This window comes from Dermacentor variabilis, chromosome 1 (assembly GCF_050947875.1).
Source record: "Dermacentor variabilis isolate Ectoservices chromosome 1, ASM5094787v1, whole genome shotgun sequence".
In the NCBI taxonomy this organism is placed as follows: Eukaryota; Metazoa; Arthropoda; class Arachnida; order Ixodida; family Ixodidae; genus Dermacentor; species Dermacentor variabilis.
Genome location: NC_134568.1, coordinates 29078255 through 29150343, shown reverse-complemented (window position 1 = coordinate 29150343; position 72089 = coordinate 29078255). Strand labels below are relative to the sequence as shown.

General features: G+C 46.3%; 1 protein-coding gene across 3 annotated transcripts; it reads left to right on the top strand.

The window, feature by feature from the left end:
- Window positions 1–31627: 31627 nt before the first annotated feature.
- On the top strand, window positions 31628–65670 carry LOC142576111 (5-phosphohydroxy-L-lysine phospho-lyase). Of its 3 annotated transcripts, none has more exons than XM_075686082.1 (12): window positions 31628–31883; window positions 34394–34826; window positions 35951–36072; window positions 37495–37654; window positions 39742–39816; window positions 41157–41250; window positions 44468–44679; window positions 50061–50161; window positions 54493–54617; window positions 56492–56646; window positions 62241–62330; window positions 63358–65670. In XM_075686082.1, the coding sequence occupies exons 3-12, from the start codon at window positions 36018–36020 to the stop codon at window positions 63632–63634; spliced, it is 1344 nt and encodes a 447-aa protein (XP_075542197.1). In that variant the 5' UTR covers window positions 31628–31883; window positions 34394–34826; window positions 35951–36017; the 3' UTR covers window positions 63635–65670. The 3 variants fall into 3 exon arrangements, with proteins under 3 accessions (XP_075542197.1, XP_075542190.1, XP_075542182.1); XM_075686075.1 differs by having other exon boundaries at window positions 34394–34911; XM_075686067.1 differs by lacking the exon at window positions 34394–34826.
- The last annotated feature ends 6419 nt before the right edge of the window (window positions 65671–72089 follow it).

Sequence of the window (72089 nt, the reverse complement as noted above, 5' to 3'; positions counted from 1 at the left end):
CACCGGTGCGCACACGGCAGTCGCAGTGTGTCGTGCGTATACGGCGGACGAAGTCGCCCAGCAGAATCGAGAACGCGCGGTATCCGTTTACAAACTAAATTAAATGTATCCCATTTAGCTTGTGAAATTATACAATGAACGTACGTTCCTGTGACACTGTCAGGTGTTAGTTTCGTCCTGATTGGAAACATTGAATAGAAGCCGACGGTGGTCCACGATGTGCATGCCCAAAAGCACAAGCTTGCCTCATTCCGGCTCGAAGTGACGAAATGTTTCCTTCGTAGCTCGCTCCACGGAAGGGGAAAAAAAAAACGCGTGCATAAGCTCCCGATAGCAGCGCTAAGCTGCTGCCCACAATCGTAGCACAGTTCCAGCAGTAGACACGATCGGCGTGCAAAACAACCACCGGCTGCATTACTTCGCACAAAATAACATTTTATTTTCGTTCTTAGCAACCATTATCTCCGGGCACAAAGCATTTGCACTTCAGTAAACACTCAACCCGATGTGTCACCGAATATCAAGCTCTTCCAACACGGCGGCCTTCCCGCGACGCAGTCGGCTTGGAAGATATATGGCGGTGGCCGCTCAGTGTTGCCAGTCAAATCCCGACCTTTGCGGTACTCTGAAATTTTTTCCAGTGACTCTATCTAGGGCCACCACAGGAGAGACCGGCGCTGCTATCGCTGTGACGCAGTAAGCGACATCACGTGACTCGCCTTTTCCGGCGCCAGCCACGCCAGCGCTGCTCGCTGCCTTTCATCCCGAAAGCAGTAATTTCGTTTATCGTTTCAGCATGGTTTACTGCTCGGTGCCGCTGTGCCGAACGTATTCGACGGAGCCCAGTGCGAGTTTTCGTGCGCACCCCAAAACCAAGCAACAGCAGGATGCATGGTTGATAAAGCTGAAGATGGGGAAGCAGCCCGCAATTCATTATCGCGAGTGTAGCAAGCACTTCCGGGAAAATTTTATGCACGGCGTTGGAGCTAAAATCTTTGGTCCCCGGGATTGTACGTACCGGAATTTACGACGTTTATTCGCGCCAGGCTGGAAATGATAGTGTCTTGTACCCGGAACAGTGCCATCGCAGAACGTTCCTGTCCGGCCCTTGGACCGTACAAAACACTCCGAGCTTCACCGGAATCGGGAGCTGGAGATAAGCTCGCGGCTGATTTCCTTCGGGTTGTATAACTTATGCGAGATTACGTGCAGCGTGCAATGCGGAACCTGACGATTCGCTAGCCATTGTGAAGCGCTCGGTGTGATTTTATAACGTAAAGTTTTTATTGCGGGAGCAATTATAAGGACATTCCAAGCGCATTTCAGCCGTCACCGTGAGGTTCCGCATAAAGTCCAAGGGCGATAACACCGTCGCCGCGCAAAATCACGCGAAATTGCTGCAGGACTGGCTGCTCAAGGCACTTTGCGTGTATTCGCGGGCTTCTTTCACGCTCGGAAAAACACCTTTATGCAGCACGTATAGAACAACACAAAGCTGTATCGGCAGTTTTTCATGTTGCTCTATAATTTTCTCATTGACACTTTTCATCTAATTTTAATATTTTAGAAGTTGATTAATCAATTAATACTAATCATCTAATTAGGCGGAATGAAAAAATAATAATTTGAATATCTCGAAGCGACAGCAAACAACTTTATCTATGTTCTGTCCAACTACGTGCCATTCGCATATTTTTAAACTGGCTAAAGTTAGCTGGGACACCTTGTATAACGTCGTGCTGGCCAACGTTCAAAAGAACAGAACCTAGCAAACAGCACAGCTTTGAAGTCATCATCATCATCAGCCTGGTTACGCCCACTGCAGGGCAAAGGCCTCTCCCATACTTCTTCAACTACCCCGGTCATGTACTAATTGTAGCCATGTCGTCCCTGCAAACTTCTTAATCCCATCCGCCCACCTAACTTTCTGCCGCCCCCTGCTACGCTTCCCTTCCCTTGGAATCCAGTCCGTAACCATTAATGACCACCGGTTATCTTCCCTCCTCATTACATGTGCTGCCCATGCCCCCATTTCTTTTCCTTGATTTCAACTAAGATGTCATTAACTCGCGTTTGTTCCCTCACCCAATCTACTATTTTCTTCTACCCATCATCCTTCCTTTCATAGCTCCTTGCGTCGTCCTCAATTTAAGTAGAACCCTTTTCGTAAGCCTCCAGGTTTCAGCCCCATACGTGAGTACTGGTAAGACACAGCTGTTATATACTTTTCTCTTGGGGGATAGTGGCAACCTGCTGTTCATGATTTGAGAATGCCTGCCAAACGCACCCCAGCCCATTCTTATTATTCTGGTTATTTCAGTCTCATGATCCGGATCCGTGATCACTACCTGCCCTAAGTAGATGTATTCCCTTACCACTCCCAGTGCCTCGCTGCCTATCGTGAACTGCTGTTAACTTCCGAGACTGTTAAACATTACTTTAGTTTTCTGCAGATTAATTTTCAGACCCACCTTTCTGCTTTGCCTCTCCAGGTCAGTGAGCATGCATTGCAATTGGTCTCCTGAGTTACTAAGCAAGGCAATATCATCAGCGAATCGCAGGTTGCTAACGTATTCTCCATCAACTTTTATCCCCAATTCTTCCCACTCCAGGCCTCTGAATACCTCCCGTAAACACGCTGTGAACAGCATTGGAGAGATCGTATCTCCCTGTCTGTAGCCTTTCTTTATTGGGATTTTGTTGCTTTCTTTATGGAGGACTACGGTGGCTGTGGAGCCGCTATAGATATCTGTCAGCATTTTTACATATGGCCCATCTACACCCTGATTCCGTAATGCCTCCATGACTGCTCAGGTTTCGACTGAATCAAACGCTTTTTCGTGAATTGTGTCATGACAAATAAAGGGAACAAAGCAAAAACATGAAATAGGCACTGAGCCTTTTCAAGTGTGACCCACTGGCCCAAGTATTTGTTTTTTAACGTATGACACGCTACAACAAGTAATTGAAATATAATTATATATCAGACTCTAGTCACTTTGGTGCATGCGCATACTGTGTTTGCTGTGGCAAAGTGCAGGTGACATTGCAGGTGACATTGCAGGTGCAGGTGACAGGTGACAGCTGGTTCAAAAGCCTCATGATAATGTCCCCTTCACGAAGCACATTATTTCTCCTTGGCTGAAACAAGACTCAAATACGAAACAATTTTCAGGATCCGCCGCCCGATCTGCATCAGCCATAAACAGCTAAAATGATAATTTGTTATAACTGATTTATATATATATATATATATATATATATATATATATATATATATATATATATATATATATATATATATATAAATCAGTTATAATCATTTTTATCCTTTATAAAGATGCTCATGCTGTGGAACATCCAAATAACCTACTGGGATATGTATTTATTTACCTTTTTCACACATGGGAAGTCAATAACTTTTCTTGGTGCATACGTCTCTGCTCCGCGTGCCTTCTGGGCTTTGCCCCACCGCTGGGGCAAATACGTTGAGAATAGAACTTGAAAGCTCTGTCTTGCATGTATGTGCAGGAGCAAGGCTACCATATGATTGCATTTGTGTTTCCGATAAAATAGTCACAAATAGTCAACTATGTATTAGCATGGAGAAGTAAACTTAATTTCTATATTTGAATGAGCTCGCTTATTTCCTGCTTAGTTCAATTTCAATAGTAGGATAATTAGCTTGAGCAAAAAATAAGTGCATATTTATGCATGCAATATGCGCCAGACTATGCAAAAGCTAGGTGCAAGCGGTAATTCAGTGTTGCAAGGAAGTAAATGCCCCCCCCCCCTTTTTTTTTTCGTGTAAGAATACGCGTACATGCGCTGCTTTGAAACTACACGATGCGATCTCCACTACTCGATCCTTGATCACGACCTCGCGGAGAGGAACGTTTATTCCAGCTATTTGCAGCACAAGGGCAGCGAGAGTGAATTCGTCCTCATGCTGTACCGTTACGAACGTGGTCAGCCTCACAAACTACCTCTCCTTCTGTTAGCAACCGTGATGTGCTGAACTGCTGGTCAACGAATTGGTTGATGCTAGAGACGGGTAGAGTCACTGAAACCGAAATATGGTGATCGTAATTAAGCGTCGAGTAAGCGATGCACACTGGACTTACAGCATGCTCACTTGATAACACACCAGTGAAAATAGCCTGCGCAGACAAGCGCAAATAGTGTAAGCATGGATCAAGAACACAAAAATATAATCGGTTGAAGTTCCACTTACTAAAATACATCGCTGATGAATCACCGTCCCGCGATAATTCTGGCGAAAATGGCCCGTCGCACTCGCCACGACGAATGCTGCGAACAGTATACCGTTATTGCGCCAGGAGGGCGAATGGCTACCTTTATTAGCGGTCACGCGAACTTAATAACCAATGCCAAAGCATCATATGCGTCGCCAATTTAATTACGCGCTCAAAACTATGACGAAGCGTTGCCATGAATCATGCACGGCAATCAACGCAAATCGAAATCTTATAACTCTCGCCCGCGCACCGTGCGCGCAAAAGCAAGAGATACGTGCGCGGAGTCACGCTTGCCTCAGTGAGCATAAATGTGCACGAGATGTGTGCGTGCTTCGAGTTGCAGATTGCTAGGTGAATTTCATAACAGCTCCCATATACGCGAGTGGCCTCTTGACGTTCGTCGTCCATGGCCCCGCGCGTGCATCCGCTCCGACGAGAGTGGACGATGCCGTACGTTTGGCTCGCTAAGTATTTGGCCTGCACACCAGGCTGTTTTGCAGCTAGGACGCACACATTCAACGCTTGCAACACGAGAACAATGGTGGCTGAACTGGCTGAGCCACTGGAGACGTCGAACACTTCGCAACAGGTATCACGTGATTGCGTTTTCTAAGTCACGGAGAGATTCCCGCAGACGGCGCCACCCTATGTCCTCGACGCCAATATACAGCTTCGCTGTAAAAAAATGAACGTAATATTATCATCATATGGTACCATGGCCTAGCGCATCAACCGAAAGTTGCTGTGCGTTCTAGCCGCGATGAATTCCTTCATAACGCTGCCCAAACACCATTTCTGGTTCTCTGTCGGAGAGCACGCAGCAGTATGAGATTCGTAAGGCGAGTCTGGCTGCGTAAATAGCTCTTCACTCGCCTCAGCGCGCTGAAAGAGCGCTCCCTCGATGCCGCTGATGCTGGCATATAGAGAGAGAGGAATATAGGAAGGCAGGGATGTTAACCAGTCAAGAGTCTGGTTGGCTACCCTACGCTGGGAAAATGGAGAAGGGGAATAGAGAAAAGGGAGCGAGAAAGTGTATAGATTCGTTTACGGACCGTACTTGAGTTAAAGCCGCTCGCGCAAAGCAGAAGTTCTGAGAAAGCACAAAAGTGCCTTCACTGCCTTCTGAGCCGATGATCGGTCGGGACAGTGCTTTAGTATATACTGCCTGTTCACTCAGAGGACGATCATCTAATTTCCTCAATGTGTCGGACAAAGATTGTCATTGTGCTTAAAATTGAGGACAATGGCACAATAAGTGGTCAATGTTCTTCTCGCATCCGCAAACATCACATGCAGAACTATCAGCCATTCCAATTAGTGCTGAGTAGGCATTCGTGAATGCAAATTAAAGACATAACCGACACAGAAGAGACGCTTCACGTCGGTGAAGACCGGCTGGAGGTCTGAGTTTAAGGGACGGGTTTAGTCTGTGCAATCTTGTGCGCCTTGTATATGCGGTATTCCACTCTGCTAAAGAGATCGTGCGTTCTAGAATGCCAAGTTGTCTCGCGGCGTCGGTCCTTGAGAGAGGAATGAGGATGCAGCGGTCTTCTTGGTTTGACATCCGAGCTGCCTTATCGGCGTCATCATTTCCTATGATACCGCAATGACCTGGTATCCACTGAAAAGAGATATCATGGCCTTTTTCTCTTAAGTGAGGGACAAGTTCCACGATTTCGCACGTGAGCTGATCGTGAGTTCCATGTCGGAGAAACGACTGCACACATTCCAAGGCCGGCCTTGAATCGCAGAAGACTGCCCATTTTCGAGGACTTTCAGGATTTATCACATGAAGCGCGTGGCGGAGAGCCGTGAGCTCTGCAGCTGAAGACGTAGTGACATGGGAAGTCTTGAACCAATTTGTTATTCTCATTGTTGGTATAACTACAGCGCCACCGGAACTGGTTGATATAATCGATCTATCAGTATAGACGTGTGTGCAGTCGCTGTATTTCTCGGACAAGAGAAATAAAGTTAGTTGCTTGAGCGCTGATGATGGCAAGTCCGACTTTTTCTGAAGTCCTGGGATTGTAAGGTTTACATGAGTACGGCGCATACACCATGGAGGAATGGAAGGTCTTGCTGCAGGTGCGTAACCTGACCTGAAAGAGGCACGGTGCGCGAAGACAGTCTCACTGAATGTCGTGTGGGGCCTATCTACTGGGAGACTTGCGAAGTGGTGGGTAGGGGTCCGGGCGAAGTGTCTTATGTGCACACGCATTGCTTCAATGCTAATGTGCGTTCTATTAGTGGAATCTTGAGCGACGGCAATAACTTCAGTCGTTGACGCACTCCGAAGGTAGACCAAGGCGTGGGATTGAGGGCTTGGATGCTTTGGTTTATATTCGGGTTAGTTCAGCAGGTGTTGGACATTACCGGTAGGCTGCACCGCAGGAATCCAATAAAGAGGACCCTGCACAGCGGCAGCATAGATTATATTGGCACTCCCCAGGTCTTTCCTGCAAGTAACTTAAACATATGGCAAATTCCTGTCAGGCTTTTTCTCACATAGTTCACATGAGGGGTCCAGGAAAGATTTTTTTTTCAATGACCACCCCCAAAAATCTGTGACTCGTGCTGCACGAGATCTGATGCTGGTATACGCACAGTTAAGAGAACCTGAAGACTGACAACATGCTCTGTGGTATTTGTTACAGTTTGAGACTCGCTCTTTAGCACTGCCGCGAAGTCTTCAACAGAAGTCACGCCCCTAACGGAAAGAGCCTTTGCTAGAACCGCAAGATGTGTCATTAAACTGCTCAGGTCAACATCACTGGTGCGGACACCGAGCGCGTCATCTAGGTGACGTGTGGTGGTTCCGTGCGTTTCATAGCTGACACGCGGCAGCCGTCTAGGTAATGCACAGAGTTACTGCGCGGATTCTTTTGCTCGGTTTAAGCGGGCTATACGTTCCTTTGTGCAGCGACCACACAGTTCGCGGGGATATTGGGTCTGTCCTGGGCGTAAGGATAACAAGAGTATAAGGTTGGAGAAAGAAGAGCTGAGCCTCCCGTTCTCGATGACAGGGAGACTTAAGCCTCTCCTACCCACCCCCCTACCTCCCTCGCCCGTACCTGCAAGCCCTTGCCTTGCTCAATAAATGTGTCAACGCCCCGCTCGCAATTTCCGGTGTTTGTCACGGCTTCGAGCGCGCCAATTCGTCGAACGGTTTCCTGCCATCGTCCGGTGCTTCTCTATAAAAGGGGTCATCGACCCCACACAAATCGCTGTCAGAAACAGAAAGGCGACAGATACAGGACAATCACATTTAGTGTTTACCCACACACGTGCTTGCCCAAGTCACTTGCAGCGAAGTGCACTCCGCGGTGTAAATCTCCATCAAATCTTCCACGTAAATCAATCCGTCAACTCTGGAATCCATGAACTTTCCAACGTGCCGCGAACGCAGCAAAGTTTTTACTTATCTCTGCACGAAACTCACATACGTTCCCTATGCGGTGCATCCCCGCGGCGTGAACCAATATGTCACTCTCAGACACGGCCGGACGGCGAGAAGTCCAGTCAAGTCCGGAAGCGGCTCAAAAAGCGGCGTGCGCATTGCTGGATGATGAATGAATGTGGTGTTTTGTGGCGCAAGGGCCGAATGTGGCCAAAAAGCGCCAGGCCAGTGGTAATGCGTTCGCAATGGAGGTATGAATAACGAAGGGCAGATGTTACGGTGGCTGTAAAGGTGCCTAAAAACAGTCGCTCTAAAGTGCATAAAACCTATACAAGATAAAACTGTGCCGATGGTTAATGGACTCTCCAATGGACTCAAAATACACATTGTGAAATAATGATGATTTAGTGATATATCTCACATATATACTTTTTCCAATAAGCACTGCTGCCTTAACAGAGTCCTTGGGATGCAAGGGCCTGTAGGCATGTGCTATGCAAGACTACGATCACAGCGGCATCCTCTAGAAAGAGGATGTGCTATGAATTTCTGGGGTTAAAAACTTGCAAGTCGACATCGTTCAAGAAATCCAGAACTGCTTTGGTGTCAAAGAACGGTTCTTCACCAAGAAACATTGCTCGATGGAGAGGGGTGTGCTGGCGATATACAAGGGGAAAATGTCTCTTTCTCTCAGCTTCGGCTTCCCGACACTCCAGGAGGACGTGGAGAACGGTCAGCCTCTCACCACATCTACCACACATTGGAGGTTCATTTCCGGTCAGTAAAAAATTAGGGGTGTCATAGGTGTGTCCTATCCTGAGTCGACAGAACAGGACATCAGTTCGTCGTGTTTTCGTTGTCGGGGGCCAGAAACCTAACTTTGGCTTAATCAACTGAAGCTTATTCGTAGTTTCCATGTCCCACAAGCGTTGCCAGTGGCTTCGCAGACTCTTCCGCAAGAGAGGCTTCATATCTGTGACAGGGACAGCAGCCGTAGGAATAATAGCTTGCGAGATGATTGATGTAGCCATTTCGTCAGCCAGCACATTCCCCTCGATGCCTCTATGGCCAGGTACCCAGCGTATAATGACATGCTGGTCAGACATATACGCTCTACAGAGAATGGAACAGAGCTCAGTAAGTGCAGGGTTTTTGTGTTTACAGAGCGACTTCAAGGCTTTTACGACGCTTAAGGAGTCTGTAAATATAATTGATTTTTGAAGATTTGATTTTCTGATATGTTTCACAGCCGACTATAGTGCATGGGCCTCAGCCGTAAATATACTTGTTTCAGGGTGCAGTACACCGGATTCCGAGAAGGATGGACCAATGGCTGCGTAGGACACCCCAGCATGCGACTTACAAGCGTTTTTGCAAAACTCTGTGCACGAGTACTTGTACTGGAGCTCCAAGAAATGCATCTTGATATGTGTGTCTGGCGCATGTTTAGTGACCTCTACAAAGGATGTGTCACACTCTATCAGCTGCCACTGCCATGGCGCTAACACTTTCGCTGGAGCCATAAGACAATTTTCAAGCACCGGAACACCCATTTCCACACTGAGGTTCCTTGCGCGCAAAGAGAACGGTCTTCTCGCTGCAGGTCGGTTATTGAAGAGTATGGCATCGGTCATATCGTTTATGCATGAATAAGAGTGGTGTTCGCGGTTAGAATTTACTTTAAGAAAATATGTAAAACTGCTATATGATCTCTGAAAATGGAGTGACCATACATTTGCTTCTGCATAAAGGCTTTGTACGGGGCTTGTCCTGAAGACTCCGGCCGCGAGGCGAATTCCTAAATGATGGACAGGATCCAACATCTTTAAAGCACTTGGTGTAGCGGACTGATATGCTATAGCGCATAGTTAAGACGTGAGCCGACAAGACACCTATACAAGTTCAAAAGACATTTCCTGTCACATGTTGTACTTGATAGAAGTTTCAATAAGTTCATTGTTTTGAGGCACTTAGCCTTCGAGTATTTAATATGCGGGATGAATGTCAGTTTCCAATCCAGTATGATGCCGAGAAACTTGTGCTCGGCACTTACAGGTAATCTGCTACCAGAGAGCTCAATAGCAGGACGTGGTACTATTCCTCTCTTATTCGTGAAAAGAACGCAGGTACTTTTCTGTGGGCTCAACCTGAAACCATTTTCGTCAGCCCATTTTGCCACTTTATTTAAGGCATGCTGCAGACATGTCGTTCGCAGATAGTTAAGTCGCATGATTTAAAACCAAGCTACACGTCATTACATATACAGAGTATGAGATCGTTCGTGGGATAGCCATGCCCAAAGAATTCATCTTCACAATAAAGAGTGTGCAGCTTAGCACACCACCTTGTGGAACACCAGTTTCCTGGGTGAAAGACCTTGACAAGGCATGGCCCACCCTAACACGAAATGTGCGGTTAGAAAGGTAACTTTCAATGATACTTAACATACTCCCGCGGATACCCATAGCGGCAAGGTCTCGAATAATACCGAAGCGCCATGTGGTGTCGTATGCTTTCTCCAAATCAAGAAATACGGAGAGAAAAAACTGTTTGTGTATGAAGGCATCCCTTATATTTGCCTCGATGCGGACAAGGTGGTCTGCGGTCGACCTGCCTTCTCTGAACCCGCACTGGTAAGCATCTAGTAGTCCATTGCTCTCAAGGATATAGATTAGGCGCCGGTTTATCATCTTTTCAAAGAGCTTGCAGAAACAGCTTGTCAAAGCGATAGGCCTGTAACTACTAGGTAAGGACGGGTCCTTACCTTGTTTGAGTATGGGTATTATTACAGCTTCTTTCCAAGAAGATGGAATATACCCAGCGGCCCACATGACATTAAAAAGTGAGAGGAGTATTTTCTGTGTTTCAGGATGCAGGTACTTAATCATTTCATAAATGATACGGTCACCACCAGGTGCTGAGCTGTTGCAACAAGCAAGAGAAGTTTTGAGCTCAGCTAAACTGAACGGGCGGTTGTAATCTTCATTTTGGGCACATTTCCGATCAAGGCTCTGTCGCTCTGCGCGTTCTTTGAACTTCAGGAATAACTGTGAGTAATGCGTTTCACTGGAGATATACTCAAAGTGTTCCCCCAGACAGCCTGCCTGGTCTTCCAGGCCATTTCCATGGGTACTTATTAAGGGCAGGGGGTTCGTCTCCCGGCCTTTTAGTTTATTCACCCTATTCCACACTTTTGCCTCGTCTTTGTAAGTATTTATTCTAGATATGTACCGCTCCCAGCTCTGTCTCTTCGCACGTCGACGTATTCTCCTGCCTTGAGATTTGACTTGTTTGAAATTAATAAGGTTTTCAGCTGTTGGAGAATTGCGAAAAAGTCCCCAAGCTTTGTTTTGATTTTTGCGTGCATTTCGACATTCGTCATTCCCCCATGGGATGCGACGGTTCTTTGCCAGTCCGTTAAATTGTTTAATGCATTTTGTTGCAGCGTCAATAATAAAACTAGTTAGGTATGCCACTGCATCGTCTATATTAAAATCATAAATGTCGTCCCATCCTAAACACGTGAGTTCTCGAAACAGTTCCCAGTTTGCTGATTTGAGGTTCCATCGAGGGAAATGCGGCGAGCATGCATCTGGTTTAGTTAGGTTTAATGTAATTGGGAAGTGGTCACTCCCATATATATAGGGGTTCTTGAGAACAGACCACTCCAGGTAAGGAAATAGTGAACTCGAAACGATGCTCAAGTCTATGGACGAGTATGTGTTATGTGTGACATTGTAATATGTTGGTTCTTTTTGTTCAATAAACATGCACCTGAAGGAAACAGAAAATTTTCTATCAGGCGCCCACTCGCATCGGAACGCGAGTCGCCCCACAGGGGGCTATGTGCGTTTAAATCACCAACGACTATGTGTGGTGGAGGAAGTTCATCGATAAGGCTTTGAAACTCTGCTTTAGAATATTGACAGGAGGGGGAGACGTATATCGAACAAACTGTGATTAACTTACCAAACAGCACAGCTCGGACTGCAACTGCCTCGAGGAGAGTTCGGAGTTTGATTTGCTGACATGCAACGCCCTTATCGACTATTACGACTACACCGTAAAGTGGCACACCTACGGCTACACCGTAAAGTGGCATATTGCCTTAGAAAGTTGGTCTGGGTTACTTTTAGGTGTGTTTTTTGGACACACATCACCTTTGGAGTGAATTTGCGAAGGATTTCTTTAACATCATCAAGATTGTGAAGAAGTCCTCTCACCTTCCATTGTATTATTTGGGTATCCATAACGGGAACGAGGTTAGTGCTGTGTGTCTAGAAAGAGAATTTAGGTTACAGGACCCTTTCCCAGTCCTGTAATGCGATGTTTCTCTTTTTTGGAGCGGTCGAGCGATTCTCGTCGCTCCTTAGGCGCTAGTGGCGCCGTTTGACTTGGTGTCGTGTCCATCGCATCCTGCGAAGCGCTGGACACCCGCTCTTGTGAGCGATTTGTTTGTTGAGAAAGCCTCTTCTCAAAGGATGAGGCCCTTGAGGCCACCAGCCCGGAGGTTGACGGCCCCTCCTCGGATGACGGAGCAGCGCTAGCCGCAACCGCCGAGGGGGCAGGTGATGTCACTGCCGGCTCACTAGGTGGGGGCCGGACAGCCGCCGGAGGCCGTTGTGGCGCTGCCCCCTGACGCGTCACTTCGGCGAAGCTAGTCTTCGGTAAGAAGGATACGCGCCTGCGTGCCTCCTTAAACGAAATATTCTCTTTGGTTTTGATTGCCACTATTTCCTTTTCTTTTTTCCAATGTGGGCAGGACCGCGAGTACGCGGGGTGCTCCCCTTCACAATTCACACAGTGTGGAGTGTTCTTGCATGACTCGGACGGATGTTCATGGTGGCTACATTTGGCACAGGTTAGTCGGCCACTGCAGTTCTGGGAACTGTGGCCAAACCTTTGACACTTAAAACATCGGAGGGGATTTGGAATATACGGCCTCACTCTGATCTTCACATAGCCTGCCTCGATTGTTTCGGGCAGAACACTTGAACCAAATGTAAGAATAAGATGCTTAGTCTGAATTTCTTTACCATCGCGCCTCATTTTCATTCGTTTTACACTGATCACATTCTGGTCACTCCAGCCTTCAAGTAGTTCAGCCTCTGTCAGATTAATCAGGTCACTATCAGATAATAATAATATAATATTTGGGGTTTTACGTGCCAAAACCACTTTCTGATTATGAGGCACGCCGTAGTGGAGGACTCCGGAAATTTTGACCACCTGGGGTTCTTTAACGTGCACCTAAATCTAAGCACACGGGTGTTTTCGCATTTCGCCCCCATCGAAATGCGGCCGCCGTGACCGGGATTCGATCCCGCAACCTCGTGCTCAGCAGCCCAACACCATAGCCACTGAGCAACCACGGCAGGTGCACTATCAGATACAACACCACGGCTGGTGTTCATGGTGCGATGCGGTGTCACATTCACTGGAACGTCCCCAAAAGAGACAAGACTCGGCAGCTTTTCAAACTGATTTTTATCTCGGAGTTCCAAAAGGAGATCTCCACTTGCAGGTTTGGTTACTTTAAAGCCTTGGCCAAGGATATCCGTTATTGATTTAGACACTAGAAAAGGAGAGATCATTCTCGCTGACTTTGCGGTTTTCTCCGAGTGAATGACATGAAATTTGTGAAAGTTTTCATTATGACGACCATAGAACCTAAATACTTCTCGGTGCGCCCTCGTTTATGAGCGCAATCAGAAAGGGGTGGAAAAGAACTTGCCATAGATATATGCGGGAATTCGGCAGCACCGCCAGCCACCCACCATGGAGCCCAACAAGGGGACGCTGCAGGACCGTGAAAAGAAACGGCCTGCACGCGCCAGCTGTACCACACAACTATAACCAAATCTGTTATAACCAAGGTTGGCTATACCACACAAGGTTAACCCTTGCTGCCTGGGAAAAGTGGAAATAAAAAGGAAGCTAGGAGGAGACAGGAAAGACCGAAAGGAAGAGAAAGACGAAGATTAGAGAGGAGGATAGGAAAAGGCAACTACCGATTTCCCCCGGGTTGGTCAGTCTGGGGGTCGCCAATATATGAAAGCCTCTAACCCTACAGCTAGAATAAAACTGGCAGAACTTTCTAAGTTAATCAACGAGCGTAAGACAGCTGACATAAGGAACCATAGTATGCATATAATTGAACAAGCTCTTAGGAACGGAGGAAGCCTAAAAGCAGTGAAGAAGAAACTAGGAATATGCAAGAATCAGATGTATGCGATAAGAGACAAAGCCGGCAATATCATTACTAATATGGATGAGATAGTTCAAGTGGCTGAGGAGTTCTATAGAGATTTATACTGTACCAGTAGCACCCACGACGATAATGTGAGAGAGAATAGTCTAGAGGAATTTTAAATCCCACAAGTAACGCCGGAAGAAGTAAAGAACGCCTTGGGAGCTATGCAAAGGGGGAAGGCAGCTGGGGAGGATCAGGTAACAGCAGATTTGTTGAAGGATGGTGGGTACATTGTTCTAGAAAGACTGGCCACCCTATATACACAATGCCTCATGACCTCGAGAGTACCGGAATCTTGGAAGAACGCTAACATAATCCTGATCCATAAGATAAGGGATGCCAAAGACTTGAAAAATTATAGACCGATCAGCTTACTGTCCGTTGCCTACAAAATATTTACTAAGGTAATCGCAAATAGAATCAGGAACACCTTAGACTTCTGTCAACCAAAGGACCAGGCAGGATTCTGTAAAGGCTACTCAACAATAGACCATATTCACACTATCAATCAGGTGATAGAAAAGTGTGCGGAATATAACCAACCCTTTTATATAGCTTTCATTGATTACGAGAAAGCGTTTGATTCAGTCGAAACCTCAGCAGTCATGGAAGCATTACGGAATCAGGGTGTAGACGAGCGATATGTAAAAATACTGAAAGATATCTATAGCGGCTCCACAGCCACCGTAGTCCTCCATAAAGAAAGCAACAAAATCGCAATAAAGAAAGGCGTCTGGCAGGGAGATACGATCTCTCCAATGCTACTCACAGCGTGTTTACAGGCGGTATTCAGAGACCTGGAGTGGGAAGAATTGGGGATAAGAGTTAATGGAGAATACCTTAGTAACTTGCGATTCGCTGATGATATTGCCTTGCTTAGTAACTCAGGTGACCAATTGCAATGCATGCTCACTGGCCTGGAAAGGGAAAGCAGAAGGGTGGGTCTAAAAATTAATCTGCAGAAAACTAAAGTAATCTTTAACAGTCTCAGAAGAGAACAGCAGTTTACGATAGGTAGCGAGGCACTGGAAGTGGTAAGGGAATACATCTACTTAGGGCAAGTAGTGACCACGGATCCGGATCATGAGACTCAAATAATCAGAAGAATAAGAATGGGCTGGGGGTGCGTTTGGCAGGCATTCTCAAATCATGAACAACAGGTTGCCACTATCCCTCAAGAGAAAAGTATATAACAGCTGTGTCTTACCAGTACTCACGTATGGGGCAGAAACCTGGAGGCTTACGAAAAGGGTTCGGCTTAAATTGAGGACGACGCAACGAGCTATGGGAAGAAGAATGATGGTTGTAACGTTAAGGGATAAGAAAAGAGCTGATTGGGTGAGGGAACAAACGCGGGTTAATGACATGTTAGTTGAAATCAAGAAAAAGAAATGGGGGGGGGGGGGGGTCATGGGCAGGACATGTAATGAGGACGGAAGATAGCCAATGGCCATTAAGGTTTACGGAGTGGATTCCAAGGGAAGGGAAGCGTAGCAGGGGGCGGCAGAAAGTTAGGTGGGCGGATGACATTAAGAAGTTTGCAGGGACAACATGGCCACAATTAGTACATGACCGGGGTAGTTGGAGCAGTATGGGAGAGGCCTTTGCCCTGCAGTGGGCGTAACCAGGCTGATGATGATGATGACGTCCATGAGCAAAACCGGAAAACGTCCAGGGCCTATGGTTGTAAACAGCGAAATGGTCTATACCGGCCGCACAAGGAACGAGCAATTGTTTTTCTATATCAGTTAAATATGAGGCTGATCGAATAGGCTACGATGCTCGGCAAGAAATTCAGCGCCGTTACGGATATTTAGCGAGAATTCGCTGATCTTCTGCAGATCGTCATCGTTGGTTTCGCTGACGGTTCTGTTATCGCGTATTGTATCTGAGGCCCATCAATGCACACACGCCTTTGAGAGATGACTTCCAGCAATCGAAGGCTGTGCGATAAAGATAAAAATGGGCATTTCGCCAACAATACAAGCAAGCGCTCCGGTGGACATCAGTGAATGTGCTTTAACCACTGGTTACTTAATTAATTATCTTGTATCCACCTTTCATTTATTAAATTTACGTTGCGTATTCGGACTGCGGAACTGAAACTATAGTCTTTGCTTAGGAACGTCTCATTGAATTCTGTAATACAGCGCTGGTTTACGGGCATACCTACGCACATGGCTGCGATATGGATTTGTGTTCAACGTTTTACTTCCCCACGAAACCTTCTCTTCTCTTGAATTATAATTCGGCTGCTGAGGAAAGATTGATCTAGAAAGTGTCTTCTTGTTTCTAAAATCAATTGCGAACCCGAATGACTATAGCGTACGCAGTACGCAAAGGGAGCGTATACAGCGTACAGGTATATGGCTCTAGCGTACTCGCAAACGACCGTCGGTAACATGCCTCCAGCAGTGAATTTTCCAAGGCAAATAGGACAAAGATGTCACAATAATCCATTCACACGCACTGCGGTAATTTTGTGTGTTGTAAATGACCGACAGTGCTGCGTGCGATGCCTGCGGCAGCGAAGCGAACATCAATAATTTTTTGTGCCACTGCCATAGATTTCGGCCGGAAAGAGAAACATCATCTATCGCATTGCGACGACTGGATGATCGGCCCCCCCTTCCCCCACTTATCTCTATCTCATCTTTATATTCACTCTTTCCTGTCCCCCAGAGTAGTGTAACCAGCCAGACTCATTCCTGGTTGACATCCCTGCCTTCTTTATTTATTTTCTCCTTCTGGTTCTATGTGATACACACTCGAAAAGTGGCATCCATGGTGCTATTCAAGAGCAATACGACTAAGTTACTGTAATACGAATAAGTAAGAATAAGTTACCGCAGACGCAGGCGTAGCGTCCGCCCACTGTGGATGCGCTACATCTAAACAATCCCTAGTTTGACAGTCAACTGTAATAAGGGTGCGTTATTATACATGTCCGGCCTTGCTATTACCGCGTCTGCGCACCTGGAATTTGGGGAGGAAATAGACAAACTTTTTCCGTTTCGCAAACACTCTAGCATTTCAAGTGAGTATTTTATCTCAAAAGAAAAAAAAAAGAAACTCATCAATATTATTTAAGTTTGGTACTGCCGAGTTCAGGCAGTCGCTTGTCCGTCACTCCCAATGACACCATTGTTGGCCTGGGATCCTGGTCCTCAATTCTCCGTTCGTGTAGGGCCACACGCTGCAAACAAGGCTGGCAACAACTCCACCGTATGTACAGGTTTATTTGCACACGTACATTTTGCCGGCACCTCGCGGAGTCATCGACTCCAGCTCTCTCATCGCTCTTCCCCAAAAGGGCCCGAATTCCCAGTTTTAAGCAATTCTATTAACACAAGAATTCCACTTCTTCGCCTCTAGGCAGCGTAGGACCAGAGAACTCTACAAATCACAAGCGGTTTTACAAGCACACAACTGTCGCGAACCAATGCGTAGCTCACATCGGCCCAAAAGTTATCTTTCGGCGGTTCCTGTTGCTTCCCTTGGCTCTTTCCCGTTTTCATCTAGCCGCTCATTCCCCATTGCGCCCTCATTTCAAGGCAAACACAAACAAACCAAGATAAGCAAACCAACAAAGAGAAACAGGAAGGGAAACGCCAACAATAAATTACACCACCAAAAGCCGGGAAAAGCATTTCCCTTTCATTTTTGAATCCGCTCGTTACCGCCGGGCCCGTGCTCTCGAGCAAGCTGTGCACTGGAGAACACGCCGTGTAATTGCCTGAAAACAGGCGCTGGCCCGCTTTACGTGACGAAGACCGCCTGGGACGCGTGAATCCCATCTGCCCATTGGCAGATGGGGTTCGCAGGAAGCGATGCCAGCGCGCGGCCTATTGTCCTTTGTCCGGCTCCCCCGACACTGTGGGGCGATAACAGTGATGGCCGGCAAGTGAAGCGTCTGTCGGCACCCGTTTGTCGCGTTTGCCGGTTCGAAATATCCTGCGCGTGTGGTCAACGACCATCGGCTCGGCGACGCCCGCCACCGCCTACAAACGACATGTCGTGCTAGCCGATAGCGCGCGCACTTCCCGGGCCCCCACACATATGGAAACCTTTTTCCAAAGTCTCCCTAGGGCTGTGTACTCGTAAACAAATAAAATGTACAAGTCATGGGCGCCGAGCTTAACACCAAGGACGACTAGTCGCGTTTCGGAGCGGATTTCAGAAAAACGAACGAACCTTTCTTCCTGCAAACGTGTGCAGGCGATCAAGCCACTCTTTCGATGGCGATTCACTTCTGGGGACGTCTTCTGGGAAAAAACGGCGCCTTTCGCCCCCGCTAACATGTGCAGGCGATTGAGCGAGCGTCCAGGGTCCGCAGCGACTGCTTTCCCGTGGGCAAAAAAAAAATTCGTCCCTTCTTGTGCCCAAGGATGGACTGGCGAGGCGGGGAAACCGAACGTATTTAGGGCCGTGCCAGCCCATTGTTAAGGCAGGCGGTCCCAGTCGACGCTGTCGTTCTGCTCAAAGTCTTCCACTCTTTGGCCTCTCAGCAGATCGACGAGCACTAAACAGGCACGTCTCAACAACGTATCGACGTCGCACCACACAATCTCACAAAATAGGGCACGTAAATCTGAAGAAAGAGGTGCGACTTCGGCGTTTAGAGGGCAGGCTAATGCTATTTATTTCTCTTGCGGGACAAGAAAGTGTCCCGCAAGACATTTCGTCTGTTCCTATGCAAGACAGCAGAAAGAAAAATTGGCAAGAAAATACGCACCGCAGTTTAAAAGGATACGGACACAAAATCTGAACATTTTACGATAATACAGAAAATGAGTCCTCGATGTGTGAGTACACCGAAAACAAGTAGTCACTTCACTCATTTTTCAGCGGATGGCTTTATTTTTGGCGTTTTTGTGAGCGCGCGCAACGCCGCCCGGCCCAAGCGAGTTGGAAGGCGTGACGTCACGACACCCTCGTCGGATAGCCAGCCGGCCGGCCGCGGTCATTCGAGGCACGCCGCCGCCATCGCGAGCATGGATTCGGGTTCTGGTGCCTCTACCAGCGATGAATGCACGTCTGTAGATGAGGACCGTTCCAACCTAGCAAGAAATATATATCCGTAACTACGGTATAAACTCAAGCATTACACAAGTTAAACTAGACCTACTGTTGCCGCCATTAGATATCCGCCGCAACATCGCTCTTCTGTGCTTATTCCACAAATATATTTACACTGATAAACGAACCCGGTTACAACTACAAATACCCCACTCTTTTTCGCGCAGATTACATAATCAGTTCAGTTTCATGCGCATATACGGTAAAACAAATGCATTTAATTCATCTGTATTACCACGTGCCATTCGTCTCTGGAATGACCTCCCTGATAACATAGCCTCCATATCTAATCCCGACACGTTCCGCTCTCAGTTACTCATGCTTTTCCCATTTAATACCGTTCACGAGTGACCAATCTAGTGTATGTTATCGTGCATTCTTTCCTTGTTGTATATCATTTTCATAAACGGTATTCCTTTGCTCTGTTAACAGTAACAAGTGTTCGTGTGCCTTCAGATATTGCTTTGTATTCCTAGTGCCTTCAATATTGTGTAACATGGTCATCTTTTTACAGCACTGTTCCTGTTGGAAATTTGTACTTTTTATATCTTTACTGTTTAATATTCCCCCCTTACTTCATGCCCTGCCATAGGGCCTGTAAGGTTCTTTTGAATAAATAAAAATAAATAAATATAACCGCTTACGGTTACGAGCCTTCCGCGTCAAGCGGCGAAGAGCAGGCGACCTTGAGCGTGCCGGTCAGGCAGTCCGGGCCAGCAACATGGTATTTTTTTTTTCTAGTAAACTTGAAGTGCAGGGGCAGCAGTTCGAAACGTTATGTTACGTAGGATGCAAAATGCCTAGTTTCGGGACCCGCGTTGAGGCAGAAAGGCAGCTATTACGGCTGAATCGTAGGTAGCGTAGCTCGTCGCTTTATGCTGACCTACGCTGTCGGCTTTCGACCGCTGCACACTTCGTTTTTACGTGACGAGGCACGGCATGTGTAGAATTTTCCAGCCGTTTCATAGCCCTGTGCTTACGGCTACTATCACATTCACGCCATTAGAAGCCATTTACTGGTTGAACTCGTTGAGATTGGCGGCTGCGCTAGGGACCCGTCGACCAGACCACTTAGCTACATCCATTCTGTGGTCATAGAGAAAGGAAAGTCTTTGGCTGTGACATTTACTAGGGAAATGCTGTGCGAACAACCAAGTCATGATACACGACGCATGATCATGCAGAGACCTATGAAAATCCGTAATTTTTTGCTTGAGGTTGAACAGCAACGTGTGAAAAGGCAATGTAGGCAAATGTGCTGCGCATTTTAGATTACTACACATACATGCTGTTGTCTGGCGTTCATTCACTGGCTGTGTTTTGTATATTTGATCAATTAAAAGAGCGCTCGTATGCTGTCGTTCAATATTACACGCAGCGAAAGTGTATAGAACATGACTATTTGGTTTTGTGACAAAAACATACATCCGCAGGGTAAACAATTTCTGTCACAACTCGAGAATATCTGTCCTCACCACAGCCAATGAAAGGGCAATTTCCCTTCTTTCAAAAAACGCTCCTGCGGTCACCGCTGCGGCTACATGCATACAGAAAGAGAGAGGGTCTGTTGCCAGAAAAACAAAAGGTGGCGAAGACAGCTGACAGTTACGGATGCATCACTAAGCACCCGCTCTTTGAACTGTATTGCCTCAACAGGAGCCTTTTGAGCGGCATGCCAAGGCTTTTGAGCACAGCCGGGCTGGTCGCATAATCATCGTTGATGAAGTGGTCCGCGCAAATGAAGCCATTTTTTAGAAGTCTCCATGCTGGGTGTGGTGGCTGACAGGCACGTATGCAAAGTTTACGCATCTTCTCGTCTCTGGGAAACGTACGCGACGGCGTGTCACGACCGATAAATGCTGTCACAACAGCTGTGGGCGCAGTAATGTCTGGGCATTTTCTTCCGCCGCGACGAATGCGTCAGTAGCGATCGACGACCGTGCGAACACGCGTGTAAGACGCGCCACCTGCATGGAGCGCTGACGGGGATAATGTTTCAGACGGACCACGTGCGAACATAGCCGACGGCGATAAACAAACGCTGCAAGGGACCGACACTCCGGAAAGACTGCGCCGGCTGTAGCTGACCTTGGCCGCGCGCGCGGGGGTGTCATATGACGTCAAATTTCAGCTTTTCTCGGCGGCCGCTTGGAGGCACGGCGCAACAGAAAATCGCAAAATAAAGGTGTTTCTCGTTCTTTTTTTCTAAGCAGCTTGTTGTTATTCGTCATTTTCAACCGTTCAACTTTCGTTCTGACGCAAAAAACGACCCACCAACTTTTGTGTCCGTATCCCTTTAAGGTGCAACAGCTGATTTTGCGAAACTAGTGCCTCCAACCCAAGAGGCACCGCGCACGTGGTCCCGGAGAGCTAGGCGGCGTCTGTTACATTGCCGAGGCTAGCGGGATCACGTGATGATTCCTCCTGGTAATTTTCGTTCCGCCATGCGTGTGACAGATGCCAAGAAAGGTGAATGAAGTACCAAAAGAAAAACGTGGGGAAAAGCCGAATGACTGAAAGATTAAACTGAACGAAGCGGCGTATTGAAAGAAGCTCAGTATGCTGCTTATCCAGTCGACCATGGCGCGCGAGACACGCGGCGTTCCCATAAGCGATATATATATATATATATATATATATATATATATATATATATATATATATATATATATATATATATATATATAGTCTTCCCACACCTTTCTTGTATACACCATGGTCGGGTCGTATTCTCCTGCACGCGACCTTCCACGTGAAATGAAAAACTGGCATGCACCCGTATGCAGCACGAAGATGTACCTATTAAACTCGCGCGGGTCGCCTTTACGGGGCGGTCGCTCGACCATCTTAGCTAACCAGGAAGAGAGCACGTCGCACCGCGAAGGCGAATTGAATTGACAACTCGAAGCACAAGGACGTCGAAAATATAGCCTTGGTACTCCGTGAACGTTGCTTTCGCGAAAAAAAAACTCAATATACATGACGCAGTCTCGTTGCTAGGTGCGGCGGATCCATGTTTTATTGCACTGGCACAAACGATCGCGTAAAAGCCGACAGTAATAATAACAAAAGAAACGCACTGCTAATTGCGACGAGTCCCGCCTAATTGCGAACACTCCTACAGAGCGCCACGTACACGCGTCCATAGCAGCGCATATACACGCGATCCACCACTTTATTGTTATTTTCCCACATTCAGCATGTTTGGCACTGTTGCCGAGAAACTGGGTGTGGTAATTATGGTTAGTAACATTTATTACCAGTGAAAACGTAAGCGAATCGTGAAGGCAGGTAACGAAGAAGAAAAAAAGAAGCGAGCCGCCAATTTCAGCCAAATGGGCGAAACGTGTTTCTGTTGCGTCTTTTTTTGTTATTATTATTAAGGACGACCGCGGGCTCATGCGACCATTAATTCACAGTGAACGCTCGTTCTGTGCGCGCGCGCCCACAAAACTCCTTTTTTTTTTTTTTTCGCGTGACTTTTGTTGCCGCTTTCTTCTTCCCCAGTGTAAAGGTTAGCAGGCCAAGGGCAACCTAGTTAACTTCCCTATAATTCCTCCTCTCCCTCTCTCGTAATATTTTTTTCGGTCGCGGTGCATTTCTCAATAGTCTTAAATTTCCATTTAAATTTCATGAAAATGATATTCTGGGGTCTTACGTGCCAAAACCGCGGTATGATATTGTCACGTGATAGTGACGGTTGATGGCTCGGCAAGAAGACTTCGAATGGCGAAGCTAACTTTATTGGGCGAACCTGCGCCCAGAAAAACAGGCTACACTCAGTGCTCAACGAAAACGGCGAGCACAGTCGGCGATCGTCGAAAATCCGATCAGCGGGTCAAGCGCGTCGGCCTTTATACATCAGTCGTCGAATGTTCCCGAGTAATCGCTTGGACCCGCGTGCCTTGCACAAAGTTCTACATTATTCGCGTCGCGCACACATGCGATCAGATTACACAAGGTTTAGTTACAGACAGCGGATGGAAGCATCGATAACATTTCAGAAACTTCCGATACATGCAGGCGCGTCCTGCGCTGTGCGATAACATTTGTTAGGCAGTGAAACATGTCGCCCGATAAAGACAAGCAAGTACACGTGTCAATATGTATGAGGCACTCCGCGTTAAGTGGGTGGTTCCGGATTAATTTTTCGCCATCTGGGGTTAAAAATTAAATTATGGGGTTTTACGTGCCAAAACCACTTTCTGATTATGAGGCACACCGTAGTGGAGGACTCCGGAAATTTCGACCACCTGGGGTTCTTTAACGTGCACCTAAATCTAAGTACACGGGTGTTTTCGCATTTCGCCCCCATCGAAATGCGGGCGCCGTGGCTTGGATTCGATCCCGCGACCTCGTGCTCAGCAGCCCAACACCATAGCCCCTAAGCAACCACGGCGGGTCGCCATCTGGGGTTCGTTAACGTGCACGCACGGTACGCACGGTACGCCGGGACGTTTTCTTTTTTTTTTTTTTTTTTGCTCCCGTCGACATGCGGGCGCCGTGGTCGGCATTCGATCCCGCACCCTTGGGCGCAGAAACGCAACGCCAAAGCCACTACGCCACCACGGGGGGTAGATTTACATTTAGCCAATAATTAAAATTTAAATTCACTTAAAGAAAGCATTTGAAATGCTCCAAATTGGCTTTGCTGTGCCCGCCCTTCAGTTCTTTCCGTTATGCCTTCGTAAGGCCGCTACTTCTTCCTTCTCAGGCGCACCCTCCACCCCCGTATGGCGAATAGAAACAAACTGCCGCCACTGAGTTAGCTTTAATTTCATACCCCTGCGGCAGTGTGAGACTCGGGATAGGGTACGTACGTCCCAACTACTGGGCTATCGCGCTACATTTCAAGCTTTGATATACATATTTATTTATTTATTTGCTGCACAGCTTGCCATATAAGGAGTATTATGGCTAAATAAATGCGCGCAGGACTTCGTGAAAACGCTGCCTAAGTTGCCTGTGGCACTTATCGTCCGCAGTTTTGTGCAGCGTGCGCAGCAGACTTCGAGAGTGGCGCCATCTGGCCATGAGGCAAGGTGACGCTGTACGTGTGGTATAGGCACACACGCACGTACATGGCGCCCTTACACTGTCGATCTGCGTTTTTCGTTGTCGTTTTCTTGCGCGCCCCTGTACTCTTACCACTTGTTATTTGATAATGTAAAAACGGGCTAAACCTTTACGCCGAACGCACCGAGAAAAACACAGTTCCCCCCGCCATATTTTTCTGATTATATGAGTTTCAACGGACGGCTACCGTGATGCGCGTCCCAGCGCTCGCTTTTACCACAAAACCATTGTTGATCGCGTAAAGCGCCGCGCCGGTCACAACCGTTTTTCGACAACGGTTTTGGCACGTGCTCCGACCGCCGCTGCTTTGCTTTGATGTACACGTATATACGGGGTCATCATTTTTAAGCTTTCCGGATTTTTCGTTGTTGTTGTTGAAAATCGATTGCCTGTCGCAGATAGGATAATTCATGTCCTTGAGCTGTATTATTCGAATAGGCGGACCGTACCAGCAGCAAAAATAGAAACACATATTCGACTAATTGTCGAAAATTACCTAATTAACTTCCTAATTAATTACTTTAGACACATATTGCACTTTACGAACTGTAGCCGGTGAGCTTGCAAGACGTTATCCACTTGAATCTCCAGGATGACGCCAGTTTCGAGATATTATTTCCCGAAATGTGGGATGGACTACATATGGGCGTCCCAGTTACTTTTGTGATTCACTGCATAAAAATGGGTTGTGGCAAATAAAAAGCACCCCCCCGCCCCCCCCCAAAAAAAAAAAAAAGCTGAGTGGAACATCAGTGCATTTTTACAGCGAGTTTGATGGCGCATATCTCCAAGCTGACGTCAATCGCGAAATTCATTCAAAGTGAATAGGCCTCGCAACCTCACCGGCATCAATTCGTAAATTGCAATAGGTGCCGTAATCAATTAAGAAGTTACTTAGTGAATGTTCGTTAATTATTTGAATACGTGTTTCGATTTCTCGCTCAAGTAATGTCCGCCTCACTGAACAATGCAGCTCAAGGACTAGAATTGTGTTTATCTGCAACAAGCGATTTTTTCGCCTGTTGCAGTCGCGTGAAACGCATACATGTACGTGTCCCCTCGACGGAGGACAAGCGACGGTTATAGCAGCTGCCCTGCCAGATGTGGCATTCCTGTCGCGTTGGGTGAAACAGCTGCTTTTACGTGAACGCGAGGATGACACTGCACCGTTGTTTCTTTTCAAGTTTCTGATTACACTGTGCCCTGTCCTGTACGCCGTGCAATTTGGTTGCTGTGCTGCGGATATGCGGCGTTTGCTGTATAGCGAAGATATGGAAGGGCTTTGTTATCAGCCTTAGTTAGAAAGCCCAAACGCCATTCCACATCGATTGAAGCTTCGGACAACTTGATCACCTTATATCGGGCCATGGAAGTGAAATTTTATTTAATTTATACATTATAGTAATTAGTTAATTAATTAGAAATCGGTTGCTGATCTATCCACAACTGAAGCTTCGTTCCAGCGGGTCAGAAACGCTGTACTATGGCTTTTGCGTTAAGTTTCACACGCCTAAAGTAGCATTTTTGAGGTATCATACTCGGGTGGCACCAAATCTGATTCGTTGGGCTTTGCGTAGTTAAGTAAAAACGGTCTTCGAAAAACTCGCGCAGATATCTAACAATGCAGCCTTCTGCTTTTGGTCCTCACGTTTAAAAAAAAAAAAATATTGCTATTGTGCGGATATGTTTGAGTGTGCGTGGCGCCGTTATGGCGTTGTCTTTCTCTTTCCTGAAAACACGTCGACAGCTCTAGTTGCGTTGGTTAAACCATTGGGAGAAACAAAACAAAAAAATGTGAGCCTGTGTGGGGAGGGGAATGGGGGAAATACCAGCCAACTTCGGCGATTTTTTTTCGAAGCTCTGAACTCGTTTCTACAGTGGCATCACCTCACCGTGCGGACAACGCCATGTTACCACAAATTCCTCCGCGCGGTGCGCAGAAAACGTCGTTCTGGCCTCCGAAATGCGCACACGCACAAAACGCACCACTCCCAGGATGCGCGTGCTGCACGTTACCCCGCAGATGTAGACGAGTGGGAGTTTTTGCGCACGAGCTCAGTATACCGTTATTTTTTTTTCGTTTCCATTGGACCCTTAAGGATATAGCATGCGTTTCTTTTGTGCATGTGCAAATGTAATGTAAATAATGTTCACCCTACCTCGCTGACACTATACTTAGATGCAGTAAAAGAAACATTGCGCAACATCTCAGTGGTTGGCGCGTCCGGCTACCAAGTGTACATTGCCACAAGCGCATGACTTGGATCCTCGTCAGTTGTGGGGAAAAAAAAAACCTGGGGATCTTTAACGTGCACCTGAATTCCGAGCGTATTTCGCACTTCGTCCTCTCATGAAAATGCGGGCCAGAATCGCACCCGCGACCTCCGAAGCTCAACAGCGCAACGGCCTCGAAAGGAGGTGAACTGTACGAGTAGGAATTAGCAGTGTTATATTTGTTTTTTTACACATATTTGCATTGTAGAGTAGCCTACAGAAAGAGGTCCCAGAGAATAACGCTGGAATGGGACCTCCTGTTAAATACATGAAACATGTGAATATTAAGAGCATACAAGCAGTTGCCATAACAACGTTATCTATAGCGAAATAAGGTAAAATATTAAGTTGAGAGAACGAAGAAATCTAGAGAAGAACATATTACCTATATATTATATGTATATCTATTAAGACATGCGACACACGTTAAATACCAAAAAGGAGCCAGTCATACAATTTCAAGTTAACACGCTCAACAGTTTGTTGCCCTTAGTTGCTATAACTAATAAGAAATAACACGTTGTAATTTAAATGAAATTTTGTGTTATTCGAGTTGACTAGGTGGTGGCAGCCAATGATAAATCATAGATCAGGGTTAGATGTCACGCAAAAGACTATAGTGGTAAAATTATACTTATAATTATTATAATATAATAATTATATATAAAAATAATTATAATAATAATTATATAATAAAGAAATGAGTTGCTGCAAGAGACCTGTCGGTGAAACCGAGAGAGCTGCGACATATACGTTGCCACGGCATCTCGCATATTTTATACGCTGACAAGAACAGCATAAAGAACTTGCTAGCTGAGTCAAATTGTACAGCCACTGTCCAGGTGACTTGCGTCGTGTACCGTCTGTCGGCAAATGATTTACCTGATATACTTGGTTGTGGCGAGAAATACATTTCGTGAAAAGGGACAGAAAAAAAAGAAGACAGTAATTGGCACTTCACTGGCTTCTTTTTTTTTTTTCTGTCCCTTTTCACGAAAGGCATTTCGCGCCACTATCAAGTATACCTGGGATATCTAAGCACCAACTTGGCCAAGAGAAGTCCTTTTGGAATATCTGTCCGCAGATGAACGCACTTCGTTAATTCTACCTGTAAATGAGAATTGACGCAAAGATCTTCGAAGCAAAAGGTCTACTCAGCGTTTTCCTGTTCTCTGCTTGAATAATAATGTTTCTATACTCTGTGGCCCAAAACCAACCGTACAATAAATAGAAACTCTCAAATGGGCCGCCTGCGTATGGTGGACTTGATCCGAGCCGCCCCTAACATGCCACTGGCTGCCGACAATCTGAGAAACTGAAAAACTTACCGAGAAACGTTTTCAGGAAGTATATTGTACATTCGTGTTACGCTGCTCGGATAATCCAAGATCACTGAAACATGTTCAGCCCCTCGCACGCGCGCTAATCTGAACACCACGGCTTATTCCGATAGGGGTCGCTAATTGTCTCTTAGGCGAAAGCATGCCAAGCTAGTGACGACCATGTCTGCTCGTGATTCCCATTGAAAGGCAAAATGATTGCATATTTATAACCGAAGATACACAGGCGACTGTGAAAGGAAAAACAGTTAAAAATCATCGCCCAAACACTCCGTACAGATGGTTAACCAGCGAAGCTGAGACATGCGGCCCCGGCATCACTGGATGAATACCGACGGTTCATTAAAGGACGGCTTGGTAGGCTGCCGGATCCTCGGTACGCAGTTGCTGCTTGCGCTAGGCTGCACGGGCCTATTCTGGTGCCCGGGCGGAAGCATCGGAACGGCGTAGACGAGCTCGTTCCCGGCTCTGCTCGCGGCGTTGGCGATTGAAAGCTGCCTGCTCCTCAGGAGTACGTAAGACGCATGGACTACCCATTTCAGAGCCGGAGAGAAACTGCTGCGCGCGTGCTCGGCTGAGACGGAGAGAGCAATGGCGTCACTACTGGCGCAGCCAATCGCGCGCCTCTCTTTCTCATTTTTTTTTTGTCGCGCGTGCGCATGGGGTTGCGCCGGAGGAGTTATCGGCGTACAGGCGACAGACGAGTGTACGAATCGGCTAGCCCCCATATGCAGCTTCGCTGTAAAACCTTAGCTGCAGATAAATTTTGCTAAAGCGCTTCGCCGTCAAGGAAAAACCCGAAATCGTGTAAGCTCTCTTATCAGACATAATGTAGACATCCAGCTGAAAATGCCGCAAGCACACAACCATCGTTGCAGTTACAATATGGGCGTGGCCGTACGCATGTTTCTAGGCGCACAGCTGCGCCTCCTCTTCGCCTCGCTGGCATACAGAAACGATGGAATGCTTCCCCGCTCTTCCATCTTGTGGATGTGCAGAACGGCATGCAACAGTGCTCTGGATAGTCATTTTTGCGCCACAGGTCTGGCGACATCAAAAGAGGGCTTGACAAACGGCCGATGTACTACGCAGCAACCGTGGCTTCGAAATTCTCACGCACGGATCCCGGATAGAGTGCTTCGCGGCGCGGAGTCTGTTACGTGAAAATAGCGATAAGACGGGGTGCCATAAGCTTTTCTTTTACTAAAGAAGGGGACGATGACAATAGGCCGACAATTAATGCCTTCAGTATTGTTGCCTATGTTGAAGATGGGGATAACTTTGCTTTCTTATTAGTGCGTCGGGTGAAACAGCGGTCCTAAATAATTAATGAATGATGCGGACCGAAGTAATAGCTATAATGTCAATTCTATTTATGATGTAGCGCGCATGGAAGTTATAGATACCAGGGCTTGTGCATTTAAGATTAAGAATTGTATTGAGCGCCTCGCTTGTGCGTTGTCTGAAACACGAAAAAGGAACGCGACGCGTGTTGAAGGTTATGACATCGGGAAGGAGCTAGTAAGTGTATTTTGCAGAGAAACACAAAAAAATAAATAATACATTCTGGGGTTTGACATGCCAAAGCCACAATATGATTATGAGGCGCGCTGTAGTAGGGTACTCCGGATTAATTTTGACCCCCTGGGGTTCTTTAACGTGCACGCAAAGCACGGTACACGGGCGTTTCTGCCCTTCGCTCCCATTAAAATACGGCCGGGATTCGATCCCGTGCCTAGCAGCGCAACGCCATAGCCACTGAGCAACCACAACGGGCATTGCAGAGAAACAAGGTGATCACTGAACGCCCTGGTGATATTCCACAAACCATGCCATCCTGTCTCCGTTGAACTGGATTTCTTATATGGCATTGATATTGACATTGATCTTTTGTTCAAAAAAGTTGTTAATTGCACGCCATGGTTTACTTTAGTTGTAGCCCATTTCTTGTATTTGATTGTGATACTGACTCTTCTTAGCCCACTTTTAGCAAATAATTCGAAGTGTTACTTATAACTGTCAAGCAAATATATAAAAGCTGACTTTTTACTTTTTAGATAAAAACTTTCTTACGGATAACTATAGCAATACAGGGGTTAACCAGGTGTTTCGAGGTGAAGAGTAACTTCTACGGCTGGATACATGCAGTTGATGGTGTAAGACGACTGTACGTCATGCAGTGAAGTGGCAAGAGATCAGTCAACGTTGATGACCAGTTAAATCAATTTTATTTGATCAAAACAAGACTTTTGGTGCTGCCGGAAACGAAGCATTATTAGATAATGGCCAGTAATAATGGCTAGTATGATGTGGGCTTCGGGGGTGCGGAGGGCGCTAACATGTTAGGGCATGATCAATAATGGTGCCTGATCAAGCGGTAGAGCAACGAGCGGGAACATCGGGTAACTAATCAAGGCCGTAACCCTCACAAATGTCAATGTACTCTTTAGAAATTGTGCATGAGTCGTCAAGTAAATTATTGATTATATCTCAAACGACTACTGCATTTTTGTTCGCTTGTGTAATTGTGTTAAGCAATGAGCTAAGGCCAGAATAAAATTACAAAAGAGACGAGCTAGATGAATAATAGACACAGCCGAATATATAGTACTCTTGTTATCAGCATCAAGGACACATTTATTAAATACCCCATACCGATTCACAGCCGCTCTCAACGCGAATCTCAGCTTTGGTCGACGTTTGTATCTTCGTGTTACAAGTCACCAGTCGGCTCTTCGTATCAGAACATGCACGGTCGTCAGAGAACGCCATATTTCGACCTGTTTGTCTTTTTACACCAACTGTCCTAACGGCTTCAAAACACGCCGTGCTGCCAGTAGGGCAGCGGTCATCGCTTTCAACGAACGGAAACAGAACGCGCATGAATGGCGAAGCGTATCGGACTGCTGTCCAGCAGCAGCATAATCACGATGACGGGCGCTCGAAATCGATCAGCGCAGCAAAAGCCGGCACTCGAACGAAATAAGGGCGCATGCAGCCGGCAAATAGACGTCACCACTAGGGGCACTGATAAGCCGCAAAGGTCTAACAGCTTACTACGACGGAGACTTCGTGACAGCTGGCTCAAAAGTCGCCATTTCCGAAAAGGGGCCCGCCGTTCAAGGCATTCCCAACAGCAATCAGCTGTGAGTCGCGCGCGAGCGCGATAAGACGCGAGAAACCAGTTCTGGGGCGCGGGCGATTGCGACGGCACAAGTATGTCCTTCGCGGTGTCCCGCCGGGTCGCACACACCCCCTGTGCGCGAGTAACACGCCCTCCGACACGCTATCGCCACGTGCACAGCACATGGGCGCCGCGCCCCTAGCTCGTCGTCGCAGCCGCGGCGTTTCCTCCCTTGGGACCTGTGCCAAAGCACACTAAAAAAAAGATAAAAAAAAATGCAGAGAGAAAATTGCAGCGAAGCCAGCGTGGCGCGCTGACCCGGCGTCGCCGAGGCGGTTTTGACTGGATTCACCCGCCGCCTAAATGGAGGTTCATACAGCTGCGGGCGCCGTGTGTTTACTAGGCGTCGTCGGCATATAGAAAATTAGCGTTCGGCACGCGCTTTTGATTTTGTCTTCGCCGTCTCTATTTTCTCGTTCTAATCGCCCTCCCGTTCAGTCGCGCAGGCCAGCGTTGATACGCGAAGCGATTGCTGCAGCGGCATCTGAGCACTCCGAGTCCGCGCGTTCTGCGCGCCCCTCACCCGCTCCCGGCGAAGAGAAGTCGGAGTCAGTAGGGATACCGGCGAGGAAGAGACAGCGTCAAGCAGCGTCCAGCGTCTCTCGCTCATAACAACCCTTACATTCGAGCTGTTCTCTCTCTCTAAATAGAGGTGCAACGACGTCACGACATTAGGACGACACGATTGGCTGGCTTAACAAACGACTGTCCGGGTCGACCAATGAAATGGCTGACACAAAATAGGCAGGGTGCCATTATAAGCGGACAGTGCGGTTTTGCCCGGCGAGGTCGTGGCCGTGGTGCTCCGGGCGCTTGTTGCTGGGAGATATCTTGCCAGTGCTGTCGCTGAGCTGGTGTGCAGCCTGAGCTTTACTTGCCTACGGTCAGTTTTAGTCTAATCAGTCTCGCTCTCGCGCATCGCCCACACTTACAACCAGGCCGCAATGGAGACTGCACCGTCCTCGCTCGAGAAAATTAGCAAAGAGGAAACCATTCGGCTGCGTGACATCTACATAGGGTGAGTCTGCATTGCATGTGCACTGGTCGCGCGTTGGTTGTGCCTTTTCTGCTGTCTAGCGATTGACTTTCAAGGCACTTTGGGTGCTTTGAGCTTGTCGCAAGGACTGCGCGGATGCCGGCACAAAATTTGTGTTCATTGACCCTCGCGGCTCTGTCTCAGTGACCTTGACTTTCCCGCTACCGGTAGCGTACCGTAACTCGTACACTCTCGTGTCGGATGGTCACAATCTTGTGGGTTTGCTGACTACGTAGGGTCGCGTTCGTCTCCAATTAGTTCATGGTGCAAAAGAGCCTATATATACGGCTGCTAGGACTTTCTCCGTTCTTTAGCGGATCGCATTTTCGAAGCGCGTGCGCATGTTGCGTCGATCTCGCGGTTAGCTATTTTTGGCACACGTTCTGCTCTAGTGTGGCATAGAGCCAGTATTTGCGCGCTGTTGTGGTGCCTGACATTCTTGTGCACTGTTTCGTTGCGATTTGGCTGCTAGCGCAAGCAAGCATTCGGCTGCGGCTCGCGTGTGCCTCGGCGTCGTAGCTGGTAAGCGTGACAGGCGTATTTATGCATAGCCTGACAACAGGGTGGCGTGACCCCCGTAATAACTCCGGCAGCTTCAGAGCCGTCGCACTGTGATCAGATTGCGCAAAATTAGTTGCAGTGAGGTTCCGCCTACAGGACAAGCAAATGTTGTGATGTAGCTGTGTTGGACCCTGCTTGAGCGTCCATCGCTTCGAATCTGGTATTGTTTTCGCGCCACATTTTGTTTTGAACTGTGCAGCGTAACGTGTTTGTCGCTCGTAGCACGCGAACTGGCCTGGCGCGGTTGGCGCCGCTGCCATGAATGATTGAATCGCTCGTGCGGTCAGATACTTCATGGATTAGGCTGTGATCGCAGTTGTCGCCTGCATTTGGCACCGAACACATCGCAAAATGTTAGCACGTTGTAGGTGATGTTGAAACTAGCGTACGCAGCCAATTAACCGACATCTACGGCATCAACCCTCAGTCCTTGCTTCAACCAACGTTTCCTTTTGCTAATTCAGCACTCAAAGTGTAAGGCTTTACAAGCTTTTCTTAAAACCTTCGGAAACCTAAATATAGGCAAGCACCTTTGTTGTCAACTAAGTTTAGAGCTGACCTCTATCAAAATTGATCACTTGCGAGGCTTATGAAGCATGTTACCTTTGAGTGCTAAGGAAGTGGCAGGTGCTGTGGTTCCCGTCTAATTCCTGGGCATCAAGAAGGAAGTACTTCATGGGGACATTACGTTATTTTCTGTGTAGGAATTTACCTAGACAGGAAAGGAGAACTGAGTCAAAGGTTGTTTGTCATTCATTATATTTCTCGAAGATTGGTTATGGGGACACCTCACCAGTTGCATGACTTCTGTTTATATGGATGTTATCCTTGCCACATCATCGAAAGGACAGTCGTGGTACAAGTAAAGGAACTTGTATGTATTAATGCTTCAAGGGAAGAACATGTCCCCTTTTGGAAACAGCTATAGCTGGCACCGAAACCTCTTTGTCCATATTGTGCAATACCATGTCATTTTGTTGCTTGCTGAATTTGCATCTAATCGCACATCTTTTACCTGGACACGTCCTGCACAAAGCCAAATTCAAATAAGCATGACTAGCCCAAGCCCACTACTTCATCCCTTTTGAATACTCAACTTGGAGCTTGTAACTCTATTTTCGTGATTTGACAGTGACATTGGGATTCTACATGCATAAGGAAAGAGGCATCCTTAGCACTTCAGTGCCGCGCCATCTCGGGTATTGAGACCAAGGTGTTTGATACGGTAGATGTCTTTTGTCACTGTCTCAACAGAACCGAACTGTTCTTATGTGCTTATTAGCTGCCACATCTGTTTAGACTTTGAATCATAGGTTGTAAACATAGGGGTCTGAAAAAAATACTGACGTAGTTTTCCTTGAGTTGTTTCAAGTTTGCTTGTCAGGTTTGAAGAATGTTCCACTGTTTTCTTTAATAATCCAACACAGTTGCTACTTTTCTCTCGTGCCTGCATCACAAGGTAGCAGGAACTTGCTTTCTGAAGGTAGCGTTTGCATCTTCAGAACTTAAACTGTCGAGATTTATTGTGTCGAAGTTGCACACATTGAGAACAGTCGAAAGCGGTGGTAAGCAGGAAGCCCAGCTGTCATTTCTTGTTGCTGCTTGCATTCCTTGGAGGTGTGTCGAAGGTGCTTATCTAAGCACTTTTGACTTTGGGAAACATCGCAACTACATGTTACAGCCAGACGAATCGAGGCCAAATGGTAAACAACCTTGAACCCGCTTCCCCTTATGCAGTAATTTGCACCTGTTCCCGCTTCATAAACTTCTTTGATGGCTTGGATGTCTAGACAGGGCTAACCACTGCCCTAGCGCTCTCATCTGTCTTCGTGCGTGCTCCTGTGTGTGTGTGTGTCTGTGCAAAAGAAAAAAAAAAGACGAGCCCCTGGTCCATTCCGGCTACACATACTAATCTGCCTCACCTCTTTTAGTTTCCTTTTAGGCGCCCAAGCCCTAACCACCACAAAGACCTCCACTGCTGCTGCTGCTGCTGCCAGCAGCTTCCAGCACCGATTCGACAGCAGCCCTTACCATCGCCGCAGGTGTTTCACGGACAGATATCCCGCTCAGCTGCTTGCAGTGTCCCAAACGTGGGAGAGAGAGCTAGAGGCACTCTTTGTAGCACTAGCACATGGTGGACAGGTGGACAAAGGACTGATGCAGAGTGCATGCACTCTAGGCTGACTGAAACAGCCCAAGGCAGGCGCAGTGCTCTGTCAACCAGCCATTGCCCGTGGCCAGAGGAGACCAGCTCGGACTACACTGGGGGAACTCTCGTGCGCAATGAACTTGGAGATAGCTCTAGCCCCAGCTTCCTTGTGCTCAGATCTCTTGCGATGGCTAGAGATTCACCGTGAGGAAAAGGTGGGCACCCCGCATGTTGTGCAGCGGGTGTGGCCTGTGCTTCCAGATGGTAAACGCGTATTGACACGGCAGAAAAGAGGGGAAGGTAATGATCTCTTTGATCCTCCTTTGCTTCGTTTTGATGCACCCACCTGAGGTTGCCCTTGCACCTTAAGGCAAGGACTGGTGTGCTGGTTGAGAGAGAAAGTGCTGAGAAAGATTGTGTGAATGGATTTTTTCCTTGAGTGTTCCAGAAGTGTTTGCCACTTGCGTGTGTGGGTTGTGTGTTTGCGTGCTTTTGGGTGAAAGTTGCATCCTCTCCAATTTGCACATCCTCTTTACCCTTCCCAACTGCTCGGATTCCTCCCTGCTGTTGCAGCCAGGTCGGCGAGACTGTTTTGCCTGCCGACGAGGTCTGCGACACATTTTTTTCTTCCCTCCTGTTTTTTGCTGCCCTGCCTCGTCACTTTTGTCTGTGCTGGAGTGGCAATGTATGACTGACAGTTACTCGGCCGGTGTGCTGTGTTGCGCACAGATTTGTCGTAGCCATGAACACTACACAGGAATTGTTCTAAATTTGTTTTCAGCTCGCGGCACCACCCTTCCCCTCTCGTACTGCCGAAATAACAATAAAAGCAACTCTCAATGTTGTCTGTTAGGTTGCATGACTGGCTGTTTGCTTTACCTTCTCAAAAAAATAAAATAAAAAAGGGAGCAGTGCCAATACGCTGCTTTTTCTAGCTTTCTGTCGCCATTCATGAGCTTAGTTAGGAAGAGTGTATTTCTCTGCGCTGCTTCCAATTCCTATTGGCATTAAGCAGTGATTTTCTGTTTCTGAAGAGAACTGGGGTATGCTTTGGCATAGTACAGCAATGGGACAAGTAGTTTTTGTTTGCAGTAATGTGATTGCTCTTAGTGGGAGCTCGGGGGACTTTCACTTCTGGGTATGCAACTTTGCGACTGCCTTTTCTGAGTGGACATTATGAAATAAATTGGGATAGACCAAGCCTTTTGGCATTGTCTTGTTTTGCCAGTCTCGTAGCCTAAGAGATTTGCGTTGAGTGCTGCAAATGCATTTGCTCGCCTCGTTCCATGGTGACGCAACTAACAGTACTCCCTCTCTCTGCTGCCTGTGTGTGCTGCAGGAAGTCGTGCACTGTCTTCTTCAAGAGCAACGGGCCTCTGAAGATAGTGCGTGGCCAGGGCCAGTACATGTACGATGAGTCTGGCAATGCGTACCTCGACTGCATCAACAACGTTGCCCACGGTGAGTGCACCAGCTCCGTTGCCTATTCTTGCGGGTTTCATGGGAGTAAGGAAGAGAGGAAAACTATGTAAATCCTAAGCCACAATGGAATGGCAATGCAAAGTATTCTGTTGCACAATGCATTTCATTAAAGTTTGTAACATTTTTGCTTTCTGTGTACTTCACTTGTGTATCGCCCATCTGGATGTTAGTGTCGATGTTTGTGGTTTTTTGGCACTTTGAGACTGTTGAAATGCCCGACACATGTTTTAAGCGAAGCTTGAAATTTAGAAATGCCAACTGCTGATTCAGTGGACACGTATTGAAGGACAACATGTTTGGTACAACCTTCCTTGGTTACAAGTGAAAAGAAAATGCAATACAGCGCCACCAACATTCTCGCTCCTTGGTCATTTGAATTGTGGCAAGAGGATGCTCCTGTTCCCTTCTTACTTTTAACTCTTGTTCGTATTTAGTGGCATGTTTAGAAGCGGCATGACAATGTACACACAATTCAACTTTTTCCACCTCCATAAGCAGAGTAATGCATACCCTCTGAACGCACTTTGTATCTGTGTAGAATTCCTAACCCCATTTGGAGTACAGTGCACATCAGTACAGTGGAGAGATGACAAGGAAACATCATGCAGTAGGACACGGCGGCTACCCTGATGGGCTACAGTCTAACAAAACACCGGGAGAAGCCATATAGATGATTCACATTAAAATGAGCAGCAGACACATGACTAATGGAGATTGCTAGTGGGTGCACAGGAGAGATTGGCAAGGAGTAAACTGCGCACGCTGTGGTTGTAACGCAGTGTTTGAAGACGGGGCGCAGAAATAACTCTGAGAACAAGTGCCGTTCTGTATCCCATCCTAAAATGCATTGCTATTACCATGTTCCATCAAGCCAGCAACCAACTAGCCCATCTAAGTCTCCTAATGTGCACACCATAGTGCAAACTGGATTTGTCCCTCTGCTGTTGGAATAAACCAGCTGTTTTGAGAGCAGGCACTAAGGGAGAGAACATTATTGTTCGATGGTGTTTGTCTTGAGGAATTTACATGCACTAATGAACTCAGCAACGTACCTGAACAGTACATGTTGAAGTGATGTGGCAATAGCCATGGAATTTCGGTCGCGTTTCGCTGTTGACAAGTGCCCAGTGGACATGTTTAGAACCTCCGAAATTTGTGCACTCCCATTAGAGCAGCTCTGGAATGGAAACTGTTCACGCTCTGGGTATTCGTCATAAGTGAAGCAAAATGGCTACAGCAATAACCATAGATATTGATGTAACACAACTGTCACCATAGGCAACCGCAACATGGGATTCTGTGACATTGTGACTTTGCACTATCCCTCGAAGCAAAAATTATACAAAATGTGAAGCTAGGCACATAGAAGTAAGCCTCTCTATGTCTCTTCCAATGTCGCAGTGGGCCACTGCCACCCGCATGTGGTCAAGGCTGGCGCAGAGCAGATGGCATTGCTTAGCACCAACAGCCGCTACCTGCATGACCACCTGGTGCTCTACGCTCAGCGGCTCACAAACTACTTCCCAAACAAGCTCTCAGTCTGCTATTTCGTTAATTCAGGGTCAGTATCCAGTCCTGTGCTATTCTTTCAGGGTAATGGAAGGGTGGATGTCATTTAAAGAGTACTGACATGACATTGACATTTTTTTTGTGTGTTAAATGAAGGTCAAAGCCCTCTAAACCCAAGAAACAATACTAGTAAGCATTGGAGCACCCTAAATAATGCACCATAAAACTTGTTCATACGCAACCAGTTCCTCAGTACCCAGAAACTGCATGCTGGCTCGATTTATTCCTGAAATTGCTGTGGATGCCATATGCGAGTGTAGCCAGAATAAACAATTGCAGCACACTTGTTTGCCTTTCTGATGAACAATGTGATCAAAGATGGCCTTGGTGCTACATGATGTTGGCAAATTTTGCAGCATGTCATCTCCCAATTATGTCGATAATGCCAAGTCTAGCATTTCGAAACCAACTTTATCACCTTAAAGTATTCTATAAGGGTTTTTCAAGCGTCATACTTGCAAATTGCACCATTATGTGTGCAAGATGCATGTGGTAGAGTTTCTGTAACATTGAAAATATGTCAGTGCTCCTTTAAAACATGTTGGTACTCTTCTTAAGCCGCACACTCCCTGCTTGGTGCTCTCGGCACAATAGTTTGTAATGCAAAACAACGGGTAATTGCTGAACAGTGGGAAAGCTCTTTGCCCTTCAGTGAACGTTAGGGCATTCTTTCTGTGTTGTACTTCTGCAGCCATATGGTAGTTGCCAGAAAACTTTGGAAGGAATGCAAATACAGTTGCCGACCGTTTATTCGGACCTCACAGGGACTGCGGAAATGTCTGAATAAACAGGTATCCAAAAAAGCAGATAAAAAAAAATATCCTTTATTTTCACGCACTTATTCAAGCTCGGCAGTAGGCTTGAAGAAATCGTGAATGCGCCATTGCACACTGTTCCGTTTACGCGCAGTCGGATAAGCCTGAATCTCGGAGAGGCTCGTACGGTAACTATAGGTGGCTGGAAGCACACTCGCTATTTGTGCACGCTCCGCATGCGTTGGCGGCGTAGCACATGGTGCGTCATCTTCCGACTCGGAGTCATCGTCCAGTGGTGCAGCAGAAACCTGACAAATGATCTCGCCGTCGTTGAGTTCTGCGCATGTCAGTACAGCAGTGTCAGCACCTATGAAACTGTCAAATGAGACGGTGTCCGGAATCGCGATGCAACCACTGTGCAGGTCTCGGCAGAACATTTTTGATGTCGGTAGGGAGCACATCGGAAGGCGACAAATCTTAGGCCTCCCGGAACCCACTTGCCGCCATTCCCCAGCGCAGTCTGCGCGGGCACTGTTGGTGCCATTAGACACTTGACGCGATGTTTCCGTATGCCACATTGGATCACTGCAACCTCGACACAGCACTTAAAGCAAACATCACCACGCCGTCACGCTGACACCAGTCGCACAAACAAAAAACGTGGCCTACTCGCAGCGTCGTGCACGAAGAAAGAAACAAATCAGCTGCTGGATTGTCTTGACATGGCTTACTAAGCTAAGACCAGAACTGCTGTAGCTACGAACCAGGCAGAAACGATGATGATGAGCGGGGATTTGCAGTAGCGCCACTTTGTGGGGCAGCAAGGAGGCTCCGTTCAAAACAAAAATGGCTTTCAGCAAGTCAAACCATGCACCGGTCAGAGTCGGTGCATGGTGCTCTCAATCGAGTTGGCTCAAGGAGTGTCCGAAAAATCAGATGAGAAGTTGCAAGGTGTCCAAACTTTCGACAGTTGTTATACATTATGGTCTATGGGGAGAATGGCGGTGCCGCGAAGCAGACCGAATAATCGAGCATGTCCGAATTTTCGGAGTCCGAAAAATCAGTCGGCGACTGTAAATCTACAGTCACAGTTAAACTTAACACGAACAGTACTCGTATCTGTTGTCTTAACATTAAAGCAAGGGCCATCAGAAGCAAACAGCTCTTTTTCAGGAAGCTTAAACCCGATTTGCATGAGAATAGAATTTCATAATGTATGTTGGCTTTCGGAAGATACTTATTACATCTTCCAGTCTGTTTTTTGACTACCTCTGCATTTGCTGCTCCTGTTCGTTCTGCATCTTGCTTCTCTTCTACTCCACAGGTCCGAGGCAAATGACCTTGCTATGAGGCTGGCAAAGTGTTACACAAAGAACAAAGACATCATTTGCCTTGACAGGTATGGATATCCAGTCTTATAGCTCTTGGGGGGGGGGCTTATTGTAAAAGTTTGTAAAGATGATTCCCCATTGCTGTTATCGGGTTTCGCTACTTTTGAGACCTGCTGTTAATACAGCACATTTGAATTGGATGCGGTTAGACTTGTTCATCTAAATGCTCTAGAAGAAGTCAAGAAAGTGTTCAGTACGTAAAAATATCCTAGTACTAAAACTTGCAGTTCTTGCATGTAAAGTGTTTGGCCTTGGTGACAATCGTCCCTTATGAAGGCATGCAGCTAACACTGTTTTAGGGGTGGCGGTGAATGCAACTTTAGAGGCAGGAATAGACATGTAGTGTTCTGGCTTTGCTGTCATTTGCATACAATTTCCATTGACGACTGTGGCGATGTGGATTCCACCGCGCTTCGTTTCGGTTGGACGTAGGCGCTGTTTTGCCCTTTTGCGTCGCACATTTGCAGCACTCGCCAAGCTGCGAGAGTTGTCTGAATTAACCGATGTGCGGCAAAATGCATCCAAATGAACTAGTTTGATTGAATTAAATGCATATGCTTACTAGGACCAGAGGACGAGTCCAAATTAATGAGGTTTTACTGTACTATAGTTGCATAGTTTTTTAGTATAAGTGCCAGTCAGTGCCTCCATAATTCAGGGTTCCATGCAATGAACCTTGGAGTTAGCATTGCCTTTTAAGTGCCATCAGATTGCATGATATGTGGCTGGTATTGACTTGCTAACCGCCATATCAATGTGAAGAGGCTACAAAAGAAGTTAATTCTGTAATAAGATCAAGAACTGGCCGAGTTGGTTTCGATGCTTAATTGTGAGTGGCAAAAAAAAATGCAGGACAATGAAAGGGATCAGACCATATAAACGCGCACTTGCAATTCAAATTTATATGAAAGTAATGCACCCTATTATATATGAGCATTGGTTACATGATTTCGGGGCCTGCAGACCGTGCAAAGTAACCAGTTGAAAATTATACCATGGACTGTTAATGAAAGTTGGATGGAAAATGGCCTAAAAGTAACTTATTGCTTTTCGGTAATTGCTCAATTACTTTTATAGGGCAGTATTTGATCACTGCCATCAATTACAGTTTGGAAAGAAGTAATAATGGGTTGAATTTTTTTCTGCAATGGGTACAAGTATGACCTTTGCTCAGAGTTTCCTGTGGGAAGAGGACGGGAAATTTTAGAACTGTGCAAATTTTCCAAATACCATAAATGCAATTGCTTAGCCACTTGACATACTTGGCAGAAAGAACCTCACTACAGCCGAGATGGTGCCATGTTCACTGTGAGAGTCTTGACACATTTCTGGTTCCGTTGTCACACAGTGCTTACCATGGCCACCTGCAGTCCACCACGGCCATCAGTCCATACAAATTCAACCACATCATTGGCTGGCAGAAGAAAAAATCTGTACATGTGGTGAGTTATTTTGAAAAGTAGCATATGCCAGCTACAAAGTGCATTAAACTACCCATGTATAACAGTCCCAGATATAACGATTTATCAGTTATAACGACCACATTTCACTGCAGTTGAAATTTTCCGACCCTTACTATTTAAACTGCTTTCAGGTATAATGAACATTTTCAGAAGTGCCATACTATTGCAACAAACACTTCAAACCTGGTCATGGAAAAATAAGAATGCCTGCAGAGCTTCGCAGCACGGAAGCGGGACTGAAGTGGGCGCATGGTTGTGCGCCTCCTGCTTCAGTCCAATGGTGTCGAATATAAGACCACCAAAGTGGGCAAGCGCCGTGCACTGATTTAAAATATGGCGAGGAAAGTTGCTTGCTTTGGGGAGCCATGCTTTCAAGGAATGTCTCCAGCATGCGTTATAGCGAAGGCAGTACAGTGACCATGTCTTTCAAGATAGCACTGGTGCATGCAAGGGTGCTGATTCTATGGCAAGACCTTTCAAAATTCCAGCATGCCACAGTAATTTCCGTTTCCAGCCAATGATAATACACTTCACTACTGTGTGCAGAAGCACTTGTGTCCTGCTTATAGTAAAATATGTCAAGCTTTTGAAGAAAAAGTGCCAGCGACTGCTCTCGTGATTTCGAAGTGGCAGGCGATCTGAAACGGCTGGGCGCTGCTTTGAAGGAGGTAGGACACCACATTTCGTTCATTAGATGGCGTTTAATAGAAACTTGTAGCTAGATGCAGGAAAGTGCTTGGAAGAAAAAACAAAACAAAAAAGAAACTGAATATTCATTTCTCAGCCTGAAGTGGTGTTTAATGGTAACTGCCCATGCCAGCTTCAGTGTCGTTACTTGTTGCGAGTTTTGAAAGGAGAGTTCATGTGCAATGAACTACCGATATATCGACCACTTTTCGCCTAACTGAGTTCGTTATAAATGGGTTCGACTGTAGCGTGCAAACCATTGCAGTGTAAGGTAAATTGGTGCGTGCAAGACTTTTCCGTGAGCCATATTCAAGTTGCATGCTGTAGCAGCTTGGAATTAAACTTTAAGCATGCCACTTGCTGTATGTTAGTAGCGTGACTTCGTTAAATCCAAAATGCTGTGAAAAATTTCTTCTCCAGATCAAGAAATTGTGGAAATTAATTGGGAGAAAATGGAATGGCATTGAAATTGATCTGATCACTCTCGGAACCCTAAAATACATTTTGCGGAACCCAGTTTGACATTTATTTGTCTTTCTCTTGTGTCCTGCTTGAGAACATGAAGAACCGTAACTATCCAATTTTTCTCGTAAAGGGCCACATCAAAACAGGCATGTGTACGCTGAATTACTGTGCATTACACGCCAAATCTAACTGGGAGAATCTTTGTTGAAAGGCCTGCTGTTGATAAGATTCAAGAAAGTTTTGACTTTGATGTGAATTTGCTGGCCTTCAAAGCAGGTAAAGGCAACGCAGTATCTTTTTCCCTTAGGTATGCATGCAGTGATGAGTTCTATCGCTTCAATAAATGCCTGTACATCAATATTCAAGTGATTTCTCACTTTTATTCTGCACCATTAAAACAGGATAAATGCTTTGAAAGATTTGATAGAAATCGGTCAAATCGGGCAAAGGATAAACTGACAGAATAAATTGAAACAAATAAGTACTGCACATACTATTAGTTGGAGCAATGAAATGGATAATTTTTCAGTGGTCAAGACAGTTTGGAAGGGCGGAAGTGCATGGGGGGATATTTCTTTGCATGTGCTCATAGCACTCTGAAGGACAGTGAAATCTCGTTGCCACAAATGCCACATTAAAGAACCTTTCAGAAATCCCCTGCAGAGTACCTTATAGTTGGTGTGAAGATATTTCAGTGCTGCAATTTTCATAATGCTGAACTTTTCAGAACGAGTCGTTATTCAGTTCCTATGTCATGTTAACATGTATTATTCACGTAGTAACATATAGTAATATTCCGGAATCTGAGAATTTTTAGATATCTTTGTATCTATCATTCACGGCAGCCAGAACTGTACAGGCTAGCAGACAAGGCACAGAAAGCGGACGCCATGGCGCATGGGTTTCGAGGGACTGACGCATCTTGTTTTGCGAGCACGTGCTTTGCCCGGACAAGTGTCGCTTAGCAACAGAGGCGCGTCTGTTCCTTTTTTCTGCGTCTGCCTCTTCTTCCTTTTGCGCTTCTTTCTGTGGCCGTACCAGATAAAACTCTTTCACATGTAGTGACTAGCGAAAACGTTTGTGGCTGCCATAAACGTCGCTGAGCAATTTCTTGTGGCCAGGTTTCACATGTGTCGGCAACGACATGATTTCCGTCAGACTGACATCCCAGATTGAACCCAGCTCTCGTATTCATGCCCCGCTATTGTTATAATAAAACAGCACGAAAACCGGTCCTATGTCTGAATGTCATTACCTATTTAAAAATAATATGCTTTGTGGTTGTTAGTAGCGTTTCACATTTACGATTGCTTAGTACTCAACTGCGGAGACGCCATCGCAACATGTCAGCAGAAAAGCCCTATTTCGGTGGCGCTTGCTGTTGGCCTGTCCAAAATGGTGCTGATCGCTGCAACGGTGTGACCAACTTGGTGGAAAACAGTCGCAGAGCGACACAACTAGCTGTGTCACTGCGTGAAAATGTTGCCTTTTGAAATGGCCTACACGTGTGAAGAAATGTAACTTCTGTGCTCACGAGGGTGCCACACGGTCAGACTTTCCAGATGGTGTCGTTTACATGCGCTTGCACTTTAGATTAGTTCAGTTGTCTGCCTCGAGTGAGACAGTTACGGTGTCCATAGCAAGAAATGTGAAAAATGGTAAGAAACATAGCGCTTTGCAGGGCGACGTGGAGCTGCCTCTTTGTCGGTGCTTTTCTCGGTGTCAGTGTCTCTTTTGCATGCGCCAGTGTTACTGTACGGTGCTTCAGTGGTGTGTGTGTGTGGTGGCAGAATCTGTGAAAAAAGCAGCGCAGGCCGTGAGCCAATAGCAACATTTTCGTGGATAGCCCATGTGGTGACAACTGATAAATTGATGGGCGGCATGATTAAATTAAGGGCTTTGACTATAATGACCTTTCAAAATAATGAAAAATTTGCCGTAATCCCTGAGGTTATTTATGTCGAGATTTCACTGTACAACTGCCTGCAAAACAGCTTGGGAGTTGCTGCCCTTTGAGCTTTAATTTGTGACATGTCTTCTCTAGGCTCCCCTGCCCTGCACTTACCGGGGCAAGTACCGTGACTGCGACTACCCACCTGGCACTGACCTGGGTCTGATGTATGCCCAAGAAGTTCTCAACCTGATTGATCAGGCCCACTCGGATGGTCGCCGCATTGCCGCCTTCATCCACGAGTCGCTTGTCAGCTGTGGTGGGCAGTTTCCCTTGCCCAAGAACTATCTGCGCAATGTCTACCAGTGAGTATTGTGCTTTTCAACTGTGTTGGTCCTGCTAAGCAGTAGGGCCAAATGTCTACATATAGTGAATTGTACGAATTATGCAGCGTAGACCACTTATAACATATGTTGCTGGAGTTGCTAATATCTGCACAATAAGTGGTACATCACTACAGTAAAAACTGATCATTTCGAATTCCATGGGACCACAAACAGTATCCAAATTAACTGAACGGTGAAGTTAAGGGCTTCAAGAAACAATAAACATGGGCCTACTACATCAACACTCTTTCATTTAGTGAATTAATCGGCAAACCCCGTTTATATTTTGCACAAAAGCAGTGCTGAAGCTGCAATTCTCATCATCTTGTGACTGATAAGTGCTCGCAGTGGTGAAGGCCTCGTGATTTCCTTCGCAGTGCGGCCATGGCGCATATTTTTCATCTGAGACGCGCATTTCGCTGCAGTGCGTACATCGCAGTTATTTTTTTGCCAGCGAGCTGGTGGTTTTTCGCCGTTTGTCGCAATGTAGCCAGTGCTCTTCATCCTTGACAACTTCCGGTGTGTTTGTCGCATTACGCCTGCAACCATTCCACAGAGTCAAAACAATGCAGTCGAACCTCAATATAACTAATCTCAATGTAATGAAATTTGCGACGTAACAAACTATTTTTAATTTCCCGATCTTAGTTACATTGTGAAAGAAAATACAGTTTTAAATGCAACGAAGTAATTTTGTGACAGTTTCGATTTAAAGTTTTCGGCCACCTCAAGCATGACCTTGGAGCCTGTATGACTAGTTCATCTAGCATGCAACTAAATATGTCGGCTGAGGCAAAAGTGATATTGCAAGATCTTTCTGCATGAAAAATTTGAGTGGGAAAATCGCCATCAAAGTGCGGGTGCAGGTACTCGGTAGGTTGGAAACACCGCTGCGCCATTTGTCGCATTGGTAAACAACTTGCAGAAGCACCGAGGTGCGCGGAGAAATGCGAGGCCTGGCAATGCCTTCTGCTCTAGTGTGATGTGGACAGAGTGAATGCACTGTAACATGACCAAGCATACAATGGGGTGATGGGGCGATGACGGTGATGATGGTGATGGTGATCAGCCATGGTGTCCAAGATTTGCGGCACTGCGCGACGCAAATCTCTGACGCCATGAGCTCCGTCTATGCATTGCTCACGGCGCGATCTCCACCGCATGCGCTGGTGGTCATGATCGTGCTCTTATGGCCCAACCTTCTTACAGTTTGTTTATAATCGCTTACTAACAAGATACTGTCCACAAGGAATGCTCTGGGAAATTGTGAAGTTGTTTTTCATGCTGATATTTCAAAGCTCCAATTAACGAAATTGGAGATTTCACGAAGGTTTGTGCTGGCAAGTACAACTTCATTATATTGAGGGTCAACTGTACTGCTTGCTGCAACCACTGTGGACCAAACCATGGTCACTCTTGACGAGATCGTGGACCCAACCACTCAATTCTGAAAGCACGCGACTGATGCGCTCACCTAATTAAAACGAAATTATGGTTTGCAAAAACCACACTGCGGGCGAAACTGCGGTTGCTGACGACGCGATTATGGATGGCAACTAAGCAGTTATGAAGGCACGTGGCTGACGCGATGTTATGCGCGGCACTAAATGCAAGATTACACTACAAAGGTAATAAATAGTCGCAAAGCATCCCTTGTACGATTTCCGCTCACGACTATGGTGATGTGGACTCCGCTGCTTCGTTTCGGTTGGACGCTAGCACCGTTTTTGTTTTGGTTTACATATTTCTGGCGCTCCGCGCTCCTAGAGTTCTCTGTATTAACCAATGTGTGGCCAAGTATGTCCGAATTAGTTTGATTCCATTAATGCATATGCTGACTGGGACTATAGGACTAGTTAAATTTTCCGAATGAACAATAACGAGGTTTTACTTTATAGCCAAAATAACGATCTTCGAAGCTTTTACACACGCACAAATTGTGTAGACCAAACAGTTGCACCTGCCATGGTTGCTCAGTGGCCATGGTGTTGGGCTGCTGAGCACGAGGTCGTGGGATCGAATCCCGGCCATGGCGGCCGCATTTCGATGGAGGCGAAATGGAAAAGCACCTGTAACGTGGAAAGTTGGGCTAGTTGGTGAGTGATCATAGTACCTTGCTGGTGAAGCAGCGCACAAACACGGACACAGTGGAGACAAGTAGGAATAGACAACACTCGCTGCAGCGAGTGTCGTCTATTCCTACTTGTCTCCACTGTGTCCGTGTTTGTGCGCTGCTTCACCAGCAAGGAAAAGCACCTGTGTACTTAGATTTAGGTTCACGTTAAAGATCCCCAGGTAGGCGAAATTGCCGGAGTCCTCCACTACGGCGTGTCTCGTAATCGAAAAGTGGTTTTGGCACGTAAAACCCCCTAATTTTTTCAAACAGTTGCGCGCACCTAACAGTCGAAGGTGAATGACAATTTAAAAGAATGCAAACGCTCGTGTTAAAAGCATAATGCCTGAGGACCAGCCTTTATAGACTGTCTCCACATGTAGAAGGCAAAGTAAGACAGGAAAAACATGCAAAAGGGGAAAATACTTACTTTCCACAGACAAATGTGAAAGAAAACATTCACCGATGATTACGATACTCTCTAATGCAAAATTTGAATGCAGCTTTATACATATTTTAATTTCACAATGTATTGGCTAGTGCGGACAATATGGCTTGTGCGGCATGTTGCAAACGGAGCGCAGTGTGGTGCGACTGCCTCTTTACTCTGGAGAACACGAGAGGCAGCGCGTGGGTGACACGTGGGCATTATTCACAGCAGCCACCGCAGACAGACCTCCGCCCATGCAGCTCCGTTTCTATACAGACTATGCGCGTTACTCTGGAGCCATCTCGTAGCCATTGTTGACGCAAAGCCCATCTTGCGTGACACTATGCTTTTTTTTTTTCGCACTTTTGCCGTACCCTCCTCCTCCGCTTGTCACCTTGCACTCTCTTCATTATCGCCATCTTTCATCTCCCGCTGTACTCCGCATTCACTTTCATCCTTCCCTGTGCTTGTTCGCTCAGTTGCGAGGGACAACGTCTTCGCTCGCCACATGAACGGGCGCATGAGAGCTGTGCTCTGAAAAGGTCGCCACTCTACCTTTCAGGTGAAGCATCGATAGCTATAGGAATGTACACTAGAACCTTCATTGGTAAGATCCTATTTTGTAGGGTATCCCGGCGCCAACATTTGCGATGGAGAACCCAAAAAATTGCCCAATACCGTAAAACCTTGTTAATTCAGAAAATCAGACTTGTCCTTTGGTCCCGGCAGTCATATGCACTATTTAATGGAATCAAACTCTTGTTAATTTGTACGTCTTGGGCCACACACCTGTTAATTCAGACAACTCTTGGAGATTGTTGAGGGTGGAACACCGCAAATGAGCAACACAACAAAGCAAGAGCGGCATTGGCTTCCAACTAAAATGAAGCATCACAGTATGCATCGTCAGTGGCAGAAATCATATGTGAATGTGGGACGCTTTGTGTGCATTTGTGCCTCTGCAGCTTTTATTCTTGTGTTTACCACTGTGCATAACACTGCGTTTGCCACGTGCCCTTATAAATGCGTGGTTGCTGTCCGTGATCATGTCAATAGAGACCACAGTTTCGTCTGCAGTGGTTGGGGCAAACAGTAGTTTCATTCTGAATTGGCACAATGTCTCAAACACAGCGGAAGCTGTCGAGGAGGAGAAGTACTGGCTACCTCGCAATGGACGGATCTTCTGTTTGCAACCAGCTCACTGATGAAAAAATAATCTGGATGTGCGCTGTTGTAAAAAGTATGTCTTGGGATGAAGCCATGGCAGCACTGCGAGTGTTAAGTCAGTTGTGAGATGACGGCAATTGCAGCTTCCGCACTGCTTTCGCTGATTCATTCAGTAAGAGTGTTGACGTAGTAATTCTTGATGCCGTCGATGATTCGACATTTCACTTTCTTTTTAAGTCTGTGAAATCCGAACATTAGACCCCATGTGAACAAGAAAAGATGCGAGGCACGCTTGAATGAGAGCAGTAGGGATCTGTCGGGAAAGTTTTCCTGCAGTATTCGCCCACTTGTGGAAGTGCCGGCATGCACTGTTTCCTCTTCCAATACCAGCAAATCTCGGATCGCATCTCAAGTTCACTGCTGTCTCCACCAGACCTACTGCGATAAGGATCTAGGCGACAACCCAACTGTGTTGCCGTTCCTTGTTGCTGCATCATATTTCGCTCTGGCTGCATCATATCCTGGCGTTGCCCACCAGCTCAATTTTGTCTCCTGGCACCATTTAAAACGTAACACCATAGGAAAACGACAGTGCGTCTCTGGCCTCTTCGGCCCCACCAGCTCGGTGCGCATTGGCATCTTGGGCCACAATGATTTGTGCAGCTCTTCACTTTAAAACATAGATGTCAACTACAATTGAGGATGCCAAATTCATTTAGTTAGTGACTTAGTACTTTCGTGAGTTAGTATATTTTTCTTGTGTTTTTCTTTTGCAGAACATATGAATGAGGTTGTACTGTATTAGACAATTACAGACAGTAAGATTATTGTTATATTGGCCGCATAAATGCCGAAAATTCACTTGCTAATTAACAAGCCTGGTGTCGCACATGCATAAGCAAGCATGCACAGATCTCGTTCGATGACCGTGAATGCTTCGGGCTGCTTCTTGCTTCAATGGGCTTCTGAAACACGAGATTACACGACCCCCAACACAAAGCATGTGAAAGATGGTGCACATGAAGCCACCATCAATCTCAGCTCGCCCTTTGCCTTTGCTCTCTCCACAGATTACCTCCTAGATACGGTGTGCAGACCGCATATGTGCTCAGCTGTGCAGGCAGCCATTGCATAGCCAAGGGCCAGTCTAGAGGAGGAGAGAGAGACAGAGGAAAGGGGAAAGGCAGGGAGGTTAACCAGAGGGGAAGATCCGGTTTGCTACCCCACACTGGGGAAAGAGGGGAGGGACAGGTAAAGTGATGACAAAGTAGAGATAGAGAAAGAAAGGAGCACAGACATACAATCACAGTCGGTCACTGTCACTGACTGTGACAGTGATGAGTGCTTGATCATGTGGCCTCCAACACTGAGCATGCATCAAGCTGCCATACTTCTTGGCTCACGCTCGCATCCTTCCCCTCGCACCTACAGCATGCAGGGCACAATGTTATTGCACTTCGAATTTATATGAAACATCATGGCGATGACCATGGCCAAAATTCGCCTGGCGCGTCCACACGATTGCTATGGCAATAAAGCTACAGAGGGACAAAATGCACACGTTCGGTGTGAAGCTGGGTGTGGACTGTATTCTGCTCTTTTACGTGGTCTTCTGTGGGATAATCTTATTTTTCCTTTACCTACCTCTAGGTACGTTCGAGAAGCTGGTGGCGTCTGCATCGCTGATGAAGTCCAAACTGGATTCGGGCGTGTTGGAGAGCACATGTGGGGCTTCCAGCTTCAGGGGGAAGGTCAGCATTCCTTTCATCCATGCAGATACAGCTCATGGCAGCTTTAACGGGAGCGCAATTTTTTCTTCCTTTTTTGTATGTTTGCCTGGTGGTATTTATTTGTCGCGGCATGACTGACTTAACTCTTCACTTCGCTTGAATGCTGCCACAAACTTTCAAATTTCCTTTGATGATTCTCGGGCTGCATAATTTTTCTTTTTGATCTTATTTTTGAGCATGCACTAACGGTGAGCAAAAACCAAAATTCTTTGTGGCAGATCCGTCACTGTTCTGGTGGCAACTTCCATTGGGGCAAGGTATTTAGGCTGGTTTTCCCCTTTATGAAAAAATAGCTCATTGCATAGGCTTGAGCTCTCATTTTGCTGCTGTCGTGGTGGCTGTGCTACATTTTCTTGAAACGTGAGGAATTTCAAGGCTTCCTGGAGTACTGCTAAATGCCCTTTAGTTTACTACGGAGAGACCCTATCTGTGCTGGTCGACGGTCATTGCAAAATTTCCTCTTTTCTTTTTTTCAGGAAGTTGCATATTTTCCTGGTGCATCTGTACCCTTTTTTTCTCTTGCAAGGCACCTTAGTTCTCCAAAAGAGATAACATTTTTGCACCTTTGTAATAATGCTTGTGCGGCTGTAATTTCGTAGAAATCAATTCCCAGGCAGTCAAAGTTAATCCAGCATCCCTCATGGACCCCATTTTCTTTTTTAAATTGAGATGAAGTTGTAGCTAATATCTACTCGGCGTGCATACTACGCTATACCAGGGGTGGGGCTCCTGTGCTAATTGCGCCAAATAGAAAGTGACCAAAATTGCGCCACGCTGTGCCAGAACTGCTTGAGCATGTGTGCTGAGGCAGTGGCCGCAAACAGCGAGTGGACTCATTCTCCAAAAAAAAAAGTGCGGCCGCTCGCATTCCACATACTGTGCAACGGCTCCTCCTACACAGTTTCTCATAATTTTTTTGCTTATAACACTGGGCTTTTTGGCGCTTCCAGCAAGTGGGCGGTGCATGTGCGGCTACTCCCGGCTGTTGTCGCTGCTGTTGGAACGGCCAGGGCAGCTGTATTTACTCTACCAGAATATGGTTGAGTGGGTTGAGTGCTCCCTAACCGAGGTGCAAAACAACGAAAAGTAGGCTGAAGGCGCCCCGAGTGAACTAGAAGCTTATTTAGCTGTTTTTTCCACGCGTCCAGTGCTTCATTATCTTGTTCCCACTGTGGTCATTGCTTTTGCTCTTGTACCGTTGGCATAAATAGAACTGCGTGCCATAACGAACGCCGCTTATGTGTAAAAACAGTCGATGACCGATATCTTTTTCTTCTGACATGCCCGATTATTGGGATGCCTTCGCAAAACTGTCACATACCCCATAAAGTCAGTGTATAAGAATGTCTGGAATTTCAGATGCAATATTTTTCACCATCTGATTTTTCCAGACAGTTTTTGCCATGCCTGGAGGTCTGAAACAGCAATAATCGAAGCCACTGTCATTTTGATTAGCTTGCAACCTCGAACCAGTGCTCTCGCACGCAGATCCACTGGTAGCTGTAGCCACCACCGCAGCAATGCTAGGCCTAGCTACTGGGACGTTCACTACCAAGCTTCTTGCTGTTTGGTGGTGTGTTTTTCATTGAAACAATTCACAGCTGTTAGCAGTTTCGAACGTGCCTATGATGACTTGAGGTTTTGGGGTAGTAAAGCGCATGCATTCATTTTTTCGGATGTTTTTGCGGCCCCTAGGGAGTCTGAAAAACTGGACGTTGACTGGTAGCCAGTTTCTAAGCATGGAGTAGTACCACGTGTACATTTTTAAGTTTGAATTAAGCCACTGTTTTCAGTTTCCTGAAACTGAAAACAAAATAATTAACGCATTGGAGTAGTTAGTCTCAGAATGGTTTGTGTTTGAATTTATGCTGATAGTGCCTTCATGTGATTATTTCCACTGTAAAGTGAAACTGCCTCATATAGCCATATACTTTATCATTATAGGTATGGGTTTAAGCTACTTAAACATGTTGGGACAAACTAGAAAGCATTCTTTATCTGTTTTCGCCAATATGTAATGTCGGCGCAATTTTGCCTTCAAGCTTAGTGTGAGCCCTATGGCACCTTTGTCAACCCGATAAGTAGCGGTGCGAGATCATGCTGGGGAGTTGTTACTTAAGAAGAGTGTTCTTTGTGATTTCTTATCTACATTTCATTTGTCCATGACTGTACATCTGTACATTAAACTGGGAAGGCTTAGGAGTAAGGTTCGACTGCGAATATCTCGGCAACCTTTGGTTTGCAGATGACATTGTGCTGTTCAGAAACACTAGAGATGAGTTACAGCAAATGATTGAGGACCTTAACAGAGAGTGTAAGAGTGGGGTTGAAGATTAATATGCAGAAGACAAAGATTATGATGAATAGCCAGGCAAGGGAACACGAGTTCAGGATCCCCAGTGAGCCTCTAGAGTATGTCTACCTATGGTCAGTTACTCTCGGGGAACCCTGATTATGAGAAAGAAATTTACAGAATAAAAATAGGTTGGAGCACATATGGCAGACATTGTCAGCTCCATGACTGGAAGCTTACCATTATCATTGAAAAGAAAGGTGTACAATCGGTGCATTTTACACCCTAAGAACAGTTTACACCCTTTGGCGTGCCCCTTCTGCCACACAACGATAATCGTCATCTGCCTTGATGCGTTTCCTTTCTTTAACGCTGCGAGCCCGGAACTTTCCAGTAACGAACGGCACGCGCATTATCAGCATAGAACAGTTTACACCCTTTGGAGTGCCCCTTCTGAGACCTATAAAGAACTACAACTTTCTCGCAGTAACGAAAGAGTTAAAGGACAGAAAGAGGGAGGTTTGGATCGGAGGGCAAATGGGTATAGCCAATATTCTAATTTACATTAAGGGAAAAAGATGGAGCTGGGCAGGTCGTCTAATGCATAGGTTAGATAATTGGTGTACCATTAGGGTTACAGAGTGGGTGCCAAGAGAAGGGAAGCGCAGTTGAGGGCAGCAGAAGACCAGGTGGGGTGATGAAATTAGAAAATTCGCAGACGCTAGTTGGAATCGGTTGGTGCAGGACAAGGGTAATTAGAGATCGCAGGGAGAGTCCTTCGTCCTGCAGTGGACATAAAATAGGATGATGATGATGTACGTCTGCTTGCATACGAATGTGTAGCAGTAGTTACATTATGGAAATGGAAGTGTTGGCCAAAACTTTGATTTCGTGCAATGCGAAAGAATCCTGTATTAGGGAGGTGTGCGATGAGCGGGTTCAGCGGGCAGGAGTCTCTGTCTCCAGGGCCGGTGTAACATAAAACCATTCGTCTGTTTTTGTGCCCATATGGGAGAGACCCCTGCCATTTTGACCAGTCATGAAGGGCTTATTGTGAATAAAAACAGATTGAAATAGTTGCATATACCACCCCGGGGCCGATTGCTGCTCTCTGGGTCTGTGATGGCATGTGGGGACCCAGAAATGATATTACTGCATTCACTGGACTGCGTAATTTGAGAACATTTTCTGCTATCATCATGAGCATCGGCACAGAAATATATAGTTCGATCGTTGTCGCTGATGTTTTCGGCTTCACAGGAAAGCAGGCGCCGTGCCACCACTCAACCTACCCCTTTCTATGTTCTAGTACGCTATAGCTACAAAGCGGGCTTCTACTGTCCCACATTCTGATTCACTTGCAGCAAGGTGAAACTATTTCTATTATGTAGAAATGGCTTTCAGTAAACCACACTAGTTCATAACACTGGCTTCTCCTTGCAGTCTATTGGTGAAGCCATTTCCATTCACTGTCGAAACATTGAAGAAAAACGTATTTATAAAAAATGTCCGATTACTTTCCGAAATTTTGGACTTGCCATTGCAGAATGCATGTTTTTGCGATTGCTACCACCAATTAATAATCTACACACTATTACCAAAATTTGCATGCACTAGACTATTTTAGTATTCGGGTAATCTGCTTAAAAATTCGGCTTATTAAGACATTGCTTAACACAGTTGCAGTACAGTGCTTGTGTTGGTTAATTTTGTGTTTCGTCGTGGTTTTGAAGTGCACTTCCATTCCATTATTCCACTAAAATTCAGGATTCAAGCTAAAATTCAAGCTGCTTCAAAATGAAATTTCATGTGCTCTAACCTGCTCTAGGATGACTTTGGGCAGTCCCACCCCTGTATTGTTCCAATCAGTTGACCAAGTAGCATCTGTGTGACCTTTTGTCTGCTTCCCTTGTAGCTGGTCAGAATGGGGACGTTAAAGCATTATGCCACGCTTGAGCAGTCTCGGACCCTTGAATAATTTTTATTTTGTTTGTTGCAGACATCTGCCCCGACATTGTAACCCTGGGCAAACCAATCGGCAATGGCCACCCAATTGCCATGGTGGTGACTACGAAAGAAGTCGCAAGCAGATTTGAAGCTCAAGGTGCTGAGTACTTCAACACAGTAAGTTCGTCAGGGGCCCATCTGTACTATGGCTTTTGTGTGACATTGGCATTTATACCTTCGTCCTTTGGCATCAGTTGTAGGGCCTTTATAAAGGCTCAGTCTAGATTACTGCACACACGTTACCTCCAGGTACCTTTTTTGGTTTTCTTGACCTTGCTCCTTGACTGCTTGAAACTCGTGCTGGATGCAGTAAAAACTTGTTTATTCAGGTTTTATGGGGACACCCGCCGAATTCGAATTAAACGAAATTTGAGCTAATGTAAGTGATTAAAAGAAGGCTATATTTGATGATGAAATGAATAGGAGCACCTCTGGAAGCATCGCCTTTTATTTACAAAAGAAATCCGGGATCGCTTTCTGCTTTTTCTTTATTTCTCTGAAAGTGATTGGTGTAAGCTTATCTTCTTCAACACTGAAGAACAGCCATGCGTGATTCAGTCCTTCCATCACCTGTGGTAAGAGACCGCACTGGTGCTTCCTTTTCATCCACATCATCGTCGTCTTCCACTGTGTCGTCATTGCTGACTACTTGGCCAATGATGTCATCGTCTGTGATGGCACCGCAGACCATGGCGCAGCTGTTGACACTTACGTACTCTACAAAATCCATGCTTCATATACAGACCTCGGATCTGTAACAAACAGTGCATGAGCACAGGGCATGGGTACACCACAGTGCCCACCGACGACACCACGCGGGGATGCTAAGGTCATTGCCTTGGTGCCAACTGCGAAACATGGTGAAAATTAAGTTGCGCAGCGCATGCTTGAGGCGTAAGCAGGGCATGCATTGCTGTCCTAGAAGCCTGCTATGCTGGTCAACTTGTTCTGGTGCTCTGCTGTGACCCCCCAAATTCCCGACAATACCATTTGTGTCTTCCACGGGCTCACTGGCCTTACCAGTGAGATTACGTGCTGCATGCACACTAAGCTCAGAGTGCGTTCAATTAAGTTCATGACGAATAATCTCTCTGATAATGCGAGTGTGCCTGTACAAGGCACAAATGGTATCTCCAGCCACACGCTCTTGTGTTCACAGATTTCAGGTCTGTACCTGAACAGGAACGCGGTCATTCTCTTCAGGTACGCTAGTCCCCGGTATGCCATGTGACAAAGACATGGTGGCCCACGCACTGTGGGCCTCTTCAATTATCTGTCCTTCACAATCTTGGACTGTCCTAGATGCTGCATATGCAATGCGCATTGGCTGAAAACACCACCTTGGATGTAGGTCTGGCCGCCGCTGCGACAGAAACATCCCACAACACACAAAATGGGGGCACTGAGACAACAGACCTCTGTGACGAACAAGTTGCTCGACATGCCAAATGCGCGGCTGCGCCCCATCGGCCACGCCATTTGCAAATATAAAGATGGGAATATGCCAGCCATGACGTGCTTCCGGCTCCTTTAATCTTTTCTGGTGCATGCTTTCCACAAAAGCATAGTCTGTAAAATCTGAGGGACCTATTGCTGGGACGTGGATTGATGACGATGGTAATAAGCACAATTGTCATTGATAAGCCTCATCCCCCCCCCCCTTTTTTTTCCATCCGCGTTCATTTGCCATCTGTGTAAATGAGTCTGTAGCCAAGGTGTCGGCGTGCTGCTACGTGATATTTTCGAGCCTGCCATGTAAATCCAAAGCTAGTCTTGTGATGAGGCACTCGAAGCTACAAAAAAAAAAAGAGACCGTTGTGTTCCTATGAACATTGTTTAGAACGAGGAGCCGCCACATGGTATTTGCAAAGATGGCGGCTTTGAACATGCAATGGTCATGGTCACTCTTGAGAAAGTTACGGCTACATGCTTGCACCGGTATATTTCTTTACATGGCGCACATTTCTTTTTTTTTTTTCCCCCGTGTCCAGTATGGTGGTAACCCAGTGTCCGTGGCAGTGGCTTCTGCAGTGTTGGACGTCATTGAAAACGAGAAGCTGCAGCAACATGCCAAGGAAGTGGGTGCCTACCTCCTGGCCTCTCTGCGAGAGCTTCAACAGAGGCATCCTCTCATTGGTGATGTCCGGTAAGTGGCCATGTCGAGTGACCAAAGTCAAAGGTCCAACTCCATAATGTGTATCTTTGAGTTTGCTGGCACTCTAGCTGCTATAACTGGCTGAATGTATGTCATTGCGCATTGCAAAAGTGTGCTAGTGCCAATGCCCACAAATTATCTGGTGCAAAGCCGGGCGACTGTACACTTGCCATTTGGAAAAATTTGCAAGTACCCTACACTCGTGTTCCCGTAAACAGTGGACCGCAGTGTACCTCTCCGAAACCTGCTGCCCCTACTTTGTCCAGTTCAAGTGTTTATTCGATTACAACATGGCCATTATATGATAAGGTGAGGGTGCAGTTATAGAACCCAAGGAAAAAGTCTGCGCCGTTGACTTCCATTGAGTCTACCCTGTCGGAGCTAAAAAATTCAATCGTATTATCCAGGGGGTCAAATTAAGCAAAATGCAGAAGAAATGCCAAAACACGTTGCGGAATAATTCGTCAGCATTTGCCCGATTTTAACACTCCCTTAAACGTCCACCAACTTTCTGTGTCCAGTAGAAAACTAATGTACAGTAGAACCCCGCTGTTACGTTCCTCACTGCTGAGTTTTCCCGGCTGCTACGTCGTTTTCATCCGGTCCTGGCATAGCTTCCATAGGATCCAATATATAAGGAACCCCGCTGTTACATAGTAGCTGTGAAAACGTTCCCGCATGATGCGTCGCAACCCGAACCCGCCTGGACTAACGTAGGCCACGCGCTCCAACCGCCATTTTGGCTTTTGACGAGTTTTGACCGGGCTTGGCTATGGAACTGGCTGCAAGAAGCCGCACGCCAGTTCGAGAGGCCGCCACTAGGTGGCCATTCGTGAAAAATCCTCTCACTATCATCACTGTGATTACGGTCGCCGCATGGTTTGGTTGGACGGGTTGACCCACGGAGGAAGGAAACTCGGGAGAGGCCCTGACGTCACTCTTTGTGAAGCTATAGCTAAAGGGAAGCCGGAAGTTGGCGTTGCTCATGGCGTTGCTCCGCCTATCGGGCCAGCTCTCCTCTCTTGTTTACATTTTTGCGAAACCACGCCGCACTGCGCGCAACCGGGCTGCTCGGACGCGCGCGCTGCGCAGCAATACTAAACAATTGTGAGCACGTTAGCATGATTATGCCAAAGAGGGCAAAATTTCCCGCGGATATTCCTTTGTCCGTTGCCATTGCCGTGGCGCGGTGACGACGAGGAGCACGAGCCGCATGACGGGGAGTTGCCAAATCCTAGATTTGGAGAAGCCGTCGCGGCTCTGGACCTCCTCCGCAGGTACGCCGCACCTCCTCCGCAGGTACGCCGCACCTCACAGCGACGCTGACAGCAATGCGGCCTTCCAGGCTATTGAGAAACGTGTGGTGATTTCTAGCGAGCAAAAGAAACGGCAAGCCACCATTCTAGACTTTTTAAAGTTCTAAGTGCACTCTGTGGAAATAAATTGTCTATAGTTGAAGCTGCACTTTTTTCATTCATTTTCGGAGCTTTCCTCACTGTTGCGTTTTCCCGGCTGTTACGTTTTTTTTCCTCGGTCCGGTGAAAAACGTATGAACGGGGTTCCACTGTAGATATGGCATTAAAGCGCCTAAGCAAAGCAGAAATGAAGTGCGCACCTGATTTTTTTAGCAAGAAAACTTGGGCAAGGGTCTAAAATGTATTGCACCATGGCACCTGGTTTCCTAAATTCAGCTTCTGCACAATACACCCATGCTATACGGCAAAGCATACAAATACCACAAAAACGGTTTTGTATCTGATTGAACAGCACAGGCAATTTTCTGCCCAATTTGCTTTTAGGTGGAGGGAGGGGGGACAGCAGAGGGTAGGTAGCAAGTTGGAATTCGGTACATATCATAATTGAATATTGCAAGCTGTGGTTATTGCTTGAAAACCTTCCAAGGGCAGGTCAGAAATCGGAAGGCCAATTTTAGGATTGAAATACTGAACATTTGGACTCGTCGAAATACATGGGCGCCGGCTGGGACCTTCAGTAATGATCAAATTAACGGAGGTCTACTGTGTACAGTAGCCAACCAATTATTCTGATTCTGCAGAGATTGCACAAAGCACTGAATATTCATGTCAGAAAATATATATATTTCCCTGGGGGAAAAACATTTTCATGTGCAACTGACCAGGAAAACTTGTGAATGCAATGCAGTATGTGTGTGTTTATATCCGACCATGTCAATCTACGCTTTGGCCGATGTTATGCCTTCACGATAGACAGGGGAAGGTACCAGTTGCAGCTTGCACCAAATTTTCATCTCTTGGCAACTCGAACATAGGTGGACCACATGTCACTAGCAGAATGATCGCGGGTACACAATGTCCATTGTGCAGCACTTCTCTCGCTTCATTGGGGCTTCTGTCGACACAAATTGCAAGTGTGGAGCTGGCTGATGATCCTGAAAGACTCAAATTTTTAACAGGAGACAACAGTGTTGGCTGATACTGTTTTTGAACATTTATTGCTTAACGACAACATAATAAATTGCAAAAGTGCAAAGTGTGTAGATCATGCACGCACACATGCCGACTTGCAAACAGGTTGGCTTGGCATGGCCTGTTGGCTTAGCTGGCAACTACAGTACAAACCTCGATATAACGAAGTAGGTTTGTGTGAGATTTTAATATAACAAAATTTCGCTTCCATAGTAAAGGAATGCCAAGGCAATAGATGGAAACTTCCGCGTACACAGATAGTCAAATGAATGAGTTACAAGCAGCTGCTTGCAAATGCACCTCTCTAATCGCACGCGGCACGACAAGAGCGACCACCGAAGTGAAGCTCCATCATGTCCCTATAAATTCCAAGTGCGATAAGATCCTATCGCGCCCCGCACACTTTGTGCTTAAGGTGGTAGTGTGTGAGGGTGAGAAAGAAAGATGGTGGCTTTATGCACGAGTGGCCACCTCCCTGTGCAAACAAAGGGAAAGAGAGGGGAGGGGAGACAGCTCCCAGTAATGCAATCAAGCGTGCGCATGGAGCGGGAGGGGGGGGGGGATTAGTCGGCGCTCATCGCGATTTCTGGCGCACGTCTCGGCCATAGCTGCGCATGGCTGGAAGCATGGCTGAGTGCATAGGCAGCCATGCACCCTGCGTTAGAGGTAACCTGCCGCCTGTGCAAAGAGTGGGTGTGCCGAGATAGCGTGGCATGTCATGTAAGCTGTCATGTAAGCTGGCCTTTAGTATCGAAGGTTGCGTAATCTCGAGTTTCGGTGATCCGTTGCAGCGAGAGACAGACGAAGCATTCGTTCCCCGCTGCCGGCGCTTTTCATGATAGTGTTGTCCCAGTGCTGGCGACGCTATCAGTCGCAGGGGTGGAGTGCGTGGGAAAGCACGGCTAGCTGTGCTGAATTCGTACCACCTATGTGAAGATATCGTTGACGTTGGCATGGAACCGTATCATGCGTTGCCGGCTCCCAAATCCATCAAAATTGTTTTCCAATTCAAATTTGCTTTCTTCGATTGCCCGACAATTCAGAAAATTCTACAGCCCCTTTTCAGGCAAGAAAAATCGATTGGCGACTGTACTTATTTGCTTAAAAGGTCAAATTTCAATACGAAATATGATATAACGAAGCAAATTGCCGATTTTACCTACTTCGTTATATCAGGGTTTAACTCAATAGGCAGTGGACTAGGCCAGAAACGTTCTTTTGGTTTCAAGGAGGCATTGGCAAAAAAAAAGGTGCAATGATTGCTCTTTCTGCCCATACTGGCACCTGAGTTCTCGCACAGTTCTGCTGGTGCAGTCCGAAATATTGAATAGCACACTGTAATGCGTCCGGTATTTCGGTCTTCGTTATGCATTGTCGTAGCACTGCCACTAGCCCCTATATAATGTTAGAGTAATTCGGCAAGTCAATATTTTTCGTGTGCAAGAAATCTGCCGGCGACTGCAACTGACTCAGTTTCATTCATTAACCTAACATTAAAAAAATATGCTTTGGTTCGTTAACCTGACTTGGAAAAAAATCCCTCTTTAAAATAAGCATATCCTGGTAAACATTAATTTCTCGTATACTCCACAACTGCTCTCCACCAGCTGTTGAAGCAGTGCTTTCATCATTTTCATTGATGAGACATCTAGAGACCAAAAGCATTCCTTTTGCATTGGTGTACATAATAGCAAAGCTTTGCCTGTCAAAGCTTGTTTGCTACAATTTGTGTTGCCATCAAAAAAAAAAAACAAAAAAAAACTTGTCAGCGCAAATATAGTGCCACTGCCACCATTCTCATTTCTTCAGACATGGAAGGGCCACAAAATTGCTTGAAATAATTGGGCAGTCTGAAAAAAGGCATTTGCAGAGAAAGATTAATTTTGCTGTTTCTTTACAGCACCAGCAACACTGATATTTTTTCTAGACTTATACTCATTGTCCTTCAGTGAAATGTCTACTTAAGTTTTATGATAGTCAATGATGTGGAGGTGGTTTGCATTTGCACATCATGCAGGCTGAATGCGAGTAATCGTGTCATCGGAATGAAGCGCAGTTATGTTGCATGCAGCATTGACTGCTCGACACTGCAATATCTGTTGAGAGTTTTCTGCCCATAACTCTGGAGTTCCCACTCTGCAACTTTGCTTTGCGGTCGGCAACGTACATGCATTTCCCCAATCGCAGAGGGAAAGTTATCGTTGCGTGTAAAGATAATTGTAAAATACAGCTCACTCAGTTTGATGCCTCTGCGAATACAGAACTAATCAAAGATCTCGCTTGTTGAAATTTGCCAGTTACGTTGAACGCCCAAAGGGATTGTTTAACTGCCACTGGCATTCAACCTTCACATGTCTTGTGGTTGCTGTCTTTATTTTGCCATGGCCTCTTGTTTCGGACATCCTCTGTGGATGCACATTGGTCGCTTCTTGTAGTCTCAGGGGTCACAGGACTAGCTTTTCTTTTCACAGGAGGTGCGATAATGTTGTGGGTTAATGTTGTGGGCAAGGATCAACCGTTTGGTACATGCATTTGCACAGCTGGCAGAGCGGCTTTTGTCATGTGGACTTGCCAAGGACCTCTTCTTTCCAGAATCCTTGGCCAGAAGCAGGTCGCATTGAATGGTAGAGTGAAAAAGCACCTGCATTTTACCTTTGGCACTGACCATGGTTGAAGCATGCTACATGGGAAGCAGTGACATGCAGTCATGTCATACACTGTCCGTGCTTTTGCTCATCTCTGTCATGCATATTGGCCTTAATGAGCAAACAAAAACCCACAGAACTGGCCTTTCATAAAGACAGGAAGGCCTGTTGGCTTTCTGGAGGAAAACTGGAAATCAAACCTCCCCAAACAAATGGAAGGTCACTATGAAGTACAGTACAATAATGTTGGAGGGAAAAAAAGCACCTGCAGCATCAGGCAGATATTGATAATGTATTTTTCAGGCCTTCGTATGAAACCTGAGCTGTAGTCAGTCCTGACATAGTCATCCTAATGAAATTGCCAGTCGAACAGCAAATTACTAAGACTAGTGTCTGCAGGAACCACCTGTAAGCTCTGTCAGTTGCGCCTGCTTACCTGGACATCAGTATGCGGATATTGTTCAACAGTGGTGGGTACTGTGTTGCTCTGCAGGGGTCGTGGACTTTTTGTGGGTGTGGAACTAGTCCTTGATCGAGAGACAAGGGAGCCTGCTGGAGAACAAGCCAGTGTGCTCTCTCTCAGGTGTGTATTCACCAGATTGCCTTCCTCACCCCCCCCCCTTTTTTTTTTCTCTTATCTGCAAGCATGCTTGGTTGAATATGGTTTCTTTAGTATTCAAACTTCAATGACTGTCCCCTGTTTCAATATCTTAATTTCCTGTTCTTGGGAATTTAAGTAACTTCGCCCACTAGAAATCTGTTTGCAGCTAGCTACCAAGAGCCACTGGATAAGCAAACTCCTTGACATTCTTGCAGGTCATTTCGGGAACCACTTCAATTCATTATTATTTTTTAATGCTGGCTCGTGCACAGACAAAAAAAAAAAATAGATGCATTGGACTAGGGTGGTTGCACATCTAATGCATCCTACACCGCTGCACCTTGCATCATCAGTTGATTGGTGGGTGATAATGTAGCAGGTAGAAAAAAAAGCCAGCAACAGGCAATTATAAGAAATGTAAATTGCTAGGTGCCCCTGCTGCTACAACTACATTGCAAAAGTTCAATGCAAGCAGAATTGTTGTGTAATGGAAGAGAAACTTGTATGTTGCTTCTGTAAATGCCCTCCAATATCATTTGTACTGTGCAGTGTGCACTTGTATAATTCTGGCTTGTCTTTGTTTTCCTATTCCCCTAAGGTTAGTTTAGTCACTTAAAATAAACCAGTGCCAATCGCAAATACATTTAAACTTTATTATAATGAGGTTTCATCTGGCACAAAAATACCTTCATTGTATCCACTATTCAGTAAAAGCATATATTCGTTACTGATTTGGGCAAGACGCATTTTAGCTTAACTTTTTTTTTGTGTCCAGCTATTAGTTCGTGCTTACTATATTGAGGAGATGCTTACTATTGAGGTGGTATCCCCTGTCGCCAATTTTGGAACAATCTTTACCTTCAGAAGTAGAAAGCCTCGGGGTTAATTTTTTTTTTCTTCCCGTCTTTAAGCGAGGCCCCGTATTGTAACGAGTGACACAAGCAGATTATTCTTCCACCTGTGGCATACATGTTTTTCACACCCCTCTCGTCTGCCTGGCTTGTTGTAGGCTCAAGCAAAATGGCGTGCTGCTGAGTACAGAAGGCAAGTACGGCAATGTGCTCAAGTTCAAGCCACCCATGGTTTTCAACCGTGACAATGTGGACACTGTTGTATCGAAGCTTGACATTCTGCTTACCAAGGTTGAAGACGAGTGTGTGGACTTGCGCTACAACTTCGCCAATGTTGCACGGTCACTTGCCAGCAGTGCGGAGTCGCTCTCTACAGCCTCGTCCATCGACTCGCTTGAGGAGAGCTCCGAGGAAGATGTGTCGTCCTCCTCTTAGGCTCTGCCTTGGGAATGCCTTTATGACAGAGAAACGAGTTGCTTTTTTTTTTTTTTCTGCACAGCCACTTTTCAATCGAGTGTCCTTGTCTGTAATCTGTTCTACGTGTGCATTTGGAAGTCTATTATTTTGCATGCCACCCTGTGTCATGCTATGATGTGCACCTTTGTTTCTAGGCTAGCACACAAGAAACAGATTGCTTCTTGAGAAACGAAAACAGGGTTTACTTAAACCAGATGCTATTTTTATTGATATCGTGGCAGTTCATTTATCTGTGGTATCTTTCTAAAAAAAATTGTCATCGTTGCTGTGTACTTTGCTTAAGTTTCTATCATTTATTTCTTCGCCCTAGACTGCCATTGCAGAGACTATGAATGTATATATAGGCATTGTTTGTATGTCAACACGGTCAGTAACATGGCAATGTCTTTGCTTTTGCCAGTACAAATATGCAGCTTTCTCTGCCACTCTCTGCGTGGCAGTCAAGTACATCATAGATTGAAGTTTAGGTGGTGCTGCTTGCAAGAATTGCCACTTAGTCAACATTTTTGGTACTATTTCAAGCTAGTGCAAGATTTTGCATTAGAGTGCCCCTGTTGTCTTCCACTTGCCATTATTTAACTGTGGCAAAAAAAAAAACGCGAATTTTTTTTTTTCGGTGGGTCACGAGGACACTGATATTGCCTATGTAACAAATTTTCTAGTTATGTGCAAGTTAATGCTGTATTTGTAAGTGGTTGTGTAAGGAAGATGCTCAGTCTTGAGTAGTCATGTTTTAGCTGCCACCTTCGAGGTTTCGGCCTAGTGGCTTTGTTTTATTCTTTGGTGTACCTGGCGCAATGCCTTGCTAACTTATTTGTTTTCCTTCAGAGTGCTTAATGCACATCATCCTCTGGAGTTTTATTGACTGGTATCCAGTTGTCATTTCACACGTATCAATCTTGTTTTAAAAAGGGGCATCGCCTGTCCTTTCTTTCAGCCGTGCTTATTCATTGGAGCCTGCGTATTGCGTGTTGTGTTCTATTCATATGTTTGGCTCAGTTTTTGTGTCACCTACCACATGCGAGTGTCCTAGGCTGGAGGCAGCACTTGATAAGCTTCATTCTCCACAGTCCTGATCAGCTGATGTCTCCAGCTCACGGCTGCTGTCTAGTGGCATTGTGTTGGTCTCGCGAGACCTCATTTAACTCTGTAACATGTAGGGGTGTGTGAATATTCCAAACTTTCGAATAACACATCAAATAGTGACCAACTCAATTCAGTCTTGAATAGTCACTTGAATAGTCAGAATTGAATAGTCACTATTTATAAGTGCAGATATTTTTCGAATACTTTTCGAATATTTCCAAATGTCAACTGCACCCAAATACATATTGTAGCAAAAGTATCGTAATGTTTCACCCTCGCAGACATAGTATAGGCGTAAAACATACCTTGCGTAGTGGAGCAGGCTACGTCGCTTGGGTAGCTGAGGAGCCCTGTGCCTGTGAAGACACTACTTGCTTGCTTCTGCTCCATCTGTGCTTTTAATAAACAAAGCTTCATAGCACACCATGTAAAGACTGGAACTTGCCAGCCTTAAAAATACTGGGATGTGAACATAGTTTTCTATTGTGATAACGGCTATTGATTATTCGAAAGCTATTTGAAAACTGTTCGATTTGCTTCTGGTACTATTTGATACGATCGCAAAAATCTCTATTCGCACACCCCTAGTAATGTGTCACTGCCACATATTTTGAGCAGGGCAGTTGGCAATGCTTGTAGCTTTCTCATCATTCACTAAGTGAGCTCTTCCTGCCTGCTCTTGGCCCACTCTACGGGGTGTGGCAAGGAGGGTGGATTCTTTCTGTATATTGTCTTCTTGCTGATAATTCCAGTCTTCCATAGTTTTTTTTTTTTCGCTCTCTTATACAGTGTCTTCTACATGTGTTGTAACGTATGCAAACTAAATGGCAGGCTTGATGCCATTCCTTATACATATATATAATGTTAGAATGACTTCCTGCAATAAACTGAGCCTATAATTCTGTCAAGTGCTGCATCACATGCATCAGTGTGATCATTGTCATTGTGAATTATTGGGCCATTTCTTTCTTTTTTTCTTGTGCGTGTTCGTGTTGCAAGAACCATTGGCAAACATGGTGACGTCAACAGAAATTTTAAAATGCAATTGTCTCCATGGAACTGCATTCACAGATTAGGTTCCACGGCGTTGATGCACGTGAACTGCAAATCTGTGTGTTTCCAGGCAAAACATAATGTGCAGCTTAAACGTTGCAGTGCAAGGTCGATGCAAACCATCTACGAGCCACCATGTGGGGCATGTAGTGTCTCGTTTAAAACAGTGGAGACCTTTGCATGACATCACTTATTTGGATTGCATGTTTAAATTTATATTATGGGGCTTTACGTTACAAAACCACGATCTGATTATATTTGCAGAGTCCCATAGTGAGGGACTTTGGACCACCTGGGGTTCCTTAACGTGCACCTAAATCTAAGTACACTGGTGTTTTCACATCTCGTTTGGTTGGGAGGGAAATTCATGTTGTGACAATTAGTATGAACTTTTATTTTTTGGGAGGTTTTATATTGCGTGAAAACAAAATAGAAATGGCAAGAAAAAAACGATATGGTTGAAGGAAAAGAATGTTTTTGTTTCTGCATAAGAACCTTCACTAAAAAGTAGAAAGTACTGTAATTCACATCTGCCTCCATCTTGCATTGCATGATGTAACTTCAGTTTGGCATTGGTCTGCCAATTTTAGTTCTCATTTGTGCAATAATCTTTACTTTGTACCAGCTAAAAATTCTTTATGGGTAAACCAGTGCAGGAACAAGACATGAAGATCTTAGTTTCCCAGTAATGAACTATCAACTATCCATCCCATTTCAAACTTCATCCATTAAATGCTGTGCGCTTGTATAATGGAATAAGTCTGCCACCATCGCAAAGAAGCACCCGCCGTGGTTGCTCAGTGGCTATGGTGTTGGGCTGCTGAGCACGAGGTCGCGGGATCGAGTTGAGTTGTTGTAGGCTACTGGTGGGATTAGCCTTGCAGTTGCCTGCGGCAATTGCTCCACCGTAGCGACACTTAAAATAAATAAATCACATAATCAGACACAGACCTCCCAATTACAAATGTTCACTCCTCAGTTCACCTTGTGGAAGCCAAATCCGTGTCCTGGAGGTAATTTAACAGAAGGCGAGAGACCTCCTTCCTACACAATCGGTTCCCGCGCGGGAAAACAATGTCCTGAAGAGAGCTGTGAGGAAGTCCTGTGTTCTTGAGGGACCTGAATAACGCCCTCCTTTCCGCGTTATACACAATACAGCACATTAGGTAATGTTCTATGTCACCGCACACACCACACGTTGAACATAATGGTGATAACGCCAGGCCAGTCTTATACTTCCACGCAGGGGTACGAGCAGAGCCCGTGCGAATGCGGAGCAGTAAGGTGGCTTGGTTTCTTTTGAGACCCTTGATCACACATGGCTTGTGAGGTGAGCTCCACAAAGAACTGAAGTGGCACGACACTGCTTCTCTGAAGAGTCTCTTGTCTTCTTGAGGCACTTTTCTCAAAGGATTCCCAGACAGCGCTCTATGGGCGAGGCTGTCCGCCATCTCGTTGCCTATGATACCTATGTGTGATGGCACCCATTGGAATCGTATGGAGAAGCCTTTGACACGGAGATTTTGCACCGAACGTAGGGAGCTTAGAGATAAGGCATCAGTAGGGAACCCGTGCTCTAACCTTTGAAGGGCGGATTTCGAATCTGTAAGAATGACAACAGGTTGAGGCGTACAAAACCGTAGCTTTTTGAGAGCTGCCTCAATGGCAACGCTTTCTGCCGTTGTGGAGGACACGACTGCAGTGAAGCGAACGGACCAATCATACTTCAAAGAGGGAATGTGAAAAGCAGCTGCACTAGATCCTCTGACCTTGTCCACGGAGCCATCAGTAAAAATTTGAAGATGACGTGCATATTCAGTTTCAAGATGTTCCAGTACGAGCGAACGCCTTGCCGCCAAAGGAGAACTCCGCTTAGCACGAACGTGAGAAACTGCCAACGAACAATCGAGGCTCGCAAAAGACCAAGGTGGTTTCAACCTCTTAGTTCGACCTCTAGCGTCAAGACCCAGGTAACCAAGAGTATTAAGGGCCAAGTACGCTCGGGACTCGGATCTCTTTCGAAGGCGCTGTAAAAGGGTTCGGCCGGCTGCCGTCTGTTTGAGGCGGCCAATTTGCATCAATAACCTTTGTGAAGCGACTAAGGTAAGAGGTCTCGATAGAGATTCATAAAGTACTGCATTGTTAGGAGCAGTCTGCGGAACGCCAAGAGCCCTTCTTAGGCCCTTTCTGTGCAGAACCTCAAGTCGTTCCAGCTGTGATATCGATGGGGAAATTAAAGGGAGCTGATACATTATTCGACTCGTCACTAGTGCATCGTGCAACCTGATCATTGAAGAAGGGTGATTTCCCCATTGCTCACTTGCAACTCTACGGATCACATTGAGACGCGAAGATATCGATGTCGCAACCGAGTCCACAGCTCGTCGCCACTGTAGGCGGTAGTCAATAATGACGCCCAAAAAGCGCTTGTGTTTCAATTGTCGAAGACAAGATTGATTAAGGTCTATCTTCAGCCGCGCATACCTTCTTCCTCTACCTGGAAACATGATGAAGCCAGGTTTTTCTACCGAGAGAGTCAACCCAACACCTTGAAGGTAATTTTGAACTTAAAGCAATGCCTGTCGAGCTATCAGAGCTAAACGCTTGTGTTGATATCCGGTTAACCAAAGACAAATGTCGTCCGCGTATATCGACATATGGAAATGCCTGCAATGTTTTTGCACTTCAGCGGGAAGACCAGCCATTGCAACGTTAAAGAGCGTTGAGGAAAGAACACTTCCCTGAGGTACACCTCGCGACACCGCCCTTTCGGTGCTTGTGGTACTTCCTAATCGCACTTGAATTTTCCGATGACTGATAAATGAGTGAATGAATCGCAGAAGATAGCCCTGTACCCCCATGGCCTGCAAACTATTTAGTATTGAGCTCTGAAGGACGCTATCATAAGCCTTTGATACATCTAGGAAAATAACTAGTGTTGAAAGGCCGAAAGCTCTATGATGTTCAATATGGCTTATCAAGTCCAAGACGCTATCTTGCGCGCTTAAACCTGTTCGGAATCCAGTCATGCATGTTGGCAGAACCCTTCTATCTTCGAGCCACCAAGATAAACGCTTACTTGCCAGCTTCTCCATGAGCTTAGCCACCCACGACGTCAGTGATAGAGGACGATACGAGGCCAAGTCTGTCATTTCTTTGCCGGGCTTCAGCACTGGGACAACGTGAGCCACCTTCCATGAAGCAGGAACGTCGCCAGTCTCCCACACTCGATTGAGATAGCTTAGGAGCATCTTCCGGTGTTCCAGAGGTAGGTTCTGCATCATTTGGTTGGTGGTGCCGTCAGGACCTGGTGCACATCGACGCCGCAGGCTGCTGAGTGCTGTCTGTAGCTCTCGAAGTGTAAACGGGGCGTCCATCACAGACGTAGATGTTGCAGGCAGAGCGCAGGGATGAATTCCTGAACTTACACTTACAAATGCATCTGCAAATTCCTCTGCCAAGCACACGAGAGGTTTCTGCTTGCGCAGTGCAAGCACTTCGAAAGGTTTACTAGGACGAGAATCTCCAGCAAGACTGCCAATGACTCGCCAAATTCTCGTCATCGGTGAGAAAACCGTCAAGCTAGCGCAGAAGGACGCCCACTGCGACCTACAGAGTGACAGGACCTACAGGGTGACAGGAACACAGATTCCCGCGGACGCAAACTTGTAGGAGTTATCGACAGTTTTGACCTGTGTGTTTGGACCTGTGTGTGGGATCTGACGTCCGCGTGAAGTGGTCAACTGCACCTGACCGCATGGGAAGTGATCACTATCCAATTTTAGTGTTTACTGCCGACTTCCATATGCGCGGCTCTAAAATTAGCCATGTCGTTAATTGGGACAAATACAGGGAACAACTTGCATGTGTTTCGGGTGATGTCATAGACAAAATGATTTCTGGTAAGATGGCTGCTACCACAGCGGTCAAGTTGCCTCATCATTTTCCGACTCCGGATTTAAAACTCAGGAACCTTTGCGCAGCGCGCAGAAGGGCGGAGCGACAACTGATGCGGAAGAAGGACGACAGATCCTTGAAGACGACCTTCAATAGGCTTAACTCTGCCATTCGCGGGATCGAATCCCGGCCACGGCGGCCGCATTTCGATGGGGGCGAAATGCGAAACCACCCGTGTGCTTAGATTTAGGTGCACGTTAAAGAACCCCAGGTGGTCAAAATTTCCGGAGTCCTCCACTACTGCGTACATGTTCAGCACTTTGACCAGCAGAGTGGTTGGTCCTTGTTTTTGGAAGTTTGATCAGTTCAGTCAATTCCAAAGAAACAACTGCACCACGAAACTTTGCAAGTCGACGTCAGAGCCTCCCTTACATTTGTTAGATGTGGCTGCAATGGAGACGTTCATATTTAATTCACCCCAATGCTCCTGTTCCTGCACTGCATTGCAAAAAAAAAAAAAAACGCACCAGGCTTCATTGCAAATTTGAGTTATGTGCTGGAAGTTCAACGCCGCCTAGGGATCGTTTTACCGAAAAAGTTTTCCAAGTGGGTTTATTATTGGAGTAGATATATATAATGCCTTGCTATCATACAACCAGGAGGCGAACGTGACTGCTAACAGAGACATTCATTCCCTCTGCCTCGAGTAGACTCGCCAAGCGACCTTTCCCTGCCATCTCCCATATCTGAGTGGAGCAACGTTACTAGATTACGGGAGCTGAGAGAACCATAGGTGTATCTACCGGGGGGGGGGGGGGGTGGATGCGGTCAAAGTAGGCCATTTACCCCACCCCCACTTTTGAAAGCCGGAAATATGGTGCCTGAAGTCCCGACCGTGATCACTCGAGTCTACAGAAAGCCGCTTGGAGCCCCAATAATGGAGGTCTGACATCTCCACCAGCTGCATGCGGAGTCTTGGCCACATTGATTCTGCGGGGCACTCATCACCGGTATGTATATAGCACACATGGTCTACTCGGTTGTAGCTGGTAAATTTGCCCACCTTTACAAGTCTAGTAGTCTTTCAAGACTTGATGTAGGCATTGATTCGGGCTACTTTGTCATACAGGAACCTCAGTAGTGCAATTGAGGTTCCCAGTGCATTAAAGACTGCTTTCATTTATTTCACCGTGAAAGGTGTTCTCGTGGTGGGTCTAGAGGCAGCACAAGGCTGCTCTAGACGCTGCTCGCTGCCAGCGCTCTTCAACACGACAGCGTTGTGACGGCGAGTGCTGCGGCCGTCGAGTGAGAAGCGTTTATATTTGCCTGCGCGTGCGGGACGCCATGCATGCCTGTCATAGGTGCATCTACCGGTGTGTTTGTGGGGGGGAGGAAGGACCCTCCCCCCACAGTCAGAAGTGAAAGGGAAAGGTAGGCCATTGGCCCACCCACCCCTACACACATGCATACACTTGTGATAGCGGGCACTGTCGGCTGCACACTGACAAATCAAAACAACAAAACAACAGCCGATGCTAAGTTCTCTCTCAGGATTGCGACCACTTAGGTTTGATTTCTTTTTTATGTATCCCCTGCTTGGGTAACTGGGATTGTCTTTCAGGCATCGCCGCCACGTGCTGTAGCAGGTGACGCTCGGCCGGCCGCACCAAGCAGATAAGGGTTACCGTAGTTTGCGGTGGGAGACGCCTGTGGGACGTGCCTTGCAAGCCTGCACTGCTGAGATAGCTGTCACTGGGAAGTCCAAAACAAGTTTAATCTACCATCCCTTGCATCAACTGTTTGCTGGGGTCGTCTAACGTAAACATATTTGAAAAAACAAGATCAGATTTGCTTTTACAGCGAAGCTGTATATGCCTAGCCAATTCGTCCGTCTATCGGTCGGTCGCCTGTACGCCGAAAACTCCTCTGGCGCAGTCCCATGCGCACGCACGAAAAAAAAAAAAGGAGAGAAATGGGTGCGCGAGTAGCCAACACCATCTAGATAGCACAAGCCTGTTTACTCGGATCCATGACGTCACGCTACCTGGCCCGAAATTTCCATTGACGAGGCTGGCGTGGTGAAAGCGGTGATGTCAAAATCACTCTTGCCTACTCGGGAGCATCCCCATTAGATTCTATGCCAGTCGGGCCAAGTAACATGACGTCATGGATCGGAGTGAAAAGGCCTTGCGCTATCTACGTGGTGTTGGATTAGCTGCGCCAGTACTGGACGTCGTTGCTCTCCGTCGCAGCCGAGCGCGCGCACAGCAGTTTCTCTCCAGCTCCGAAATGAGTAGGCCACGCGCCATACGTACTCCTTAAGAGCATGCAGCTTTCGATCAGCAGCGCCGCGAGCAGAACCGCGAACGAGTTCGTC

Coding starts and splice junctions, on each gene's coding strand:
- LOC142576111 (XM_075686067.1), top strand. CDS start 31,810: ATGGAGACTGCACCGTCCTCGCTCGAGAAAATTAGCAAAGAGGAAACC. Junction 36,073..37,494: donor CATCAACAACGTTGCCCACG/GTGAGTGCACCA, acceptor CCAATGTCGCAG/TGGGCCACTGCCACCCGCAT. Junction 54,618..56,491: donor GTGCTGAGTACTTCAACACA/GTAAGTTCGTCA, acceptor CCCCGTGTCCAG/TATGGTGGTAACCCAGTGTC.